Source organism: Glycine soja, chromosome 9 (genome assembly GCF_004193775.1).
Source record: "Glycine soja cultivar W05 chromosome 9, ASM419377v2, whole genome shotgun sequence".
In the NCBI taxonomy this organism is placed as follows: Eukaryota; Viridiplantae; Streptophyta; class Magnoliopsida; order Fabales; family Fabaceae; genus Glycine; species Glycine soja.
In genome coordinates this window covers 47981851-48048061 of record NC_041010.1, presented here as the reverse complement: position 1 = coordinate 48048061, position 66211 = coordinate 47981851, and the positions used below count along the sequence as shown (strand labels likewise).

Below are 66211 nucleotides of genomic sequence, written 5' to 3'. Positions count from 1 at the left end.
TTTATTCAACTACAACAACGGGGATTAAAACAGATAAAGACAATTTTTTTCTAATTTCTAATGCTTACTTTAGAAACTACAAATTATAAACCTTCAACTTAATTTAGAAAACTGAAACCACTAAATCAATACAACTATTATCAGCCTCGCAAAGTTGAACTTAAGGATGACACAAGCTTGCTAGTTGCAACTTATCAACCACTACCAGCAGCATTCACAAAGGTACTAAAATCCCAAATCTCAATAACCTCTAAAAATAGCACACAGATTTTTATTTCCTATTGTCAAAACTAGTGTTGTTTTGGATGTAAAAGCTAAATACCTTGGTCATGTAGTCAAAGTAGTTAAATAACCCCACCTTATAGTGCAGTACCTGACCCATATATGCTATAATGGTACAGCAAAGCAGCTGCTACACCAAAGCAAATAGTTTCTATATAACATGCTCAAAACTAAAGTACTCAAATCAAAACTGGAGAAACAGTGTTGGGCTTGGTTGGAAAAGGATGAAAGAGAGGCTGAGGGACAGGAAAATGCAGAGGGTACAGAGACCAACAAAGCATGAACAGGTGTTTGGCTGCTGGAAACTTGAGAGAGCAAAGTGCAGAGAGTGAGAAACAGGCATATGCGGCTTCACGATGCAAAAAACAAGGGTGAAGTAGTGGCAATATGCTGTAGCAGGGGATGGGCTATGCAATTTCCTTGTGTTTATGAGAAGAGTAGGCTTGAAATTCCTATGGCTCACAATGTGTGATGAGTTTGTGTAATAAACAACAGAGGCTGCTAATCCTAAAATGCCTCACTGCATGGATGGGTATAGGACACCAAAAATCCTCTTAACGAGTAAATAAGGTACAATCAGGGATGGGCAAAGAAGATATTTCAAATTTTTCAATATCTAGAGCATAGCAATCATTTCATCTATCCAGGATGTGATGCTGCAATTTAGATGCCAATTTAGCCAGCCACAAACTTACATGAAATACAACTAGCTTTTGAAAGCAGTTGAGACATGCTCTCAACTCCTCCATCATGATAGCACCACTATAAGCCAGTACTAATAACTATGAGAGTTATGAGTTCTTTTTTTTTTTAAGTTTTATCCTTGTGATAAAAAGTTGAACAGGTACTAATAAAAGCAAATAGATAACTACATGTATGCCCATACACATATTTAATCATTTCTATTAGCTTGACTACTTTAGAAGCAAATTTGATGAGTTTCAATGTGGTTTCAACAATCATATGTATAGAATCTATAGATATGAGAACTTGGATTTGGCACCTGATCCCTACTAAAATAATCACATTTCTCAGCATTTTAAATATATTCAAGCTGGAACCACGCATTCACATTCCTAAGCAATGAACAAATTAAGGTATGTTTAGAAGAGCTTATTTAAAGTTTACTTGGGCTTATCTTCCCTTCTGTAAGTGTTTGCAAAAACTTATGAAAATAGCTTATGATATGTCCATAAGTTGTTTTCACCTTATTTCAATAAGCATTCTAGGATAAATGATGAAAACAACTTATATCTTATGTGAAAATAGTTTAAACTGATTTCTTCAATTATAAAAATATATTATATGATATCTAAGTGCTTATACAATAATAGACAGACTCAACTTTAAAAGAGAAAGAAAAAACCAGCATGAGGAAGAAGTTTGCTAAACATGTATGGCGCATTTGGCTAAAATGTAGTGCTTAGTACAATCTCAAATACATTGTCAATTTTTAAGGTGTTCACAGTAGATGCGCCAGGGAAAATTTAATAATACAAGTGATAATGTAAAAAGTTATTCCCAAGATATATCAATTGACCCGCTTTAATTACTTGTACATATGACTTGCAAGTTTTAATTGGTGGTTTATAAAGTACAGAAACAAAATTCTTGCTGCAGGGATTACACGAAGAAAGCAAGAAACAAACAAACAAAGAAAGAAAGTTACAGAGGCATGGCATGAACCAAAATCGATAAGATAAAAAGAGAGGGAAAAAGGAAAACCTGATCTGAATTTGACAACAATGAAAGACTTCAACTACCAAAAGCCAATGCGAGTGAATGGGGAGAGAAGAGTGTATTTATGACTTGGAGATTGAAGTGCGAACAAACGATTTAAATCGACGTTAGGGTTTGTCAAGGCATAGGGTTCTTGGTACTGAGGTTTGTTTGATTGATTCTAAAACTTGGGATGCTAGCACTCGGGGTTGTAATTGGTAAACCGGGTTAGGTTGTTTGATAATTGCGTCAGCTGAGTTGGGCTGCTGTGGGATGTGGGCTGAAAATATAACCCATATGGACAGGCCCATGTCTAACATACATTTTCTTCTTCTTCTCACCCTCTACTTCGTTAGCTTTTTGTAAAATTAGTTTCCGTAAATTTCGTTGTTTAATTTTATATAATAGTTTCCGTTAAAGACATTTTTATCAAAAAAATAAAGGTGAGGGTGCCAAGATCAAACAAGTATCAATATCATGGGCCTTATGGACATAAGCTAAGGGAACTGCTCTATCAAAAAACAAATGTATATTAAGTCTTATTCGTTATCATAATTTTATAAGGACCACAATTATTAAGACTGTGATATATCATAAAAAACATAGAAGCAAGATTTTTTAATTTATTAACTAGCATGGTAGTTAATTGAGCGCAATATTGGTGCTATTGTGCCCGAGCGTCACACATGACACCCTACTTCTCCTCCAAGCATCATCATATCTCACCTGGCCGTTGTGGCTGGAACGATGCTTTTCATAGCCAAAATGATGGCCAGAGTGGGCAAATCGTGTTGTAATGCAGTTCTGCAGCTTCTATTGACTGTTTGCTCTCATGGCTGCGCTCACTGTTAGTGGATCAGAAAAGAGAGATACCAAATTCACAACTCTAACTCTAAACAACACCATCTTTGTTTTTTTGGCTATTTTCACTCTAGTGTTTTATTTCCAACACAAATTTTATTTGGACTTGGACCGTCAATTTTAAAATTACTTTTTGGACTGTCAATTTTAACTATTAGACCCTTATTCATATAACTTTCTTACCTCTTTTACTCAAAATTCAAATTTAGATGCATTATAATCAAGTTTTATTTTCTAATCAAATTTATATAGAGATATTTTCTAATTATTGTTTAGTATCAAATAAAAATTATTTAAATGATGTGATATCTTTCCTATTTTAATAAATGTTTAAATCTTTTTATCATAAAATATATCCTAAAACATTGTAAAATCTGTTAAAGTTTTCCAAATCCTAATATTTAATTAATATATAAAACTAATAGCAAATTATTTATTATAAATAACATTAAAACATGAGTCATCCCACTATAGCGTTTTTTGGGCTGGCTATTTCACAATGATACATACCGAACTAGCTCTTCTGAAGTTGAAACGGATTCCTAAACCCTAAACCCTAAACCCCAAACCTCAAACCCCAAACCCCAAATCCTAAACCCTAAATTGAGTCGGGAAATCAGGTTTCTAAATACGATTAGGCACCTAACTTACTGGTTTACAAAACATTCACTTTTACTTTAAAGCTTGAGTTTTGTTATTTTATTAGTAATTTATATTTTTTAAAATTTTAAATTTTGGAAACTTTCAATAGACCACTGAATTAAAACAAAATAAAATAATCATGTAAATTTACTTGTCAATGAGGCAATTACCAAGTTGAATAAATGTTTCCAAGTTAGTTTTATCAAAATTACATTCATTGATATATACTAAGAATATTAGTAAAGATAGGTCTTATCAAAATTATTAATTTTCAATAAATTTTAATAATTATACAGAGAATGTTAAAAAGAGTGTGTTATAGAGAATGTTAAAAAGAGTGTCTTATCAATTAAGTGTAATTAACATTTATATTATTTGAAATAGTTACCAACCATTATGAATATTTTTACAAATTTTTAGATAATTCAAAAAATAATTTTTTAAAAAATATTTTTCTTACTTTACATATTTAAAGATTTTTTATAGTCAATTATAAATATAAATATATATTAAATTCATTCAAATATTGACTTTATTCATTTTTGGTAATTTTATTTTATAAATAAAATGTTAAAATATTTTTTCATCCTTCTAAAATTACTAAAGTTTGGATTTATTTTTTATAATTTTTTTTTTGTTTTTCACTCTTATAAAATTATTATTTACTAATTTTTCATTAGAAATTATGTTTAGATTACGAACCTGTGACATTTTTTTGATTAAAATTTTAAAATGTAATTTTCAAAGGTTAAAAATCATCATATATTATAGAAAAAATATTTTAAAATGCAAGAATCAAAACAAATTAAAGCATATATCAAGCTCAACAACAACAAAATGAATCAAAGTTTTTTAAAAAAATCAATAAAGCAACCAGATTTGACATGAATTAAAAACATAATGAGATCTAAAATAAAATCCCTTAAAGAATTGAAATGGTGACACAACTGACAAAAAAGGCACAATGCTACATGGGCGAGTGAGGGAGAAACGAACAACGAGGAGAAGAGGTTGGATTTAGGCGTTTTGGGTTCAGATATGAACAAAGATGATATTTTATGGGCGAATTTGGTTCGTGATTTTTGAAGTGAATCTAGTTGGTGGTGGTGGTATTAGAGGTAGGTGAAGACAACAATGAGGGAGAGAAGGAAGAGACAAATATGGAGACAAAGTCCAAATGCTTTCGGTGCTCGTCATTTAGAATCGATGTTCTTGATCAAAATGAGGTAGTGACGACGATGATGGAGTATCCACAGAGCAAGGAAGAGTGAGAGATTCTTGATGAGGATTTGAGGTTAAGTTGGATAATGGTGGATTCTTAAGGAAATTGCATGCTAAACACATCGAGTGTGAGAGTGGTGTCGGTAGAGCGACGAAGAGGGGGATCAACGAAAAATGTAGCCCAATTCAACATGTCTGTCACTTTCGGGGGTGAGATGCATGTGAGGGAAGTGAGTATGTAAATGCAGGACATGGATGGACACAACTCAACCAAGTGGACTAAGTGTGTTTTCTCTTGAAAGAATAATAAAGAAGCTTATTTGTTTCTAGCCACAAACAAGAATAGGACATGAACTGTCAAAATAGGTGGACGACTTACTGTGCGCAAACAACATGGTTGACAAACTAAACCTGCAACAGCATACAAAGATGAGTTATGACTAACTAGCTATGTGCACAAGCTACAACAAGAGTACTTACCAAAGAACTGTAACTATATGTTCCCTCGGTGACCCTCGAAACTCAACATTTGTTCTATGTTCAAGAATCCACACCACTGCTCCAAAAAAGAGGAAAAAAAATGCAGTGACACCCCACATATGTGGAGTAAATGGTCGCAAGAAAGCCCAAGCATTTGACTTCAATTTTTTTTACTGGAGCAACCACAACTAGCCCCGACTCTATATATGGTCGAGTAAAATCCACAATCTTTGTTCGGACAGAGACAATCGCAATGTCACCTACGGCAACATCAAAAACTTGTAGATGCAAGCACAAAAAATTGATATATAAAAACAAGATATTACTACATTATGTTTGTTCTATGCAGTGAGTATTACTTACATCAGAAGTAATCATGTTGACAAGATCACAGTAGCTTGGGTTCTTGTGTCCATCTCCAAACAGAATGAACTTGTATTGAACTGCATAGGGAAGCAATTTAAAGGCAGCTAGGAATATATCTATGCAATATCCTTGAATTGCATTGGTGTCATTTATTTGGGAGATCATATCTTAATAGCTAACTCTGTTGGGAATTCCAATTCTCAGTTACCTCCCGTTATTTGGGAAAATCCATCCATGAGGCTTTTCTGTTGTATTTCCTGGCCATATGACACAGTTTAGATGTTGGCTTCAAATTGAACGATTGGCAGGCTCTGCATGAAGTTTCTCAGGGGTTATTACAGAAAGGTCAGAGTAACTAGACCAGTAGCCGATTCTCCTATAACCTGTAGCAATTACATTAAGAATGCCATATGATGGATTTAGAGGAGATCTATCTAAACCAAATTGAATAGGTCCAGTCAATCCACTCATATTAATGCACAATATGTTATCAAGTAACTGCTTCCCTCCATCAGAAACGCTAAAGGCACCGAAATCCAGAGCCTCTTCCCTCGTACAACTTAAATTTGTATTGTTAGAGAAGGACATGAATCCAAAGTCTCATAGGTGAGACAACAACAGGTGCAGTTGTAGTAGCAGCAGCAGCACTATCAAGGACATGAACCAGGTTTAGAGCTTTACTCCTCATTGCCACCTGGTAAAATGATGGGGATTCTGCCTCTATCATTGTATGCCCGGATCTAATACATTCTTTGGTTTCCATGCAAATATTTAAATTTCACTACCAAACATATGTCACAAAACCAACACCTAAAACCCCAAAATACAATGAAGAACAATTAGCAAGCAAATGGATTACTAGACCATAATTCATTTTAAAAAAAGTTTAGCTATCAGCAAAACCATCAACGACTTCAAACCTTCTACAGCACGTAACAAAAGCACAATGAAATCCCATCAGCAGAGATGCAGACTTTAGATTACAAGTTGTTTCACTTTATCAGCAGAGATCCCTAACGGAACTTAGCTATACAATGGGGGAAAAATTATAAAAGATTTCAACACTTCGGGTTAAGAGAATAGAATCATAACAACAAATGCATTTATTTTCTATCAAAGTTAAGTTTTTTAGTCTTTGCTGATAAAAAAAAAAGTTTTTGGTCTTTTTTCTCATCTCTGAAAATTGGGTACTTAGTTTCAAACACAAGAACCAAAAACTTGCCTCCTAACAAGAGATGAGACACAGAAAAATAATAAAAAAGCAAAATAAAAAGAAATTAGTAAATTAGTATAGTTTAAAAAAAATTAAAAACAATCCACACTTGGCTAAATAATTATGAAAAAAAATCGTAAAATTAAAAATCATTCATTTGCTTCAAATACTTCTTAGGTTGGAGTTCAAAATAAAGGAGAAGCCATACAAAAAAAAAACACAAACAAACAACACCCTTTAGCATAAATATGCTTCATACCCACCATTTTCCCAAACTTTAAATGACATAAAACTGAAACAAAAAGGGGAAATAATAATAAAATACCAAAAAAAAAATTGAAACAAAACTCCTTATACATTCTATTTTGGAAACCATATCAACATCAGGGGTTGGATGTTCTACAAAATGAAAAGATCATGATCTATCACTGTGATTCCACACTTGAGCAAGCTTCTTCCAAAGCTGGAAACTAGTAATCAGATTTCTTTTTCAGCTCAACAAAAAACTCTTTAACTTAATTGGACTCACCAAACAACAACAAAAAAAAGGCAAAAAAACACTATTCTGGAAAATTCGATGCAATTTTTCTTAAAACTGGCAACTAAGTCAAGACTGTTAAAAAGCTAAGAGGTTCCCAATTATTTTGGTTTAGTTTATCTAACATTGGCAACCTTCTCTGTCATGCACAGAAGCACGGAAGAGAACAGTCTACGAGGGCTAGGAACCTCCATAAGAGAGAAGGATAAGGAAGAAAAATTGTATTATTTTTCTGCTGTCCTCTATTACATACTAAGCATCCCTTATATAGAGGCACTGGCCAAGGGTGCCACTATGAAAACAGAAGGTGCTAGAATGTGAGAAGAAAATAACAGAAAAGTGGAAAATGTCGACAATGCAGTGCTGCACGATGGGAAGCAACATGCCAATAGCATATTTCCTATGAACCAGTATCCTCCTGACAGCTCAGCACCTTCTAACAGATTCTGTTAAAGGGAATCCACCAAGGGTTTGTGCCCGTAGTGGTGCTTTTGCTGGTTTGTTTTGTCCCTCCTAACATTCTCCCATCAGAATTCTAAGGGTGTAAAAAATAAAAAGTAAGCTTTATTATATAAATTAACTTCAAATTACCACTTTCCTCACATAGACCAATTTTCTTGTGTAGCTTAAGTAATAAAAACTGAAATTTATGAAGTACCCATAATACAAACAAAATGTAAATCTTTTTCCTACCCAGATTATTCAAATCCTGGAATCTATACCAACTGACTAAAATTGTAAACTACCATAATGTAAATGATACTTACCACTGTAACGACCCATACGCTTCACAATATCGATACCATTCTCAGTGCTTTCTGCTTCCACATGAGCAAAGTTTATGGAATTCTTCTTACCATTTAATTCATTGCAATCTTATTTAAATACATTTCGTGGGGTGATTCTGTGTAATAAAATTTACAAAGCATGATTGCAATAACGGGTTCCTAGCAGCTTTTCTAACAGAATTCTGAAATGGAAAAACAGTTGTAAATAACTCCCTTAATTCTTCCCCAATAATTGTTATGTGTAATTGTCCAGATACGCAGGTCGCTTGGTACTTCTCTTGGGCCTTCCATCGTGGGTCTCGGGTCTGTCTTCATCCATAGCTTGGGCCTCAGGTATGTTCTGATCTTTGTTGCTATCACTTCCACTCTATCGCCGCCATGTTGTCTTCGCCGGAAGACATGAGTTTTTGACTGAGCAGTGAATAAGTTCAAGGAAACAAGAAAGGATATGAGAGCAGAAGATGCGGAGGGGCACGGAGCTGCCAGTGAAGAAGCGGATGGAGAGCGCCCGTACGAGAAACCTATGGATGTGGAAGAGTGTGAGTGTGAGTTGAAGAAAAATGAAAGAGGACAAATTTCTTACCATGGATGTTCACGCTAACCAGTGACAGTTATCACGGGAACCCACAACGAGAGCCTCGTCTCCTGCATGTGAACCTGCAACGACAAACGCGATGGCAACCAAGGTTCGGATTCATGGATTCACGACGTGCTGAGGGGGAAAAGCGGATGGCGATGCTGCTGAGAACCACGGTTGGCACAGTGAAGGGAATGACGGGGTGTTGCGTGGTGACTGGTGAGGGAGAACGAGATTATTTTTAGATCCAGGTATATTGTACTAGGTCTTGCCGTTGGAGGGAGTGGCCAAAATGAAAGCGGGATTGTTTTCAATTTACAAATAACAGTAAAATATTTTGATAAGTTATTTTAAAAAGCTTATTGAAATAAGTTTTAAATCATTTATGAATAAATAAATTATAATAATTTTCATAAACTCTCTTAAACAGTTAAAAAAAATCTTTATGAAAATAATTTATTATTCTATTGTATATATAAATGAAGATTTCATGAATAAAAAAATATCATATAATAACTTCTTATTCATTCAATATTTATTAAATATCATTGATTTTACTTTAATTAGTTAATTAGTTTAAATTCAAAATAATAAAACAAAAAATGTTAGGATTTATTTATGATTCTGTTAAAATAAAATTTTACTAAATCAATTAATCCATTTAAATACTAAAATAAATATGTTTTCTATTCATTATATTGTACGTAATTATTTTAATTGGTGACAATTCTCTTATTCTTTATGTTACTACCTATTATTATTATTTAAAAATGTCAGATGAATTTGTCGATTATTTTTTATTATTTAAAATCTAGTATTTTTATTAAAACCATGTTATATTATTTTTTTCATACATAACTTAGTTTTTTTTCTCATTGTTTTTCCTTTGTGAAACTTCTATATTTATTAATTTAAATTTATTTTTTTATAATTTAATATTTTTTTATATTAAAAGTGTTAACATATATAAACATTTGAAAGATATACGATCGTGCATTTTTATTAGAGATTTTTATTTTTCTTATTCAATATTTCAAACCATAAGTCGAGTTATGTAATAAAAAAATATAGTTCATGTTAGATATTATCTAGCATAATCAATTATGTGATACAAAATAAACTTAAATATTCTACTAATGTGTGATAAAGAAAAAAAGCAATGCAATGAATATCATGACCAAGCCTTCAAACAAGAGTCAAATATGAATAATAAATTAAATTATTATATACATTTTTGTATTGAATACTAAATCATAAACCCTAAACCCACAAAACCCTAATCCCATAACCTAAACCCTAAACCCTATTCCTGTAATTGCTGAACTCACAGATACATGGACTAGAATTTTTGGCTTCACACATCTGGACGAATCACTCAGGCAAGAAATGAAGTCACTGAATGTGATGGTCTTCCCTAGTATGGATATGTTACAGAAGTTGTTGGTGTAACAAGAAAAACACGAAGGTAATAAAACAACAGATGTTGATAATGTGTTTGTTTATTGATATTTCAAACGTTACTTTTGCCTGTGTGTATAAGTTTAGTTTTTGTTTCTTTTTTCTGACAGGTTCTGAGAAAATGGGAAATGGAGACAATGATTTTTTTAAGACCAAAATGGAAAATAGGTCAGATATGGGTTCTTCAACTCCACAAGATCCTCATGGAAGTGATGAAGTTAGTTCAAATTCTGCTAATGAGACGAATGATGAATGCAACGATGCTTCTCAATAACTAAACAACCAATTTCTGGTTGATGGGATTCTCTGTTCCAAATCTCATTATGAGGAAATGTGTGTTGCCACAGTGAACTAGAAATGAAGAATAAAGCAGCAGCTGCTTCCCTTGTTGATAGATTAGTTTCTTTTACCGAATGTCAATCCATTTCTCCGATTGACACTTCTGTTAGTAGTCACCCATTAGATATTCTGAAAGTTCAAGCTTTGGTTCAGGAAACTACTTGTTTTGATCCATGTTCAGCAAAAGAAAACTTTGACAAGAAGTGTCACTCGTCCACTGCTATGAATTAACATTCATCAGAGCTTGACTTTAATTCACTGCCTACTAAAGAGGTTTATATTAATGATGCTCTTGAAGTTGTTCCTTCAGGGAATACATCCCAAGAGAATATTACAAAATGTTGATTTTGAGGGAAATGTTGTTTGGTTCCTTGTCATTGAAGTTGATTTTATTTTTTGTGAATGCTTTTTCCGCCAAAAAGATTCAACTGCATCTGACACTAAATCTGTTGTCGTATGATCATGTAGTCGAATGGGTAAAGTTACTGGAGGTGATATAGTCTTCAACACAAGAAAATACTTGACTTACAATTTATGATTGTGCGGTTCCTATTGTATATATCTTATATAGTGGATGTGAGTCTATGCCAAAAATTATTTTTGTATATTAATGGTATGTTTTAATGAAAAGAAAAAGCACAAATAACAATATATTAACTTTTGTTTGATTAAAATAAATAAAAAAAATAAGTTCTAAAACAAAAATTTATTTCATTTTTCTTTTCATTTAAATTTCAAAGTTTTCTCACAATATTATTACTTGGAAGTAGAGTTTGGCATGGCCAACTATAAATGAGAAGCATCCCTCTCTCTCATCCCGGCGCGCCAAGCGAAAAAATATCTAAATTCCTGGATAACAAAATAAAAGACAGAACAGAAGAGGTTCTGAAAGACTGAAACTTTCATTCAGTTCGTCTATCCAATCCAATCTGTTATAGTTCCACTTTCTCCCACACTACACATTAACCCATTGGGCTCGACTCAAATGATAAATGTTGCATTTTACAATTGCAAGAGACCCTGAGCTGAACAACACATGTCTGTCCCTGTCTCTGTTTCTGTCTCTGGTTCAGGGTTACTTAGTTTTCCTTCAATTCAGCGACCACATTCCAACCCTCCACCCAAACACGCCGTACTTCCTTCCACTTCCCGTGAACCCGACACTGATACTAAATACTTGTGTCTATTGAGCCCATTTCAAATCATAGCTAGCCAAGAGCTACCTTACCAAACTTTCCCTTTCCGAGGCTTAGGTCACCGACTCACCGGACAGCACCGCACCGTTGTCGGATGGATTGCAAGTACCTAATCTGATCGTCGCCTATTGAATTTCAATCCGAAGCAATTCATTTCAGATAATTGGTTCGTCCCCTTCGAGTTTCAGGTAATCAATATCGTTATCTATTTGAGAAAAATATTGTCTGTAAAGTATTTGATGAAATGCCTAATAAGGATTTGAATCCCTCTACATGGTTTAAAGGGGCTTTTGTGATTGAGAAAACAGTGTAAGAAATGGATTCAGACCTCTTGAGAGTCTAAATATCTGAAATCTATTGCTTCCTAGGGGCCTCTCCTTGGGGAGCATGTTTCTGCTCGAGAAGCTTTTGTTAGGCAATCTCACTTATCAGGTCTTCTAAAGCCTTTTTTCGCACATACAAATCTTACATTAATCATGCACTTATCAACAAAACTTTTATTTGCAAATAATTGTCGAACATCAAAATCGATCTGTCCAACGTAGGTTGTCCAAAATCTTTCGGCTTCTTCTACTATATTGAACTCCATACTGATTTGGGCGTCTTTTCTATCACAATAGACCTACACAAAATAAATAAATAAACATATTGGAAAACTAGTAACGATTTATTGGCAAAACATACTAAGTAAATTAGTTTTGAAGAGATGAAGAATTCATAAGCCAATCTTGTGGGTAGTATACGATCACTTCACAAACTCCAATTATTTGGAAAGCAAATACGACAAAGGTCTCTTTAATGTACTTGGAATGAGAAGGCAAAAAAATTAGACAACAAAATTGAAATCCGCAACAAAATTAATAATCAAATTAAACAATGGATAAATAAAAATCTGAATTTGATTGATTTTTTTTTCTTCTAAGCATTGAAATAAGGAGGCACAGAAGTTAACCTATGATTCAATTTCTTATTGTTCCAATTTGAATGAATGTAGAAGAATTGCTTGTGACTAAGAACAAAAAATTCAATTTCTTACTTTTCTAAGAACAAAAACAGAGCTGCAGAGGGAAACATTAGTGACCTTCTGTGGTAGAGAATCCAAGATTTGTTTCTTCAAGAACAAAAGCATAGATGCAAGGAAGCGTTTGTGAACGTCGATATAAATGTGTGCAAGTTTCTTGTTTTTAATTTTAATTTAGTGTTTTTTTTTTTGCAAAATATCTACTTGAAAATTTTAATAACATAAAATGATCTAAAAGTTAATAAAATAAAGGACTGAAATCTCTGCACTTTACCCTCTTAAGTACAACTTACACTAGGTCTTACAATACTAAGATATTTGAAAAACGTCTTAAATTACTCCTTTTAATAAAGTAAAGGACTGAAATCTCCGCACTTTACCCTCTGAAGTACAACTTACACTAGGTCCTACAATACTAAGATATTTGAAAAACGTCTTAAATTACTCCTTTCATTTCATATGCATGTTTAAATAATTTATTTGATTTCTATATAAAATGTAAGAATTAATGTGTTATGTGCATATGATTTTAGAAACTAATAAATAAATATGAATTAAATTATGATTGAGTTAAATTAGAGTAATTTTTAGAGATAACTACTATAAAGGGATTAATACTCATTTACTGTAAAGAGTCTTCTTCATGCTAAAAAAAAATTGTTCTCTTTAAAAGAAAAATTAAGATGCACCGGAGACTCAATAAAAATCTTACTATGAATAATGATATATTTTATTCTCAAATAACTATGTGTTAGAAACTAATAAATAAATAATAATTAAATTATGATTGAGTTAATCTAATGTAACTTTTATAAATAAGTATTATTTGATGGAAATAGTATCTATAAAGGAATTAACTAATATCATCCACAGACAAAGATCTTCTCCCTACTAAAAAAACTATTCTCTCAAAGAGATCGAAATATACCGGAAACTTAATAAAAATGTTATTGTGAACTAACAATTGTGTGAAAATTATAAATTTAAAAATCCTATTGATTTATAATTGCTAATTTCAATCACCCTTACTATTTGTAGATTTGGATTAAGGGCGGCCACACAGGATGGATAGGGATGTTGGTTTCCATGACTGAGGTGGGAGAGAAGCAAATATTGATTGATTGATTCCTTAGTGGTGCAAAGCAAACTTTAAAGAGATCGTGGGAAATGGTGAGCTTAAGCCTGTGTCTTCCGTCGTCAATTTATCTTCAGGCTAAGGATTTGAAGTTTGAGAGTCTCCGCAAAGCCATCTCCAGGCTTGACCTAACAACGACATCTCCGCTCATAAAGTCTTCCCTTCTCCTCAAAGCCTGCATCAGGTCTGGTAACTTGGAGCTGGGCAAACTCCTTCACCACAAGTTGATTGACTCCGGACTCCCCCTCGACTCCGTTCTTCTCAACTCCCTCATTACCCTCTACTCCAAATGCGGGGATTGGGAGAACGCACTTTCAATATTCCGCAACATGGGCCATCATAAGAGAGACTTGGTCTCCTGGTCTGCTATCATCTCCTGTTTCGCCAATAATTCCATGGAGTCCCGAGCCCTTCTCACCTTTCTCCACATGCTCCAATGCTCAAGGAATATCATTTATCCCAATGAATATTGCTTTACGGCCTTACTTCGATCTTGTTCTAATCCTCTATTCTTTACTACTGGCCTTGCAATCTTTGCCTTTCTCTTAAAGACCGGATACTTTGATTCTCATGTCTGTGTTGGCTGTGCATTAATCGATATGTTTACCAAGGGCGGCCTAGATATCCAATCAGCACGCATGGTGTTTGATAAAATGCAGCACAAAAATCTTGTTACTTGGACTTTGATGATTACCAGATATTCGCAATTGGGCCTGCTGGATGATGCTGTTGATTTATTCTGCCGTATGTTAGTAAGTGAGTATACACCTGATAAGTTTACTCTGACAAGTCTCTTATCGGCTTGCGTTGAGTTGGAATTCTTCTCACTTGGGAAGCAATTACATTCTTGGGTTATCAGGTCTGGATTGGCTTCAGATGTGTTTGTCGGTTGTACTCTGGTGGACATGTATGCAAAATCTGCAGCAGTAGAAAACTCTAGGAAAATATTTAATACCATGCTGCATCATAATGTTATGTCTTGGACTGCTCTCATCTCTGGATATGTGCAAAGCAGACAAGAACAGGAAGCCATCAAATTGTTTTGTAACATGCTTCATGGTCATGTTACACCAAATTGCTTCACATTCTCCAGCGTCCTCAAGGCTTGTGCAAGTCTTCCTGATTTTGGCATCGGCAAACAACTTCATGGCCAGACAATTAAGCTAGGACTTTCCACTATTAATTGTGTGGGGAATTCTCTTATTAACATGTATGCAAGGTCTGGAACTATGGAATGTGCTCGAAAAGCTTTCAACATCTTATTTGAGAAGAATTTGATTTCGTACAATACAGCAGCTGATGCAAATGCGAAAGCCTTGGATTCTGATGAATCCTTTAACCATGAAGTTGAGCACACTGGTGTTGGAGCTAGTCCTTTTACATATGCATGCCTCTTAAGTGGCGCTGCTTGTATAGGCACAATTGTTAAGGGTGAGCAAATCCATGCCCTCATTGTGAAGTCGGGGTTTGGAACCAATCTATGCATTAATAATGCTTTAATCTCTATGTATTCCAAGTGTGGAAACAAAGAAGCTGCTTTGCAGGTCTTTAATGACATGGGGTATCGCAATGTCATAACTTGGACATCTATTATAAGTGGTTTTGCAAAACATGGATTTGCTACAAAAGCCTTAGAATTGTTCTATGAAATGCTTGAAATAGGTGTAAAGCCTAATGAGGTCACTTATATTGCCGTTTTATCAGCCTGCAGTCACGTTGGTTTGATTGATGAGGCATGGAAACACTTCAATTCCATGCATTATAACCATAGTATCAGTCCAAGGATGGAACATTATGCATGTATGGTTGATTTGCTTGGTCGATCTGGATTGCTTTTAGAAGCCATTGAATTTATTAACTCGATGCCTTTTGATGCTGATGCATTGGTGTGGCGTACCTTTCTTGGTTCTTGTCGGGTTCATCGTAACACCAAGCTTGGGGAGCATGCTGCAAAAAAGATTCTTGAGAGGGAACCTCATGATCCAGCTACCTATATATTATTGTCAAACTTGTATGCGTCAGAAGGGAGGTGGGATGATGTGGCAGCCTTAAGAAAAAGCATGAAACAGAAAAAATTAATAAAAGAAACAGGTTATAGCTGGATTGAAGTTGACAATCAGGTGCACAAATTCCATGTAGGGGATACTTCACACCCCCAGGCTCGAAAGATATATGATGAACTTGATGAATTGGCTTTAAAAATAAAGAACTTGGGTTATATCCCAAATACAGATTTTGTTCTTCATGATGTGGAGGATGAACAGAAGGAACAGTATCTGTTCCAACACAGTGAAAAAATTGCAGTGGCATATGCTCTTATTAGTACCCCGAAACCAAAACCTATTAGAGTATTTAAGAATCTTCGGGTTTGTGGGGACTGCCATACGGCAATAAAGTATATATCAATAGTCACTGGAAGAGAGATTGTGGTGAGAGATGCAAACCGATTTCATCATATCAAGGATGGGAAATGCTCTTGCAATGATTATTGGTAAATGATAATCCATATCCATCCAATTGAGTTTAGACATCTTCGCCTCATGTACTGTAAATTTTGAAGGGTTATTTAAATTCCTTGTGCAAGAGTTATGCACTTTTTGGCTGCTCACACTATGCAGAGATTATGAACACGGAAACTCTTCGAACCACTAGCTAATTGCTAATGGTTGACAAGCATTTGTATATCCATCTGTCTTTTGAATGATGGGGCTCGATGTTACCGTATACTGTACACCATTTTCTTGTTTACCGTGGAGGTTATTCCACATATTGTGCTAAAGTAGCAATGTCAAGCCTTGAGAGATGACAACAGACAAGGCGGGTCCAACCAACGGTTTTTTTACAGGTTGGGTTACATGTAGTAACCCATCAAATTAACCCACCTAAATTTGCTCTGCATGTGATGAGTTGACACATTGGGTTAATTCCCTTTATGTTCTCTAAAATTCTTAATATTCATTATGTTCAATTTCTACTTCTGTTTATACCCCCACATCCCATTCTATAAACTTTTTTCTTTAGTTTTTTACAATAATGTATATATATTTTTTCTTAATTATTTGAGTTGCTTGACCCGTCAACTCACTATAAAATGACATGGGTTGATTTTTCCAACCGACTTATGAAAATGAGTCAACCTGCCATGCTTACTGTTGGAAAGATTGATGCCAAAGTATGGCATGTGAGGTTAGAGTGAGCCAACTCCTTTTGCCACCTCTATTGAAAACAATTTGATATAGGAAATATTTTATTCTCAACTAAATTACTTTTCTTGGGAAATTTTATAAAACAGATTTGGTTATTACTTAATTTTCCTAAGAATAAAATACTAGGGAAAGTTTAGTGAATATTATCACGGGAAAATACTGATAACAAATTATCGGGAAAATCAATTTATCCATGAATTCAAATCTTATTTTTGCATTTAGTATTTTTTTTTATAGTTCCTAATTATGTTTGGAATGACAGGTTCTTGAGGAGAAAGGAGGGTGCCCTATTTACAAATCATTTTTTCTTCTCACACCAGCTCTGCATTTTTGTTTTTTTTTTTTTACAAAAACATTCTTCCTAGAAACCAACTTCCGGAACTTTGTTTTGAAAAGTGTCGGATTTTTATTTTTGGAATGTATTTTTTTTCGTGAGAATATTGGAATGCATTAAATACATCCCAGAAATTATATTTTGAAAGAGTGAACAATTTAATACTTTTAGAAATAAACTTTTTTAAAATGTTAAAAAAAATATCACTTCCCGGAAAATAAGATTTAGAAGGCAATAATTTGGGGCAACAACTTTCCTCATCTCCATTCCAAAAAAAAAAAAATCTTTATCACATCTTACTTTTCTCTATTTTGTTTTGGTTGTTTGGATGAGAGTTAATAAAATTGATTTTAAATGAAAATTAATTTTGGTTACAATTAATTTTAAAATAATGTGATTTATATTTAAATATTTTTATTATAAAAATAATTTAGTAGTAAAACTTTAATGTTTATTTTTCAGTTTATCCAAAAGTTATCTAAATTGCTTCACCTCAAAATTTTTTGTGGACCTAGAATCAATCCCAGAACGTAAAATCAAACATCTAAAAATTTACTTGTACCAAGTTATTTGATGTTTCCAAATAATTTTGAAATTTAATTTCTAAATGATAAAATCAAACACATGTACGGAGTGAAGAGAAAAAAATGGGATGGAAGAGAGAGTGAAACAGAGGTTAACAATCTCTGAGCAAACAATTCAATTATAGTAGATTTTTCACTAAAAAAATAAAAATAAAATAAAATCACATCCGTAGAGGAGGTAAGGAATTTCTATAATCGGGAGATAAATTAGAACAATCTATATAGGCCAAGATGATTAGTATATGTAAAGCTCACGTAAGTTAGCTAATAAAGCATGAACAGAAAAATAGTGATGATCCATAAGAGCAATCAATATAGGTCAAGATTATCAATTTATGTAAGTTTGCTAAGTTAGGGAACAAGAATAGTAAGCGAGTTTTCTGCATTTATGGAAAATTAGAGATTTTAAAATGGCAAGTAAAAGATACTCCATCCAGTTCTTTTTATAAAATTAAATTAACTAATTCATCACGATTTGAAAAAATTAGTTATATTATGAAGATCACATCGAGTTTTCCTATTTACCCCGAGTTCAAAGTAACCACCCTAAAGAGTATCAAACTTAAGAAGATAAAATCAGCATCAGCACTCAACCTGAAATTAGAGTAACAACCATACTTAAGTAATTGGATACCCAAACGCACATGGCCAGAGACCTTACACGTGAAATCTTACGGACTCTAGTTTTTCCCGGTCAAATAAAACTATAAATATGAGAGTTCCTATCATGTATGGATAACATCACTCATTCATTATTCTTTCTTACACATTTTGACTTGATCATTGTACATTGTTCATGGTTATACCTTGATCTGATTATGCAAACTATATTCTAAATAATGATGGTTTTACTCTTGCATTTCTCACCACTAATCAAATTTCATGATCTTCCCCGCCTAATCATATAAAAAGACAAAACATTAATTATTTGTGGAAGATGATAGTGTAAAATGAGAGAAACTAGGGGATATTTGGACTGAAAATCGAGTATTAGAGTACACAGCGGATGCATGATTATATAGGATAATTACATTAATTATACATAAATAGAGGATATTTTATTTTCTCTAAATCAAAGATAATATCCCTATAAACAGTAAATAATACTAGAATCAGAATATTAATTCTGATTTTCAACACTCTCCATCAAGCTAAAGCTTACTAAGCAATAAGCTTGTTACAAGAAAATTTATTCACACTAACAAAAAAAACATAATAGAAATGGAGTTTCACCAAAAAAACGTTTGAAGGACAACTCAAGAATGTTGGCAAAGTCAGAAAATATTGCTAGAAAGAGAGAGTTGGAATATCCATCAACCTAAGAAAAGCAAGTTTTGACTTTTTTTAAAACTATCATTTGAAAACTTCAAATCAATATTTTGAAGACAACTCCGGGATCTTGGTTAAATCAAGGAATATCGCTAGGAAGAGAGAGCTGGAATACCCATCAGCTTAAGTAAATCAAAAGCTAGTTTCAATCTTCTTAAAACCAAGATTTGGAAGCTTCAAACATAACATGGAGACCCAAAATTATTCAAACTGAAGAGACAAAATCATCAAAAAGTGATAGCAAAACGAGAGAAGTCACTAAGAAACACGTCGAAAAAGGACAACGACAAAATAGGCAACCAGAAAGTTCTTTGCCAGAAAATAAGCGACAAGCTGAATGCGGTGACCGGAAACCCGCTGAAATAGATGGCGATAGAATAGGCGACTGAAATTCTTCGCTGGAAAATGAACGACAAGTTGAAGGCAGTGGAAAACCACGGGCTAAAAGCCTCACAAAAACTAGTAGAATCCATGATGAGTGAAAAAGCACAAAACAAAACCAAACGGTGCAAAATAGGGGTTTTCTCCCAAAATAAGTTTGATGGAGTTGAAACTCGAGGCACAAAGATGCATAAGGTAGACGATGCAGTCACTAGAAATCATGACCAGAAAAAGTGTCAGATGTGCCGCCAAGCATTGTCAAGAGAAGTTATTTGGCAGCAGAATTGGCACACGTGAGGGTGCGTGAAACGCCGAATTGGGAAGTGGTTGCCAAAAAGGACTGCTGGAATGGTGGGGTCAATGGATGAAAGGTTGCCAAAGTTGTGGCGGTGGTCGAAAAAGTGACGATGGTCGATAGTGGCTCGAAAAGTCGCTTGAGAAAGAGAAAGAGCCATTGAAAAGCGAAAATAGGTCGTAAGAATAAGTGAGACAATCAGAAAGGCTCACCCAGGGACAGTGTCGCCAAAAAAGTGATGGTGGTCAGCAATGGCTGAAAAAGGAGAAAGGTTCGTCGAAAAGCGGAAGCAGGTCACTGAGATAAGTGCAATGACTAGAAAGGCCCCTCGAGGACAGTAGGTCCCCGGTGAGGGACGGTTTTCATTATTTCCTCAACCTGGTTCTAGATATCATGTCAAATGAGAGATAAACTATTTAAGTGAGGAGCAATCATCACCTTACAAGCCATTTTTGTAAGGTTGAGTTAGGTACATAACTCACATTCTGATTTGATTGATGAATTATTAGTCTAACTCAACCTTACAAAACCGGTTTGTAAGGTGAGGATTATTCCCCACTTATATAGTCAATCTTGATATTATCTTTAGTCAATGTGGGACTTCAACATATTTTCCTTATGCCCACAACTATCCGTTATGTGAGACTTTCAATATACCCCTTTATCTAGGGATGACCACAATTTAGGTGGTTTTTCCAACTCAAAACACAAGAGACCCATCAATGGGTCTAAGATAGGCTCTGATACCACATAAAATGAGAGAAATTGAGGGATATTTGGACTGAAAACCTTGTATAAATGGCAGATGCATGGTTATATAGGATAATTACAATAAGTATACATAAATAGAGGATATTTTGTTTCCTCTAAATCAAAGATAATATCCCAATAAACTGTAATTAATACTAGAATCAGAATATTAATTCTGATTTCCAAGAATAGTAGAAGGATCCAAGGGTATCCTATCCTATTTATAACAAAAGGGTGATACCACTGCAACATAATGATAAAAGTTATATTTAATAGCTCTCGGATAAATTTCAGATAAGAGAAGACACTAAATTGTAAAAGAACAAATAGGAACAATAGGTAATTACTGAATGTGATAAGGAAATGTGTCCCAGGAAATGTTTATCTTCTCCCAAGGAATAATTCTTCTCATAAACTCTTTTTAAACTTATCGCTTCTTGTTATAAATGCAGATGATACAGCCAGCCAGAAAGGAATGAAAAGAAAAATATTCAGAGTAGAAAAGAAAAATATTCAAAGGAGTAGCATAATAAAATTATTTGATTCAGGGTTCCACACTACATGCTCCAAGGAGGACAACTTCATCAACTAAGTGGGGAAAATAAGATGGCTAGCATGAGGCCAAAATGACAGGAAAAGAAAGGGGCATATTTAAAAGACTAGAAATTCATGACTAAACTATAATCATCAACAAAAGGGATAAGTGGATTTTGAATTATTGACAATAAAAATAAGACAAGGTGTATACCCCAAGGTAAAAGGACCGAAAAAACATTTCTGCTCAGCCCTAATGGTTGGTTTGTTGAGATAAGGATTGATTTAATATTATTAAAATATCATCACATAATAATAACATAAATAGAAACAAAAATAAAATAAAGAACTCTACAAAAATCACCTATCATCCAGTAGCATCACCACACATTGCCAGAGCACTATTGACTGAGTGCAGAGCTGCATGGCTGCACCAAACAGTTGAGGCAGGTTTATAACTGTAGGATGATATCCTATAACAGTGAACATATGGCATTCAATGGATAGAGAAAAAGCAAGTGTAGCCGTTTGGCAAAGATAATTTCATGTTGTATTATTACTTGTCTTTCTGCTGTCTTACAGCTCTTTAGATATCACATAGGTAATGAGTAGTGCTCCATGCCTACCCAATCATTCATCTACTGCTGCCCTATAACACAAATACTGAGTACAGAAGCCAAAAGAAATAATTTACCAAGTTTATCCCAAGTTGGATTAAAAATCAGTTCTAAAGTGAATAAGTTTATCACAAGTGGGATTAAAAGTTCTAAAGTGAATAATTAAAAACAGACTGCACAATTGATTCAGAGAGACCAAGTGTCACAGCTTAACAACATAACCGATAAATATTCGAATGTAAATGAAGACTTTTTAGCAGACTATCAGAGATTTTTGGGACAGAATGGATTGAAACAATAGCAACAAATTGATCAGTGTCCATTTAAGCCATGATAATTGAAAAAATTAATTTGTATTTAAGCTAAGATCAATCAATTGGAAAAGGGCTCAAAAGCCTTGTCTTTAAACAGTAATCTAGAGCAACAGCAGCAGAAACAAAAATCAAAAGATTCTCAGACAAATAAATTGTCCCTTCCTGGGCATGTGACAAGAAGCTTTCAATGTTTGGTTCAGGAAGTGGTCCACCACCTAAGGTTGCGAGACCTGCATCACAAGTTTGTTTCAGTATTACCATTAAATTTTTTTAGATTGCACTGTTTCAAGAAAGCATTCAACTCAAGACCACAAAAGACAACATACTATTTTATCTAAAATCTAAATCGATGCAGACAAAATTTCAACATATTTAACATGTAAGCATGGTAATATGGTTACCTTTAACAACACCAAAAGCTGCTGCTACCCCTGTCTTAAGTTGAACATCATCCAAATTTCTCCTTATAGTGTACCGAAAAGTCACTCCAAACAATGCACAGCAAATGAAGTTGATTGCTAAAGGGAGAAGCAGCTGAGTTGTGTTGGTGACCTGAGTGAAGCATATGGGGAGCCCTGAAAAAGTACCAACAAGGGCAGAAATTGATGCTGCTTTTACTGACTCCCATCTCTCTTCATCTCTATCGATGTCTTCACTTTTCATCCCCATGGATGTACTGCCATTTTCAGGACCTCCCACATTTACCAACAGAGAGCGTTCTGCTTCCTCCACCAAGGCTTTTGCCTCTGATATGTCTCTTTGACATTCTCCAATCTTAGACTCACTCAATTTTTGTTAGTACTGACTCGAGTATAAATCAAACAATCATAAGAAATCAAGTCAACAACACATGGTAAACTACACAATACTTTTTAGTCACAAGGTAAATACTCCCTCCTGTTCTCATTGCAGAGAGCCACTTTAAGGATGTGTCAACGTATCACCTAGAATCTAATAGACAAAAGAAGTGTTGAATTGAACATTGGAGACATATTGGTGCTGTTTCACTTCAGAACAGCCAAAGCTGAGGAGTTCCTTCATTGGGCACATATTGGTATAATACTAACTATCATGGGGCAACAGGATGTATGCCATTCAAGGGGTTTTATGGAAGACCTCCACCTTCCTTGTCTAAATTCATACCTAGGGAGGTTTTGGTGGAGACAGTTGCACAAGACTTGAGATGAACTGCTGCAACAACTTAAACATCATTTGGCAAGGCACAAGATCATATGAAGCACTATGAAGACCAGCTAACATCTAAGAAAGTGATTGTGTAGACTAGAAAATTAGACCACACAGGCAGGGGTCGATACAAGGGCAGATGCACTCCAAGTTGGAAGCAAAATATAATGGGCCTTATCAAGTAATCAAGGAGATAGGTTCTATTGCTTTCAAACTACAATAAGATAGCTTCAGCCATTCACTAAAGTTTCAAAATAAAGTGCTAATTGAATCAAGGTTGAAATGCAGCAGAAACAGAGAGAACTCTAGTTCTATTTTTTGTTAAATAATTTACTGCTTTTTTTTTATGTTCTTAAAGCTCTAGTTCAGTTTTTGTTAAATAGTTTACTGTGTACTTGATAAAGATGGACCATTGGAAGGAACAATTTGAGTACTATTATTTTCAGAAATGGTTTCCAAACAACCTTCTCCTGGCCCACCAGATAACAACTTAACCTGCTTAACTTTTTTTCAAAAGGGCTCAGATTCTGCACAACTCGGAAAGTTGGCACTTGGCAACAATGATTTCACATTTGTTGTGTTCATTTATGCTAAAAAGCACGGCCATCATACTCTTATATATAGTCTGTTGAAGTGTTGAACTGTTGAAGTATCATGTTCTTTTTGTTCAAAGATTTCTTCAAATGGGAGGTCACTGATTTAAGTTGCACTATGATCAAATGTGCATTTAGTTCATTAAAACAAGATTATATATTTTAGAAATATTCTTCTTTTATAATTTTTTTGTTTCATATAGATGGTTGTTATCATTGTTACAGAGCACCAGTTAATGTTGACTTGGTACATTTTCGCTTGATGTTTTATAAATAGTTGAAGCTATCTCATTTTTCATATTGTTTTTTTATGTGAGCTCATTTTTCATTTTTATGTATAGGACAGCACTTGGATAATAGAGTGCTATAACTTTTAGCAATGGCAAACAAGATTTCAAGGGGTAATTGGCTGCCTTTTTCATCATTTCATGTATCTGTCTATGTTTCTGTTAAGTCTGTTTCTAGGCTGAAAGGCATTTCCCAACAAGATTGTTTATTCTTGATTTATGAGGAAATTGCCGAGATCATTGGTGCAATTGGAGAAGATTCACTAGCAATAGTATGGCTTCAGTAGGTCCCATGAAACTACAGAGATCTACATAAATGCAGTACTTATTCCAGCCACAAGAGTTAGGGCATTTTTTACCACATGGCCTTCAAAGATTGGTAAAGTGCAGTGATTAATCTCAATTTTTTATCCTAAGAGTTTGATACCTAATGAAGAGAAAAACAAGCATTACCTCGAAAACTTTGCTTTCAAGCTGGTTGACGTAATCCTTCAACTGCTTGACAGCAAATTCTTGTTTTCGGATCAGAGCAAGTTCTCTCTTAGCCATCTCAACCCTCTGCGACGCCTTCTCTAAGCCATCCAGCAAAACCTTGTTCTCTTTTCTACTCAAGAACTCTTCAACTTGCTCGTCCACCACCCCAGATAATGTGTCCTTCACATCTTCACTTCCCTTCTCATCTGAGCTCTTGCTGCAGCATTTGAACGATGGAAATGTTTTAAAGGACTTTATCAACAAAGGAGAAGGAACTGGCATGGAATTCATAATAATAGTGCAAGTATTCATAACGTTCGCCAGTGAAATCCAATTCCTCTTTATCTATGCATATCTAGATACCGGGCAATTCTGTGGTGCTAAAATGGAACGAAGAATAATGTGTCTATCATGGGAAAGTGAAGTAAGTTTCCCACAGTGGGAAACAAAATATACACCGTTAGATATATTGCTTTTTTAATCAAATGCTAAAATTATTTCTTCTTTTTTTCATTTTTTCACCCTTTCCCAATTTGTCCCTAATTCCCCTTTTCTTCCAACCCGAAACCCCGCTTGCTCTTTTCCGGCAATCCTCGTTTCCGAGCTTCTTCCTGAATGCAGCTTTGTTCGCGAAGAAAAGAGACATCGACGTCGGCGAGGCGTGTTCGCAAAGGAGGCAGCCAAGTCCTGTGCGTGTAAGAAAAGCAATGGACACGAAGAGGCAAAGAGACGAAGGTAATGGGTAGAAAGTAGGAGATAGAAGAGAAACACCAAAAAAACGAAGGGATAAATTCGGAAAAGAGAGAAAGAAAAGAGAAATTAAATATATAAAAAAGATTAAAAAAATCATCACCGTCTATTTACTTACAGAAACAAAAAATCTGGTTTTAATTTTACCCGCTCTACCTTTTAAATGTTAACCTTCCCAATTTCTCTAATACTTGGTAAGAAAAAACAAAGGGGACAATTGTAAAAAATTAGGTATTTTGATTGTTTGTCATGAACTTTTTATATTTTTTTAAAGTTAATAATATTTTTCATAAGTAAAGTTATTATAGATTATTTGTTTTGCCTCCAATAAAGAAAATTTATGGATCTGGCACTTGTGGTAATGACCAAAAGAATAAAAAAAATTATTTAATTATCAATTTGATCTTTAAATTTTTAAAAGTTTATTTTGATCTTTAAGTTTTTAAAAATGAATTAATTTAATCCACATAAATATTAAAATTTTCACAATTAATTCTTGTAGAATTTTCAGTATGTTTTTTGTCCTCACAAAATTAAAATTTAATGTTTTTTGTCTGGACGTAGGTTTGGTAAATCTGAACTTACGATGATAATTTTTTATATTGATTATGCATACAACATAGGTTGTGCGCATTGTCACATTGAATCTGAAGTCTAAAGACTATGAGTTGAATAAGAACTTATCACAACAAATACATCTTGCCACAATGAGAATGGGTCAAAAGCATCAAGAATATTCAAGTGAAATATTTATTGTAATCAATGAAGTTTCGTTGAAGTGAGAATTGTCCTTGCTACAACGAAAGTCTGCCATGACTAAAAATTATATAATTTCAACTTTCTTTAAAAGAATTTGAAAAATCTTTTATAGATCTTTTGTTTATTTTTAGATCTCAGAAATTAGATTTATGAAATTCTCTTTCGTTTCTCTTTTATCTTCATTTGTATTCAACATTTTAAATTTCTTTTTGGATCTATCATGATCCAAATGAGCTAACTTTGCAACTTGCTGATTAAATGATGTAAAATTCAGGTATGTAATTCTTTATATTTGATCAATTTTCTTAGTAATGTGATCCTATTCAAATTCTTTGTTTAGATGTATTCTTAGACTTGATCAACCTAGCTTTTAGGGATTGAATTGTGTGGAAACAATGCAAGTTTATATCCTAGATCTGGATTAGAATTGTGTAAGAACTTGACTTTAGGAATGAAATTACATTGACTTTGAATGAAATTACGTTTTTGCCTTGTATTGATTCATTATTCATATTCTGAGTTTTATTGTTAAATTACCTATGGAATTAGGAGTTTGACTTAGGAGTCAAGGATTAAACACTTAGAGTGTGTTTGGATGGAGGAATTTAAAATTTTGAGAAATTTTAAATTCTAAGAATTTCAAATACTTCAATTGAAATTATTTTATTTTCAAAATTGTGTTTGGATAAAAAAGTTAAAATTATGAGGGTGAAAAAAAATGAATGAAAAAAAGAAAAGATATGATTGGTGTACTAGTTATACGCGTTCCTTTACGTTCTCAGGCCCGAACGATATTCCACAATCTCAGACGGTGTTTCTTGAAGAAGACGGTAAGAAGAGAATTTCAATTTCTCACATTTTAGAAGAAAATTGAAATTCCAGATTTTTAGTTGTTTAAAATTCTGTTTTAAAATTCTAAAATTTTAAATTCTTCACAAAAAAACATCCAAACAATGAATTCTAGATTACAGAAATTTAAATTATCTGATAAATTACTTTCCTCAGTTAAAATTATCTATCCAAACATACTCCTAAGGAATTAGGATTAATCAATTAAGTTGAATCATGATTGCAATGAAAAAATGATTAGGATTTGAGTTACATATGTAAATACTATGAATTTGATGTTAACAACGTTCTGTATCTTTGTTTTTTTTTTTCTCCAAAAATTCTTTCAAAAACCAAAAATAGATCTTTTCTCACTATAGCGAACTTATGTGCTTCAGGTTTTGGTGGTATTTTTTGGTATATGATTGTGGTCAGTGGTTATTTGGTTTCTGGGGTAGTTGTGGTTTTGCCACTAATCTTTTTGCGGAGCTCTTCATTCGCTATTCAGAAAGGGCTCTCCATAGCCAAGAGCAAAGGTTATCTGGATATCATATGTGAATTGGACTCTAAATCTGCTATTAATCTTGTAAAGGATGGTGTTCCTGAGTCTCATCCTTATGCGACTTTGGTCGAGGATATCTGATCGTTAGTCAACTCCACATAGAATCTGAACTTTGTTCATTCTTTGCGAGAAGAAAATAAGAGTGTTAATTGGCTGCTAAGTTTGGTGCGAACTCCATGGAGCTTAAAGACTTGGCCTTCATGTCCTGCGGCACTTGTGCAGATTATGTTAACTGATGCTATGGGAATTTCTTTCGCGAGGAGGGATTGAGTTTGCGTTATGTTGTTTTGGTTTGTTTTTGTATCTTTACCATTCATAAAAAAAATTATTTATTACAAATTTTAATTATAGTATAATTCATATGATTAAAGGTATTTATTTGTATATTTATTTCTACAAAATTTACGTATATAAAATAAACAAGTATCATGTGAATTGCTTACTAGAAAGACAAATTATAAAATTATTAAGGAAATACTAAATTAATTTGAGTATAATTTAAAATTATAAAAGTCAAAAGATCAAGTTCAATAAAAAATATAATATGTTTTACATTGATCAAATAAAGATATTAACATTTTAAAATATATAATTAAAAATATACAAGTCAGTCGTCATTGGTCCACTTTTCAGATAAAGCATCTTCGATCAGTTGCCCATTTATGCTTTGTAGGACGTCCAGAAAGCAGATGTTTAATTTGTCTCCGGCAATGAATTCATATACTCTATTGTTCAGCTCAACACAACTGACACCTGGAACCTTTTCCGCACACGTATCCCGCATAACCTTCCTTACCATAGCAGCTTCCTTCCACCAACCAAGCGCAGCATACGTATTGGATAAGAGCGAATAATTCCCACAATTGTGGGGCTCCAACACACTTAGATGACGCAAAGCTTCCGCTGCTAGCGCAGCATCACCATATCTATTTGAAGCAGAAAGAAGCGATCCCCATACAGCTGCATTTGCTTCGGATGGCATCACCCTAACTAGTTCCATTGCTTCTTGAAGATATCCAGCACGTCCAAGCAAATCAATCATGCAGCCGTAATGCTCAATCTTGGGTTCAATTCCATATTTGGATCTCATAGACGTGAAAATATTGCGGCCCAGTTCAACCAATCCAACATGGCTACATGCGGAAAGGACGGCGATTAAGGTCACTTCATTTGGCTTGACTCGAGCCTTCTCCATGCAAGAAAATACATCAAGGGCCTCCTTTCCAAAACCATGTAAAGCAAGTCCGGAAATCACGGTTGTCCAGGTTATAATCGTTTTATGCTTCATATTCTGAAACAGTTGGCGTGCCTTACTTATGTCGCCTGATTTGGCATACATATCTATGAGAGAGTTGCAAAGAGGGACAGTCTTACGCAATTTATTATTATGCTTTTCAATGTAGTTGTGAATCCACTCCCCCAACTGAAGAGCACCCAAATCAGCACAGGCAGACAGCACAGCCAAAATTGCAATCTCATCTGGCTGCACATTCTGGAGCAGCATAATGCGGAAGAGCGTGATAGCCTCATTGGGACTATGAGTCTGCGTGTATCCTGAAATAAGTGTAGTCCAAGAAACAACATCCCTATCCTTTTCAGGCATACATTCAAACAAGTTGCGGGCATTAGACATATTACCCACCTTAGCATAACCTGCGAGCATAGCATTCCAGAGGGGAGCGTGTTTGAAAGTGGCTCCATCAAATAGCTTCCGGGCAGAAGAAAGGTGAGCGCAAGAAGAATACATCTGAACGAGGGATGTGACCACACTGGGATGGGAGTCCAACCCAGAAACAATAGCTTGGCAATGAATCTGCTTGCCAACATGGACGGCGGATAAACAAACAACGGCCTTCAGAACAAAGGGGAAAGAGTAAGAGTCGGGTGGCATCCCAAGCAGGCGAATGGCGTTGAACAGAGAAATGGCACGCGTGGGATTGGATGAAGATAGAGCCCAAATGACGTTGTTGTAGAAAAAGATGCTGGGTCGGTGGTTACTGATGAAAACAGAATAGGCATAGGAGGATAAGCCCAGAGAAGCGGAGGTGTATATAAATCGGGCGAGTAGGATGTCATCTTGGTCGAGACCTCTGGTAAGCATGAAACCTTGTGTCTGCTGAAGATGGCTCAGATTGGTGCAATGACAAAGCAGCTGCTCTGCATGTTGTGATCGTGGAAGCGTGGAGAAGCAGGACCCATTCCATGTCCGTTGCCACTGCCTTACATCGCGCAGCTTTCGATTCAATGCCAAATTCATTGATGACCACAAAATTAAATTACATTTGCTTACAATAGTCAAATACATGCAGGCGTGCTTGCTTGTGCTTGGAACACCTGACTGAATCAACATTACTACTTACACTTGTAGTTATTTCTACCAAAGCTAAAAATGACAACAAAAGCTACTCAACCAAAGACTGGTGATCTAATTTTTAATTTTTCCAAAAAATATAAAAAATAAACATTTTTATTTATTTTAATTATTAAGAATACAATTTTTATACTGTATAGTTAAGATCATTATACACCTACAGGTGTGCTTGCTTGAAACATGTGATTGATCATTATTAATAGTTAGTATACAAATGGATATGTGTATTTTAGGGTAAGTTGTGTTGAATGAAATGAAACAGAAGAGATTTGAGAAAAAAATATTTAAATTAAAATAGTGTAGTAAAGGTGTGGGACTCAAATAAAATTTTGAAAATTTTATCTCATTGTTCAACCAAATCAAGGCTTAGTATGGGGACAATTGTGCCTACGTCCCTTCCCTCTCTCCCCTATCCAAATTTCCATGGTCCTCCCACATGAACTATAGCATTTTCATGTCCAACAATGAGGTAGCCAAATGACAGCCCAACCACACCATTTGAAGCGGAAATCCAGACACGAAAGTGGCTCCTTGTGTGTCAAAGTGTGAACCCAAATGAACATATATGATTCTTTATCTATATCCAAACGTATCACTATCAATTTCTCCAGTTTAAACATCAATGCCGTTATGCCGCTAAGACTGACTTATAAGACCGTAATAACAAAAATATCAAGCAAATATCATGGATCTCGAAAGTATGTAAGAAGTTACACTGTAAATTGTACGTAAAGTAAAAGTACTGAATCACTGCCTTCCTCTAAAATTTTCTCTTCCGGATGGGAGCCGATGATGGTGTTGTACAGTTAATTTGCAGCATCAATTTATTCTTTGACCTTTTCAAATGATAAACACTGAAATATGATTTGCATTAAGAGGCCTCGAATGAATCCTCGCTAGCATCCTCTGAATCTGAACTATCAACCATCTTCTCAAGTGCATCTAGGCTGCCAGCTTCAGAGATTGTGTGGATTCTGAGTTTGTCAGCATCTTCACTGAGAAAGAAAACAAAAAAAAAATAAAATTCTTAGCTTGTACAATGGTGTTTTTAATCCTTTTTTTTTATTCTGACAACGAAGACAGTTTGTTCATAAAAAAGAATGCTGATATACATTTGTAGCCATCTTGACATCTCTAATGCAAGCTATATTTACATAATAAGAATGCTGATAGAGATATCAAGTTTGACAAGAAAGCAAGCATATAGAACATACTCTGTAACACCGAAGATTTCCTTGACAACTAAGGAGCTATCTCTTGAACAAAACTCTGGCAGCTGGAAACATAGTAGGAGGAAAATTTAATCAAGTCATACATTAAACACATAACAGACACAATTACAAGTATGGTCATTAAATGCCTTTTAAATTAAAGGTGACCCTATGCTCAAGGCTATCCACCTAGTGGGGTTAGGGAAGGATAGACACAGCCTGCCTAACTTCTACATGTGGAGAGGCTGTTTCCAAGACTTGAACCTGTGACTTCAAAGTCGCAAGGCAACAATTTACCATTGTGCCGAGACTCACTCTAATGATCCTTTTAACATTAAAAAAATTGAAAGAAAAAAATGTATTCAAAGACACGAGACAACAATATTACCATTGTGTTAAGACTCACTCTCTCATGAACCTTTTCACATTAAGAAATTAAAAAAAAAAAGTATCAGAATATTTTAGAGCAGTAACAAATTACATACTCCAATGTTAATATATACCAAAGAATTAAATACCAGATTTCTTCCTGAAACCATAAATAAAACCCATAATTAAACTAGGTACAACCTTTTGAGTATTTCCCTAATACGCATTTTATTAGGAGATAAAAAAAGACACAAAATTTCTTCTGTAATAATGCAACACTTAATTTCAGTATTATGGGTCCCTAAGATTTGTTTATGAAATCCTAGAATCAAAATAAAGGCACTACCATATCCAATGCCAAAGACAGTTAAAAGAGCTTATTTTATTTACATACAGAGACAGATATAGGCGAACAGAATTTGTATCAAAATTGACTGTTTGAGGTTACTTACCTCGGACAGATAGAAGACCTTTCCAAAAAGGGCCTGAACAGCTATTTTTCTCTTAAAACCCTTTTCGGTATAACCTGATTTATCCATCACAATAGGGCCTAAAAATCATTTAAATGTAATCAGAGTCAGAGAATAGAAATAAAAAGGTCCTGACTTAAAATGGGTTCATTTAATTAAATTTGTAAAAAAAAAAATCAGAGTGAAAAAATATTAAAGGGGGAGATCAGTTCTCTTCTCTCTCATTATCAATACCCATTCTTTCTGACTCTCATGTTGCTATTATTAAAAGCATGTAGCTTGAGAAAGCTTTAATATTCAGAAGAAAACAACGGTCATATAACACTCAATAAAGTGTTGCAACTTCACACTAACAGCTATTTCAAGTTTGAAGTTTGGTTCATGCTTACAGAACCAGACAGTAAATATATATGAAAAGATCATGTAAAACACAATGCTAAAGCAACTAAAACAAATCACCACAAATATAGGCACATTAAAGTAAGCTGTAGGGTACTGGTACAGCTAGGTAGGGATAAAGAAAGAAAAAGAATACACAAAAGTCTGTATTATTGCTATGAGACTCTCTTGGAAGGATTTCCCCTATAGGGAAGAATGAGACTCAAGGAAATTCAAGAGCCTTTTCTCTGTTGAATATACCCTCCAACTGTCAAAATTGATGCCCTTTTGACATGGTTCCTCTCAATTTATTCTCTCCTTTATTGTAACTACCCCCTTTTTCCATATTCCTTATTCAGCTAATCACAACAGAGTTGGGCCTCTCTAAGTTGGCCCCATAGAGCTTCTACTATAGACTATATTGATAGGGGGCATAACAATACTCCCCTCCAAAAGATTCACCTTGTCCTCAATGCAAAATTCTGGGAATTGCTGATGTATGATACTGAACAATTTCAAACAATCCTCACAAGTAGGCATTTGTACTTTTCCTGAAGCATTATTATTGGCGACTAGGTCAGATTCAGGGGTGACTTGCAATTCCATGTTGTCTATCAATGAAGGAAGAGGTTGAACCACTGAGGAAGGGGCAACAGCTCTCTAAAACAATGATACATAAAACTGGGTTAATAGAGCACACTGTTGGCAGCTATAATTTATAAGTTAATGCACCCTTTTTTTTTTAATTTGATAAGGGCCATAGTACCGTGTACCCAACTTCTCAAACCTTTTTCTTGCCAAGGTTTACATCCAGTAAGGTTGCAACTTGAGGAACACTCAATATCCTTCCTCAAACTGTACTTCGACACTTCTCTTCTCCTTTTGTTAGGCTGGACCTTCATATGATCTTGGACTGTTAATAAATTAGCCCTCAACTCTTCTATGATTGATGCTAGCTGCATCACCCTAAAGACAAGGGTCCCTTTCTATTTATTGCACAATGTACATTTTCTTACTCCATAACCTTATTTCCTATTAAAAGCTATTTCACTTACACAATATATGAATCTCTTTAATGACAAATTGATAGTTAGATTCATTGCCAAATAAGCCAAAGAAAAGTTCAAATAACATCAAATAAATTTTCCTCAGCTATTTTACGGCCAAGTCACCTATATATTAGACTGCTTTCGAGTAACATCAATTATAGCAGGAAGACTAGAAGGAAATTAAGACATTTAAGAATAGTCATTGTTTTACAATTCTCGCATTTAAAAACCATTTGAACTAAGCCACTGTGCTTGGGTTAGTGGTGAGTGGTTTGGTTAGTTTCTGGGGGCAGGAGGTCACAGGTTCAAACTAACATGCCACCACTCTATATATATTTGAAAAAAAAAATATTTGAATTTGACATCATGGACCCAAATACTAAACCCTTGGGAATATACAGAACAAGCCAGAGAAAAATATTTGTTTCACAGTTCATCAGAATTTGGATTACTTTTCCTAGACCTTGGCTATAAGATACAACCATGCACTAGGAGCGATCAACTAAGCATCTAGTCCAACATTCAAAATACACTACCTTTGTCTCGCACAATTCGTCGTGAAATTTCATTCAGAATCTCAGCAACTTGTGAATCATTTAACATAGAAGCTTTCCTTAGCTGGATTAAATCAGCTACCATGTCAGGATTGAATGGTTTCTCATTCAGAGCATACCTGATATACTTGCGCAATATTTCTTCCAAATCAAAACCTGTCTGAATATGAATATACAGTTGGTAAGATCATATGACACAAATGCACAAGCACACAAAAGTATCAAAGCCAGCAAACTGAAACTGTTTTCTCCATGAGATTTTCCTCAGCAAGCAAATGGAAGGCCAAGAAATATTTCCTGACTAAGACAGATGGTAAGATCCTTTACATAGAAAAACTCCAAACCTAACTGTTTGTTTATCTGCTCAATTGCACAAAAGAAACAGTTTCACCTTGAAATTTATCATGCTTAGGAAGTGAAACATCAAGGCATCGACAATTCATTTTTTTTAAGGTCATACAAGCAACAAATGCAACTCATTAGTCTATGAAGTATAACGAATATTACCAGGATAAATTATCAGTTGTCATTTTTTTACATTACAAGAACAGCAATTACAGTCAACCAGATGGATCATTGTTGAAATTAATTTTGTAAACTAAAATAAAATAGCAACTGTAATGAAGCATGGATTCAGGGATTATAAGGTTGACTTGGTTGTGAAGGGAGAAGGGAGGGGGGCAGTGGTCGTGGGTTTGAATCCCCCTACTAACAAATAAAATATAATAGCAACTGTAATGAAGCATGGATTCAGGGATCATAAGATTGACTTGGTTGTGAAGGGAGAAGGGAGGGGGAGAGAGGTCGTGGGTTTGAATCCCCCCACTAACAAATAAAATATAATAGCACCTGTAATGAAGCATGGATTCAGGGATCATAAGATTGACTTGGTTGTGAAGGGAGAAGGAAGGGGGGGAGAGGCCGTGGGTTTGAATCCCCCCACTAACAATTAACAACTAACATTGGCTGATAAAAAAGAAGCATGAATTCTAGGCAGATGATAAGGCATGGCACTGGCATAGAAACAAACCAAAATCTTGAACAAATAGGAGTGAAAACAGTCATTACAGAGATATCTCAACCATACACATTTAATATGTGAGAGAAAACACAATATTTCAATTGTAATTTGTAAGCAACAGTGATGTCAAGTTAACAACATATGATCAACACGTGCAAACAACAAAGCAAATAGAAGGATAAAGTTTGATTATTTAAAAATTCAAACAAGCCAACCTTAATAAATAATGATTCTCAGTAGTTATTGTTCTCATTTTGAAATTATGAAATTCAAGAACTAATAGTGACCATAAAACATAGTAAGGTGTGCAGGATTAGGATGATGCACCTCACCTTATTCTCAATTTGCTTGAGAGCATCAAGCTTAACTTCATCTCTTCCTTTTTGAAATAAATCATCCAGCGACTTGCATAGCGTCGCATTTTTACTGACCTGGAAATTCAGAGAAAGTCAACAAAGTTTTGATAACATAAATTGTTGGAATAATGAATGAGGGACAGACCTGTCTGCGGCGTTTTGCTTTGGGAGAAGAGAATTTCCTGACGGTCTTGACAAAGGCAATGACGAAAGTAAGGCCAGCATATGTGAGAGGAATAGCGAGAATCCAAGGCAAGGAGGTGGGACCCACTCTGGGCCCGGGAATGGCTTGGGTAACGGAGCCCGTGAACTCGACCAGGTCCAAAGCCTTTTCCTGAATCCACGGCAGCTCCTCCTCCACTTCCACTTCCACTTCTACTTTCTTCTCTTTCGACGAAGCTGAAGCTGAAGCTGAAGCAGGGTTGTTGTTATTGGAATTCGAAGTGCTGTTTGAGTTTGACGCCGCCGCTGCTGCTAAGCAAGTTGAGGTTGAAGAAAACAACAGTGGTTGTTGTCTTGGAGTCGGAACAGCGGGGAATGACAAATTTGTGCAGTTCGTTGAGTGAAAAGGGATTGCAGAATGATATATGGGAGGGAGAAACTGAGAAGCAAGAGAACATGAAGAAGTAAAAGCCATAGTCTCTGGCTCAAAGCTCAATCCTCTTTCTGGCTTCGGTTACTAGGTTGCTTCCCCTGTTTAGTCCAGTTAGGCAGCTCAATTTTTTTCTTTTTATTTTTCAAAATCCACAATTTTCATCTCTTATTTTAAAACATCTAATTTTTTTAATTTTCAACCTCAAACTGAAAGTGTTAATGATAAAATATTAATGTTAATTATGTCATAATTAAATAAATGAAATAATTTCATGTCACGTCATATTAAATTAATTTTTTTTATCATTCAATTTTTTTTTTGAATTTGATAGAAAAATTAAAATGATAGATTTTTACAAAATTAAATAACTAAATGTGTTTATTTTAAAACAGAATTATAGATTTTGAAAAAAAATATAAAGATTAAATATCTCCATTTTAAAATAACATGACTAAAATTACAAATTTTAAAAAATCGGAAAATCAAAATTACGTTTAAACCTTTTAATTAATTATATTTTTTTGGAGATTTTTTTAGGTTAAATATCACCTTTATCTATTATATTTTAATATTTTTTTACTTTGATACTTTAAATTTAAAAAGTTTCATTTTAATTGGAAAGTGACATTTAACCATTTTATTATGTTAATTGTATTGCTCTATTCAGAATTTTATACTTTTAAATTATAATTTTAATCATTCTATTTTTTAAAATATTTGATCATCGACTGTATCAATATTATAAATGTATTAATATAATTTTTTTTTTAAGTAAACAAAAAAGCTGTTGTTAAGTAAACAAACATCATGTTATAACACTACATTCATTTAATTTTTGAAATTTAACTGGATTTTTTTATTTGATTTTTAATTCATAAAATGTATAGTTAAAGTAATTAGTTATTATAAGTATATATTTTGATATAAATAAATTAAGGTAATTACAGTGAGTATATATAAATATGTTTTAATTAATTAAAGCAATTACAATAAGGAAAATATATAACATACAAAAAATTATTCACATAGACTAAAACCTAGAGTTTCAGGATTATAGTTTTCTCCTTTTGAAGGATCTCAATCTCATAGCTTGCTCACTTAGTTTAGTGTAGCGGGGTTGTATTTCCCCTCCATAGCATAAAAGAAGTGTGGACAATTATAAAGATTAAATGATCAATTAAATCATTACTATATATAAATTTAATTAACAAAAGACTTAGTATATAAATAAATAATATTTTAACTTAATTCGCATCAAACTAAATTAAAATGATTCATATATGTATAAAAAAATCACAATTATGTAAGTTTGATGATTGACTGAAGTAGAGACTCAGAGGATCTCCAACCTTAGTTGAAAGAGTTTTAGACTTTTAGTACTGGAGAGAAAATAAACTCCCTTAATGACTCCTAAATAATATTTTCTAACTCGCGATAGGGCATAACAATAGCCTCCAATGGAGTGAGAGAATTAGAGTGCATAACCCCAAACTCTTAAACTAATGTTTCTTTAAATAATCACAACTGTTTTCCTTCTTGAAATATTCAGATTCCATTTATAGAGTTTCGAGTAGATGAATCAAGATCCTTAAATACCAACTATTCTATGTCATCCAAATCTGCTACAACAATAAACCTTCACCCTGCCCTTCCCAAAGAAGAAGATGAAATAGTCGGGTCTCGACAGAAAACTATGGTTAGATTAGATAGAAAATATAGAATAAAATCACATCCTCATCATACATTTGCAATATATATATATATATATCAATGAAGTTCATTTACAATATATCTCCTTTTTTTTTACTAATATATATCAACACAAAAAAATCATCAATTCCAATGGCGTTTTTTACAAAACATTTGCAGGAAACATATCAAAGTTTGTGAAGTAGAAGCATGATTTTGACGGACGTTGAAAATGAGTTTAACAAATTTAATTGAGTAAAGGATCCTTGAAAAACAATTCAAATTTTTATTTACAAATATCTAAGATATAGTTTAGATTTATATGATATTTTAGAATACTGTTTAGAATGATATTATCTGCATTTTAAGAATTTATTTCCTCATGTAAGATAAAGATAGAATGATAGGTGAATAGATGCTCTGAAGATGAAAATAATCACTCCATCTAACCACTCTAGATGACAGAAGAGTCACGTGAAGAGAAAGTTTTCAAGTTGAAAACTTATAATGATCATGAATACAATATCAATAAAGCTCCTTTACAATATATCTCTTTAAAAGAAATTCATCAGGAAGTAGTGAGATACTAGCTATGAAGCATGGGCACCCCAGTCTTTTGCCGTGTCCGGTGTCCGACACGACACCGACACGACACCGAGGCCCGTGTCCGGATTGAATTTGATGTGTTTGAGAGGTGTTCACGTGTTCATATCCATGTCATGTCCGGTGTCTGTATCAGTGTCGGTGCTTCATAGGATACTAGTATATTTGACAGCTTGGAGCCGAAACCAAATTTGGCAACTCCTTAATTAAACGTTCAATACAATGTTGTCAAGTATATTCCTGACGACCCAGAAGACTACATAAAAGTGCAGAATTGTAGCAATGGCTCACTCCTGAATCCTAGGTTGATCGTTTACTGGGAACTTAATCTATAAAACTTGATCGTTTTACTTCCGGTGCTCACTCCTGAATCCTTATTGTAAGACCATCATTGCTTGGGAAAGCTTAAAATAAAACCTACCCTCCACCACACGCAAAATAAAACCTCACCATCAAACTGGGAAAACTTCTGCTCTAATCCCTCGTTGACAAACTTCCCATTAATAATCATTTTATTATCATGTACTCTCCAATCTAGAAATTGGATTACCAAGATTTTCTATGACTGGGACTACTTGCACTAGTACGTTTAACAAGAGTTTCCTTATTCTTTTTTATCTTGTGTCCAACAGAATATAATAAGAATGCCATTCAATATATTATAACTGGAAATCGAATGAAAATTTAATTAATGAAGACAAAGGAAGCAACACAATTTTTATTTTCTCACTGAAATTGAAATGAAATGCAAAGTAGAGCTCAAGTGCTTTAAAATTTAAAACACAAATATAACAAGAATTTTTTGAATGCTTCATAGCTACTTCAAGAGTCCACAAGACGATCCATTACCAATTTCATAACTCTAGGAGCATCAACTGTCACAGCTACCTTTACGGTTGGCTTATTGGACCATTCATTGATTTCAGCAAACCTGGTTTATTAGAAACAGAGATAAGGTAAACACGTGAGGAGCCATAAAACGAATGGACGACAAAAGTTTTTTTTTTTTTTTTATCAGCAAAGATAATAATATATATATTAATGAGAAAGAAGTACCAGAGGTACTATGTACATAGGTAGGTTACCATACACATGGTTCCATAGAGAAACTAATGTAGTTTGTTTAGGAACCATATTATGGCTACATAAGTAATACAGCTGCTAGAAATGCAAGCGAAACTACCCACTACTGATACAAAAAACCTTGCCGGATTTGACTCGACCATTGATAAAAATGAATATTAAAATCTTTCTCCAAGTTTCTTAGCCACGACCAGATTAAGAACATAGCATCCTCTAACAGTTTGTTGACATTGAAGGATGCATTGGAGAATATAATACTACAAAAGTTGACAATGAGTTTGTAATACAAGCTGAAGACAATAAATTATCACAAAAGAGGTTTGTGAGTAACTCCATTTCATAAATCTTCATAAATCATCCATTACATTGGCCTTTTCATTGTTGAAAGTCATTAATAAAAAAGACCCTTTACATGGTCCTCCAAAGATTACCATGCCACCACATTATTTCTTTAAAAAAATTGTCACTAAACTATTCCCTAAAAAATCTAAAACACCACAAAGTTCATCCTTATGAAGACTAAATTGGTGACACAGAGTAATAATTTGGTATATTATGTATCTTAGAAGGGTTGATTTGGTGACAAAAAAGTCTTTGGATGACTAATATGGTGACAGCTTAATCTTTGGAGGATCAAGTAAAGGGTCCACTAGAAAAATTGGCAGAGTGAAAAGGGAATGGTAGGGAAGACATGTGTATTAATAACAATGTTCTACACCTTATGTTTTACACCTTTTTTTGGGCAAAAAGGAAGAGAGAAGATAAAAGGTGAATTTCTTTCTTCCCTTTTACTAAAAAAGAGATGTGTAGACAAGAAGTGTAGGAAATGAGGTGTTAGAATAAGATGGCTGTATATATTAATCAAAACGTGAATTTATAGTACAAGTGATGCATTATTAGTATAAACATTAACACTTGCTCATGCATCTTGATATGACAAGTTTAAGGGTCACTACAAACAGGGAAGGATGCATGTTACTAACTATGGGGGCAGTAGCCCCCACTAAGTAAATTATTTTACTTAAATATTTAAATAATTATTGTTTTTGCCCACATAAAAAGTTAGGTATTGTCCCCATAAGATAATTTTGTTAGATTAAAGAATGTAAATAAAAAAGAGAAAATAAATTGGTACTAATTTTACCCACTTTATCCTTTTGATTTTTTATCATGAGATTGTGTATTTTGTAAAAGCTTGTAATATTTTTTTACAGTAAAAATATTATGGACAATTTCTTTGCCCCCACTAAAGAATTTTTTTGGATCTGTCACTAACTACAAATAACTACTTAATCTTATAAAATTTTTAATAAATAAAAAATTCCAGCAATCCTCAACAAAGTCCATGTTCTACATGAAAGAAATCAAAGGCAAATTAGATTATATGGGAAAAAGAAATCTTGATTGATGATACTTTGGGCCAGATTTTCACCATTTGGGACCAAAAAACTGTAGTGGTCTCTAGTCTTAGACACTCACATGCCCCAAGTTCTGTTGACCTTAGTTCATTGAAGCAGCTTAAAATTTTTGGACATCAAAATCATAATATTAAGTGCATAATGTAACGAAGTAGAAACAAGAATGGAAATGCTAATACTGTAAGGTCCAAAACCCTTGTGCATAATATTATTTTGCTGTCACACAGAATGTTTTGACTTGGTCTTGTGAGTTTATGTTAAGCTCTGAAGTGCAGATCCTTGGATTGAAATGACAAGGATCAAGAGTAAACTGATAAGTACCAGATAAGAAGTATTAGAACAAAGGCTTACAACATGAGAAGACTTCTACTGAAAACTAAGAATAGAAGCTCAAAAGGTAATGCTAAAAGCTCAACAGAATCCTGGTGATAGATAAGAAGAGAACACGGATGGAGTAGAAGTGCAAGGCTTCCACATAATAGAGAAATTCATTTCGGCACGATTTTGTTGTTTTTGAGAAAAAATTCAGGAGAAAATGCAATCTAATACTATCTTAACACACTATTTTGAATGATTTTAAAAGCATTAGAACTATCAACAAAGTCAGCATTAGCAAGCAGACAAATACTGAACTTAAATTAGACTTAATTCTCTAGGGACTCACTCCATTTGCTAGGGGTTTCTACCTTTTTTGTTTGTTGTAGAGTATTGTGATTCCCCTTGTAATGCCACTCGTTTGGACTCTGACAATACCCTCTATGCAAGTTACAAGTGAAGGATCAACAGCTGCAAGAACCACAGTTGGGTCATGAAGGTAAACCCCTGTATAAAAAGTAAATATAATTAGTAAAGTAGATTATTAGGTCTCTACCAATTCTTAAATGCACTATGAACACAAACCTTTGACATTGTATGCCTCCCGATGGTAAGAGAAATATACATCCAAGATTTTGTTCAAGTATTGCACAAATTTTCCATTTGAGCTTGCCAATTTTTCTCGATCAGATTCTAGTCATTTTGTATTAGATGAGTAAACCAGAACAGTGGTGAGTCTGGTGCCAGAGAAAGTTCAATGACATACACCATAATTAAAATAGAATCATGCTCATGCTGTTTAACTGATGATAACTTCTCATCAACACTAGAGTGTACATATGAGACACAACAGCAAATTTCAGAGTGGGTTTCAGAAAACCATGGTTTCCAAATATTATGGATGGATATCATTCAAGAACCCTTCATCAAACAGTTTAAACTTTGGGATGGTTGGTCATTGATGATTATCAGGGGGAAAAAAAAGAGATTATTGAAGTTAGTCTCAGTTTTTGAACTGTCTTTCTGAATCCAAAATACAGAGCTATTTCTCTGCCTTTGGCATGTGTCTGCATTAAAAAAAAGCATCATCCAAGAGTTCCTATTGTGTATAACATGAAAAAAGAATGGATGGTGCCTAACCTCTATAAATAAGTATAAAATCAAGAGTCCTATAAAATGTGTAAATTAATTGATTATTACACCTTAAAAAAGAAACTTGTTAATAGATAGATTCAGGATAATCACATGTTTCTATAGAAAAAATTCTCATCTTCACTCTGCCATTTTGTTTTACAAAAAATTTTGGGATGTGGTAGACAGGAAATGAACTATTTAGCAATCTATTGCACTATTTATCCAGACATTTTTATGGGTTTGGTTGAGCTGAAAACTTTATGTTAGAAATTTATTAAATAAAAAACTAGAAACATACCCATAAAATGTTGCTAAACTAACATGCATAAATTCTGAAATAAGAATAAAACAAAATTACTATAACCGTTGAAGAAATAGTAAACCATACAAGATTTATCAAAGGACAGTTACCCATTTAAGTAAGACAAAATGACTCAAGTATAGCAAAGGAGCACAAAGGAATTTGTCAAAGGGGGTACCAGTCAGTACAACTTGGTGGGTAACATTTATCCCCACTGCAAGTACATCTGCCCCACTTGTAAATACAACATCTGCAGCCTCTGGATCACCAAATATCTGGAACAAATCCAACCAAAGAGTTAGACAGATTGAGTTGTGAATGATATAATATTTATATTGAAGATTAAGAATTTGATGCAGAATGGAAATACTCACATTGGCTTCAGCAGCTGGATTCACATTGCCATTTACTGCAAAAGCACCACCAAGAATCAGAATCTGCCCAATGTTCTTAGCAAATTCCGGATCCAGCTGTATAGCCTGCAAACATATATTATCGTCATCATGAAAAACAGTATGAAGAGTAACATGAAAATGCCATATTGCAGAATTGTACATATATCATACCAAGGCAATATTTGTAAGCGGGCCCAATGCGACCACAGTGACTTTGCCAGGGTTAACTTTTGCTTGATGAACCAAAAAAGAAGCAGCTGATTCTTCAATGGGCTTCCCCTTTGGTGGAGGAAAATTCTGGTTGCCAAGTCCATCTACACCATGGACAAAATCTGCAACACGGAGTTTTGTTCCATTCTGCATAAAGAAACAAGTGTTACAATAATTAATGGATTCAAGTGCGACAAAATACTTCAGAAGCAGAACTTTTAACTTCATACTGCAAATACTGTGCAACTTTTTCAGTGAGTTGATCAACTACAATGCACCCGAAAGAAATAAACAGATTTCAACTGACAACAAAAATAGATTAATTATCTCGATTAAATATAAAAGTGATAAAACTTTGTGGTATTCAGGTTGAAATGAGAAAAATAATAGCATGGTGACTGTAAAAAATTATTACGCATTTGTGCCTCACTGAAAAATTCAAGTGAGCTGACAATGTAATACAAATAGTGTAAAGTATCCAGACTATATGATTATTGTATAGGCATTCAATTAAAGATTAAGTATACTAGTAATTAGTTCTAAATGCTCATATAACATTCATAGCAATTTCCAAAACAAAATAAAGAAAAAATAAAGGGAACAAAGGAAGGTACGACAGACTTACAGTTGAAGTTACATGAGATCCTTCTGCCACCGGTATATCCGTTCTCCCAGCAACCTCCAACTGCATATGCATGCAAGTAAAGTAGGAGGCTTTTATCATTAATAAGTCAATAAATCCTTTTGGGAGATAGTCTCGATATTTATACCAAATGCAAGGCATTTCTGGTTGCCAGAGTGGTGTACACATTTCCAAAGATGGTTGTGAGTCCAATAACTTCAACCTCGGGTGATTGTAGAGCAAGGAATATTGCCATAGCATCATCTACAGAAACCACTTGCAATTCTCAGTGAAACAAGGAATTGATAGATCAAGCAGTCAAAGTAAAAGTTAATTTTGTGAGAAAAAGCAAAGAAACAGAAACTTATGACTTCTGACTGATTTGGATTACCACAAGAAAAACAAACAAAAATTGAGAGCCAGATAGATATGTATCTAACCGATGCCAGGGTCGGTATCAATTATGATCTTCTTTGGTTCCGTTTCGGCTGCCATGTTTACAAGAGAGGAGAGATGACTTATGACTTCACTTCTTTCCGAACCAAATCAGAATTGGAATTGATGTTGCTATTGGAGTGGAGAATACGAACACATCTAAATTGGCCTTTTTTTTCTTTCCATTTGTCTATTGATTCTAATTCATTCATTAATTATTTAAAACGCACCCCACTTGCGGTGAATAAGCATCATGTTCATGTTTTTGTCTGTTCTTATAGTTTATTATATAATAATATTAATATCTTATACTGCAATGAGCAATCAGCACGATATTTAAAATCAAGGCGAAGTAACCTTTGGTAGTATGTTAGGGGTTTGTAAGTAAAACTCGGGAAGGAATAGGGCTGACATTTTGCCCTTTATACTTTTCAAAATGCAAAGTGATCTGGCCATTCACCAAACTTTTATCTCACCTATCCAAGGAAAAAGAATCTTCATTTATCCGACAAATAAACAAAAGAATTATTTAATTTAAATAAATTATTAATATAAGAAAGGATAATGTTGCGCTTGGTTTACTTAGAGAGAAATAAAATAAATAAAAATACAAGACAGATAATTTTAAAAAGAGAAATTCAATGGAAATGAAGTGATATGTAGAGAAAGATGTCAGGCCCGACGTTGGATTGTAGCGGCTCGTGCTTACCTCCTCCACCTGGTGGGTTGCACTCTTTTTACTAATAAGAGTTCAACCTATGTTCATGTGGTGCATCTGGAGGGTTTTCGAGACCCAGGTCAGTCTAGGGGCTATGCCTGGGGAGTTTTTGCGCTGGTTCACATGTATGACCAGCTAAATGAAGCTTTCCAGACCCCCACACGATAGATGGGTGGGTACTTGACGCTATTGCAGTTAAATTTTAAAGTTCGTAAAAAGGTCTAAGTTGGAAAATGAATTTTAAAGGTTTTTTATGTTATGTTCACTTTATTTGTGTAGTGTTCGATATATGAGCACTTTCTCAGTGTTCATCAGTCTGTCACTGATGATGCGTACACTGAGACTACCCCACGTGCATTGAGGTGGCTTACGACGAAGGCGCACATGAAGGGGATCAAGAGAGCGTCGTACAGGGCACGTTTAGATGCTCTGACGATCACGGACGTTTCCTGGTTGCCCTATAGTGAGCATCGGGTAGTTAGGAGCTTTGAGCTTATTTCATGCTACCAGGGGCAGCTCAGATGGGGTCATGTTGTGGTCTACATTCGACCAGAGCGGGTGGTACAACAGTTCGGGTACATTCAGACCATCCCTCCACCACCGGTTACTGCTTCGTTGTCGTGTGACGAGATAGACGAGAGGTGGATGCTTTTCGGGGACCATTTAGCACCCGCGGGTGAGATTTGTGTTGTCCTCGGGCAGGTAACAGTGGACTACATGGAGTGGTTTTTGTAGATATCTCACTCGTTCATCACGCTGACCCAGGAAGGCGATGAGCCCAAACAGCCAGCTGCCCCAGATGTGGATGCATACGTCGAGCCATATGTCCTTGAGGTTCTAGTCGGAGCTTATCTCCCCAGACATTCAGTGGTATTTTAATTTGGTTTAGTGTTTTGTAATTTGTTTTTTATTTAATATTTTGTAATAACTGTGTTTTTTTTTACTGTCACAAGTTGCTTGTGAAGATTGTGAAGCGATCGCAGAAAGGTTGGAGCGTGTGCTTAACCTTAGGATAGTGACTGCAGGAACAGAGTTACATGACATCATGGAAGATTGCCTGCGGATCGCTAAGGGTGAGGCCTCTGATCGAAGTCTTAGGGCGCAATGTAGACAACGCATATATTAGTTTTTGATATGATGTGTATTAATTTTGTATTTGATAACATTATTGTAATTGTTACATTATTTTGGTAATACAATTTTTGTAAATTATTTGTTTCATTATTTAGTTTTCCGTTATGACTGACATCATCAATTGCTGAAAATAAAATCTAATTATGCCTAGAACTTAAAAGCACAAAAAATAAAGAAATAAAAAAAGGATTTGGACCGTTAAAAGTATGGCTAAGTATCCGTGTTCGGATGCTATTTGTATTGTTTGCACGTCAAAGAACTCAAAAAAAATAATAGCGTGAACCGGTTCCATCGAATCGGACCTAAAAAAAAGTACAAAAAATTAAAAAAAAATGAATTTTTACCCTTCAAATATGTCTAAGTAGCCCTTTTTGGCGTTTTTTTAAAATTATGTGCGAGTCGCCTAAGACATTTGAGGGACGCTATTTCTCATGTCTAGACGTCAAAGAACTCAAAAAAAAATAATAGCGTGAACCGATTCCATCGAATCGGACGTATAAAAAAGCACAAAAAATAAAAAAAAAATTGGATTTTGACCCTTCAGATATGTCTAAGTACCCCTTTTCGGTGTTCCTTAAAATTATGTGTGAATCGCCTAAGACATTCGAGGGGCACTCTTTCTCATGTCTGGACGTCAAAGAACTCAAAAAAAATAATAGCGTGAACCGTTTCCATCGAATCAGACCTAATAAAATGCACAAAAAATAAAAAAATAAAAAATTGGGTTTTGACCCTTCAGATATGTCCAAGTACCCATTTTTGGCGTTTTTTTAAAATTATGTGCGAGTCGTCTAAGACATTTGAAAGGTGCTATTTATCATGCCTGGACGTCAAAGAACTCAAAATAAATAATAGCGTGAATCGGTTCCATCGAATCGAACCTAACAAAAGCACAAAAAATATAAAAAAAAATTGATTTTGACCCTTTAGATATGTCTAAGTACCCCTTTTTGGCGCTTTTTTAAAATTATGTGCGAGTCGCCTAAGACATTTGAAAGACGTTATTTCTCATGTCTGGACATCAAAGAAATCAAAAACAATAATAGCGTAAACCGGTTCCATCAAATCGGACCTAACAAAAAGCACAAAAAATAAAAAAATAAAAAAATTGGATTTTGACCCTTCAGATATGTCTAAGTACCCCTTTTCGGCATTTTTTTAAAATTATGTGCGAGCCGCTTAAGACATTCAAGGGGTGCTCTTTCTCATGTCTTGACGTCAAATAACTCAAAAAAAAAATAATAGCGTGAACAGGTTCCATCGAATCGGACCTAAAAAAAAGCACAAAAATAAAAAAAAAAAGGATTTTGACCCTTCAGATATGTTTAAGTACCCTTTTCGGCGTTTTTTTTAAAATTATGTGCGAGTCACCTAAGACATTCGAGGAGCGCTATTTCTCATGTCTGGACATCAAAGAACTAAAAAAAAAAATAATAGCGTGAATTGTTTCCATCGAATCGGACCTAAAAAAAGCACCAAAAAAAATTGGATTTTGACCCTTCATATATGTCTAAGTATCCCTTTTTGGTGTTTTTTTAAAATTATGTGCGAGTCGCCTAAGACATTCGAGGGGCGCTATTTCTCATGTCTGGACGTCAAAGAGCTCAAAAAGAAATAATAGCATGAACCGGTTCCATCGAATCGGACCTAAAAAAACACAAAAAAAAATTGGATTTTGACCCTTCAGATATGTCTAAGTATCCCTTTTCGGTGCTTTTAAAATTATGTGCAAGTTGCCTAAAACATTTGAGGGGTACTATTTCTCATGTCTAAACGTCAAAGAACTCAAAAAAAATAATAGTGTGAACCGGTTCCATCGCATAGGCCCTCAAAAAACAACCACAAAATAAAATAAAAATTAGATTTTGAACATTCAAAGTATGCCTAAGGTCTGCACGTCAAAGAATTAAAAAAAAAAATACATGATCAGACATATGGACACCAACGTTTTGTTTCAAAATAATGGAAAATGAAACTTGCATTCAATCAGATAAAAGTTACATGAAAAACAAAAAAATAAACCTTGCATTGAGTTGTTTAACGACGTGGCAGCCATGTCGTCTTCCATTTCCATAACATGTTTAGTAAAAACAGCTAAAATTTCTATTGGTTCATATTTTTTCCAGTAGTTAGACTGTACTAACACATTATACACTTCATCATTAGTTTTCAGCTCAATAATTTCATATTTTGTAACTTTATCTGAATACTCAAAACGACCTCGTTGCCGAAAAAACAATTGCCTTAGCGTTTGTGATTCGTGAATTTCATGAGGGGGAATCCCTTTAAGTGCAACTTGCTTTATCAAATCCTTCAGTTCATCGATGGTACATCCTGAAAGAATTTCAAATTTCTTTGGATTTTTTCCTATGAACGCGCAACCTATAAAGTTGTTCTGGTGTGGCATGTTTCACCTCTCATTGTAATACAGGAGCGCATCATGAGTAGGGGTCTTCATTCACGCCACATTGCTGTTCATCATCAAAATCCATATCAAATTCTTCGTACATCAAACTATCATACGTCCATTGATCTTCATCCATCTTAACGAAAACTCAAAAAAAAAATGTGCATCATCCAAAACTTCATTCAAACTATAACTATCAACTCATTCAACATTTTAACAATCCACTAATTAAACATTTTATGACCTAATTTTTATCAATTAATTCAACATTTTACTACCAAATTTGAACATCATAACTACCTACCTAAATAAATTGTCAAATAAATGCATCATACAAAAAAATATCAACTAATTAAACATTTTGTTACCTATTTTCATAATTATTACTACACAAATAAACTCACAAAAAATACTTCTAACAATATCTATCAACTAATTCATTTTGCTACCTAATTTTATCAACTAATTCAACTACCTAATTTGAACATCATAACTACCTAAATAAAAATAAATTGTCAAATTAATACATGATACAAAAACTACCAACTAATTTAATCTTCTACATACTTTATAAATCTATCCTAATTCACCAACTATCCACAAATTGATGAAATATGACATAAAAAATTTAAAAATGTTACCAAATTTAAAATATTAACATTTAATCTTTAAAAAAAGAAAAACAAAAAAATACTTTCATACGGAAGAAGTTCTTCTGTATGAAGTAATTTTTAAAACTATGGAAGAAATTATTCCGTAATGAAAAAAATATACATACAGAAGAAGTTATTCCGTATGTATACATTTTGCATTATGGAAGAAGTTCTTCCATATGAATCTTACAGAAGAACTTCTTCCGTATGTTCAAATTTCTCAGGAAAACCTTTTTCCATAAAAAGCTAAACGAAGAACACTTCATCGGCGACAAAAAAAAAATACGAAAGACCCATACCTCGGTCAAGTCAAAATGAAAACAACACGTTCCAACTACACAACAACACTGACCCTCTTACAGCTTCAAAAAACCACACTTTAACATAGCAACGGGACCACACCAAAAAAATGACACTTAAAAGGTAAGCTAGTGGTGAGCACAGCAAAAAAAACGCGATAAAACAGTTGAAACCGTAAGCGAGAAGGGACCACAACCTTCCTTTTAAAGAAAACAATCAGAGAGGCAAAATGGGGATTTTTTAATATTGCTGGGTGCACCTAGCAACACCCTATGTTGTGGCCTGGGGCCCATTGATATGTATCTTGTTTGTGAGAGCATAACTCCAATTTGACGAAGGCTACCCACTCTACTTACCTTAAGAATTCAGATCATATATGGTGATAAATATAATGGTATTCCCAATGCTACATACGGCACACAAATAAGATTGTGAAATCTTATGCCAAAATTAAGATCCACATCCATCTATAGAAAAGCTATGCATTTGAATCTCCACGATACAAGACTATCAACGTCCAATCATAATAGTAAGCCATTTACTATATAATTTTACAATAAATTCAAGAAAAACATCAATTTATAAGAAATATGGGACGCCTGTCCTGGGGCCTCTCATCTGGTTGTTCTCCTCTGTTTCAGTGAAAAATTTAACTTCTCTTTCCTGTTAGAAGAAAAGATGTAAGAATCTATACACAAAATGATGTTAACTTGTAAGCATGAACACAACCAAGAAAATCCAAGCATCATAACAGATGTTGCCACATTCAAATATTAAGGCACACTACAAGATGGTAATTTTCAATTTTGCATTATGCCTGACAGGCGGGAGTTCTGTATAATTACAACCTTAATGGCAAATAAATAGTTGGGATGCAGGATGTGATGTTGATTCTATTATCCTAGACTAATCGAGCATCATTATCACCCTAATGGCAAGTAACAGCAGTGGGCCCCAACTACCACAAACACCAAAACACAAATAACAATGAGTTCAAAACTACATCTTTTTGTTATTTAGGACTCTATTTTGCCACCCCGTAGTATTTTACACAAATAACAATAGTATATTTTGCCACCCCGTAGTATTTTACATAGTGGCTTTATTTATTTATAAGCTGAACTGCTTGACCCAAAACGTGATAGATACCCCTCGGGACGGGTTTATATCCCAAAAAACAAGAACAGGAGATCATGCATAAATTGAAAAACAATTTAAACATCATGTAAAATGTTTTTGTCTACCATAGTAACTAAAATAGTAGAAAGAATACATATGCAGGGGAAATTAATGTTTACCTCTTGATGAAGCAAAACATATGATACAAAGGGACTGACTGGATCCTCTTACGTTAAATTTTCTCATAACCTTGTCATGTGAAAATTGTCTCTCTCTTCGTGGGCCTTAAATAGGTGGGGCCATATCAATATTTGTCAATATTTATGGACAGATAGGCACAAAGTTATCACATGACAAGGTCATGTGAAAAATTAACATGAGAGGATCTATTCTCATTATATAAATCTTTATTCGTTTATATGCAAAAACAAAGGCACCACATATATACATCACGAGACAGATGCAGTAACCAAGATAATCCTGAAAACATATTTAAAAGTAAAATAAGCTTCGGGTGGCTCACCATATTTTCATTGAAACTAAGAATAGAAGCTACATTTCCACAACGGTAACAGTAATTAGGTGCGGACCATACCTGTAAAATTCAAAAAGAATTACTCTATTGACCTCATAATCTCAAGTCAGACAAGTTTATTTTTTTCCGAAAGCTAGATATAACAGCAAATAAACTTTATCCCACAAGGAGCAGTTGCCTCAATGCATTTATCCTATTAGAAACTCAAGAATTCAGGAGAACTATTTAGAGTAAAGTCTTCAATAGTTTCTAGCTGCTATTTTCTTAGGTCTTCCACTATCCCTATTTTTTTCATCTAAGTTTCCCATATCATTCAATGTGAGACAAATCCCTGCTCAAAGTACTGACACTGCCCTTCCCAATGTGTCCTACTCTGTTGTAGAGATCCCTCAAACGCCAATCTCAAGCTTGCTTACCACTTGTACCACCTCTTGTGGGTTTCCTCTGCCCCTGTTAATAGGACCATTTCTCACTAAAGCCACTATTGATCTTCTCACTTGATTAAACTACCTCAAGAAAATAGTTAATTAAAAGAATGAAACAACATCAAAATCTTAAATTTTCAAAAGAAATAGATACTTACAGTTACAAGGCCTTTATCCTGGAACATATACTTAAGACCTTCTTGAACGAGTTGGTGTGCCCGACAAACCAGATCAAGATTGTTTATGTTATTGAACTGCATGAAAACAAGGCATTTGTAAAATTCACACATAATGTTCAATACTCAATTCAATAAGCAATTCACAATTGGATTGCATTACCTCAGAAGTGACCCGGGATCCAAAAAGCCAACCAGCTCCACGAGGACTGACTGCCCATGTTTCGATATCTTCAGGATCACTCCACATCAGATCACAAAATGGTCCCTCATGAGGAATTTCACAGTTCCTCTCAATGACCCTTATCTGTCATAAAATGGATATTAATTAATATATTCAAACAAATATATGAATATTCACCTTTAAAAAGCAATATAAATAATATTTATGTTAAACAAATAAGCATGGCTGTCAAACTCACTAGTCAACTCAGACTGGGACAATAAAGTTTCTAACCAAGGAAAACAAAGTTGAATTGTATGATAGAAAATGTGGTGAGTAGAATCAGATGGAATTGGGCAGAGCCACGTAAACTCGCAAATCCATGGGCCCTTGCTTGCATGTCCTTCATAGTTTGGTTACCTGGGTGGTACTGTACTCTATGTTGATTGGTTAATTATGAGATATTGTTTTCTTAATGAATGGTTGGTTGGTTGTGTGGTACTGAGGTTGATTTACTGATTGCTAATGTGAATATTTATTATGTACATGGCATTAAAATCTGTTTGGATATTACAATAGGTTATAAGCATTTTAAATATTATTTTTATATAAAGCAACAATAGTTTACTAGTCTACAAAGGCTCCACAAATTTGCATACACCCATGAGTTTGACAAGCTTGCAAATAATAGTAAATGAACCCAACAACCTATCAAGTGCTTGTTTATTGTAGTGCTGAAAAGGTAACTTCAAGAATTTAGACAATTATTCATCAAGACTTGCATTTCAGTACTGTTAAAAATCAAATCCAAGAAATACATCAAAATGAAATATGAATCACCAAAGGATTTCTAAAGTCAATAAGAAACAGATCACATTATTAATTTACTAGTAAAAAGTAGGGAAAATGGAATATAAATGTATCCAACTCCACATAATTACTAATTTGTTCAAATAGTGTTATTTTATTCTCTCAATAGGCTAATTTAAATAAACACTTCCAATTATGCAACAAACAAAGTCAAGAAGTAACAAAAATACAAGAACATCATAATATACACATCAGCGCTGCATATATGATGTATCCAAAAACAGAAAGGGTGGGGATGGGCATACTCGCCTAAATGTTAATGTGGAAATTTTCAAAATCTTCATTTGAAATTGAAAATGTACGACACATCAAGCCAAAATACATTTGCAAGTTGACATAGCACATGTTTGTTTTGCTTATTTGTAAATAAAATCAAATTTTCAAACAAAATTTCCTGTCTTTTTTACTGCGGCGAATTTAAATGGACAGTCTGAAACTTGGACAATATTGAGCTTGACCAGCAACTGAGAAGGAAGCTAGAGAGAGAACCTGATCTATTGATCGAATGTCTGGAGAAAGGCCACCATGAACACAAAGCACCTAAGTGAACCAGAGCAAATAAAAGACTTAGTTATTTTCAAACAGAATTCAAAATAAAATAAAAAAACCTTGACCACTGCCTACATGCACATAAGAAAAATAGGAGGAGGACTGATGGAGAGAGTAAAAAGAGATTTACAGTTCCATCTATAATTGCAGAAAGAGTAAGATAGTCAAAAACATCTGTACAATATCGCCAAGCATTAGCATTCCCATACTTCCTCTGGCATTCATCATAAAATCCATAGACCTAGAAAAACATATATTACAATATTAACATAAAGTGGCATACTAGAATTCAACATTTATAATTTCCAATCTTAGGCACTTTCACAATTAATACCTTATCTATATGATTTATTAATTGAAATTCATAAATTTTGACATTTCTTACTACAACATAAGACATTTAAAAGCAAAACAATGACAGAAGTGCATAAGTCTCTACAACACTTAATCAATTATATACTCAATGGATCCCTAATCTTTTTAACAGAACAGAATATCCTAATTTTATCATAGTTACCTATCATGTCCAACTATGGAACCTAATTACAGAAGGTGGACATATTACAAAGGGTGAACCAATGCACTAGGCTCCCAACTAGTGGGGTCAGAGGAGGGTAGATGTATGCAAGCTTTCCAAGATCTGAACCTGTGATGATCACAAGGCACAACTTTAACGTTGTGCTAACTGCCAAGGTTCGCCCTCATAAGTTAGAAGGCAGTTAAATGTCAAAATATATTAAATAAACAAAGCATCATTAGGCATAAGGGGTTGTTTGCTTTTAGAAAATGTTTTCTATTGTTATTTTCTATTTTCATTTTTTTTTTAAAATTCATTTTCATATTCTCAAGATTTAGAAAATATTTGTTTTGATGTTCTATTTTTTGTTTTCTGAAAATGAAAATATTGAAAATGTCAACAAACCCATTTTCAATAAATTAAAAAGTTTAAAAGCAATTTTGTGTGAAGAGAATATAGCATATTTTTGTTAATAAACAATTGTAATTAGAAAACTTGTATTATTTATACATGTATATTTATAACATTATATTCAAAGAGGTAAAGATTCGTCTATTTGGTATACTAAATATAAACGAAATCCATTTAAAATGTGATACTTGAACTACATTATTCTAACAACAATAACCGAAACATACATGTTGCTATTCAAAATCCAAGAACATACATGTTACCCTGCAATAAAAAAGGCAACTTTTCACAAGTCTAAAAGGGTCAAGTTACCAGTAGTAATGCACTATCAAGAGCCAATCAGGTAACCAATGAAAAAAATCCCTCCAAGGGTAACTAGCATGGTTCAGACCTTGCATTGCAGCAACCAGATTTCCACTTCACTTACTCAATCCCAAACCTCAATCAAGGGAAAATTAGATTCGGTTTGCATCCTGAACTATTTTTGTTCTCAAGGCCATTTTCAAACCTAAACAAGCATCTGTTAACCTTCATTGCAATTTCAGAAAAATCCTAGCTGGTAGACTATTCTAGATTACCTATTTCTTGTTAAGAAATTTCAAAAGAACCAAATTTAAAATTTCTAAAGGTGACATGCAGTCAAGTCATGCATACAATCACATCACAAATGCTATCAAGTTTAGAATTGGCATATGCTAAAATGACATGGAGAAGAAACCTTCAAGAGTCCTCCTATTTTGTACACTGTTTACTAAAAATAAGATCCAACAAGTCTAGAGTTATTTATGTCATTGTTCTGGTAAAATCAATGAAGTAATCAAACAATCACATAAAAAATGAATTTTAAGAATCAAATTAGCATGTTAGAATGAGATGGAGTAAAAACCTTCAATAAAATCTCCTCTTTGGCATAAGCTGTTTTATACTAGCCTAGAATAATTCATGTCAGGTACAATAGACAAGTTTGTGATATAATATAAACATACCTGCGTTAGTTGTCTACTTTCATGGTTTCCACGTAGAAGGGTGATATTAGCTGGGTATCTATGAAGTTAAACAAAAATAAATAGAAGCATAAGTAAAAAGAAAAGTATTTATAAAATCAAAATGATTCTAATTCCAATTTCTAACATTGGAGAACCAAACATGATCACTAAATTACTTACAACCACGAGGAAGCAAAATAAACCTTCTTAAACGTCAAGATATAATTGTGAAGGGACCATAGTATAACTCAAAGTCACGTGAACAAGTTAAGGCAGATGATGCAAGCATACATGGAAACAACATACCTAGCTTTTAGAAGTAAAAGGATGGTGAATACTTCAAGACTATTGTAACCCCGATCAACAAAGTCTCCCTGCCACAAATTCAGGAAGATATAGAAGTCAAGAAAGGAGATGTTGTAAAAATGCATATCGACATCGTTCAGTTCCAAAAGAGAAGTAGATACCATAAAAATGTAATTTGTCTCCGGCACATGACCCCCAGTCTGGAAAAGTTTCATTAGATCATGAAACTGACCATGAATATCACCACAAACCGTCACTGGACTGTTGACAGGCTGCACATTTGACTCCTCAATAAGGATCTCTTTAACCTGAAATGTTTAATTGTCTCTGGTCAGTACCATGTAAAACGAAAATCTGCAACACGGCACAACACAAGTTAATTTGAGGAGAACAAATAGTAGACCTAGCACAAAAGTTAAACAAAGAATAACAACAGTACTGCAGATATAACACAAGAGTAACAGAAAAATGCACACAGCACAAGGTAGAGATCCAGAGAGGTCTCTTCCGATTTGAAAATTGGGTAATTAATTAATGAAAACAAGCAGAAGATTGATGTGGTTCGTTTGAACATTTGACAGACTTAGAGAAGAGAAAAGGGAAGCGCGGGCAGTAACTGAAACCCTAAAAGGAAAAGGAGAAAATATGCATATGCAAAAATACATATTCGCAAAGAAGTTGAAGCTCCTCTTCGAGAAGGTGCTGGCCATCCTTCACCTTGGAGATCCACTGGTCCAAATCCATCTCTTACTCCCTAGCTTGCCCCTCCGCGCTGCCAAACACAACTTAAACACTGCTCCCACCAATAAACAAATTTTTAGGATCTTATTATTTTCTTCCTATTTCCAAAACCAAATGAAAAATCTCTGACTTATTATATTTAAATAAATCTTTGTTATATATAAAAATAAGATAATGTTGGAATAGAAATATAAAATTCCATGTCTTTCTGTTTATTACAGGAGAAAAGTCCAGCGAAAAAATTCTGTAATCTAAAATTAATTGGTGGGATGTTTTTACATGAAAAAATTAAATTTTTAAAATTTTAAATAATTAAAAATGTGAAATTTCAATTTCCTTTTAAAATATGAGAAATTAAAATTCATTCTCTTAAGAATCTTTCAAAACGTTAGCATATTTCCTTTACCACCTTCTTCATTCATTCTCACCTCAAAGTTTTTGAAATCTCATTCTCGAATTTGCGAATTTTTTTCACGTCGATGATCATCTTTTTCAAAAAATACCGTCTGAGCTTGCGAAGCATCGATCGAGTGTGGACGGAGGGCCTGAGTCATGCCGTTAACTGAATGTTGTGATTAGATATGATGGTGTACGTCGTGTCTCGATTCCGTTATGACTTTTCATGCCGTATCAATATTTGAAAACAAATTAGTCATATCTTCTCTTTGCATTCATAACATAAGACAATGATGCTCTTGTTAACTTGTGGGTTGGCTTATCTCCTTACAAAACTCACCAATCTGCATATCCATATTATGACTCAAATTGCATGAAATCACGGCAACAATTGTTTTGCTATCGGACTCCACCACTATGTTTTGATAGCCTAGTGGTTGGGTCCAAATTGCATCAAGCCCCAAGCCTCGGCTACTTTGGGGTCACAAATTCCTTGCCACCATTATGATACAAAGCAATTGTGGTTGTTAAAAATTGTTGTTTCATTGTTCAGTTTTAATGCACCTGCATGAGGAGGAATCAAAGTGTCTTTTCCTTGATTTTGAGGTTCAATAGCTGCCTGGAAATCTTTCCGCAACATATGGAAAAGCCAACGTGAGACATGTAGTTGGCGGAAGTTCAATAGTTCTTTTAGATAATATGTTATGATAAATTAATATTTTGACACTTATTTATTGTAGGTTTTAGAAATCTCTTTAAACACAATAGTAGTTGTGTTTAAGGGTTTGTTTTCTTTATCATGTATCAAGATATTCAACCCTTGCGTGCTATGAACTCTCGAAAATGTCACATATAAGTAACCATGATTAATTACCTATTTTATTTTCTTCCTATTTCCAAAATCATATGGAAAAAATAAGATAATGCTGGAATAAAATTATAAAATTCCACGTATTTCTTTTTACTACAGGGCAACAGGCTAGATAAAAAATTCCACGAGTAAACTCTATTTTAAGGAAATTTACTTTTGCATTTACATGAGTTAAAAATATGAAAGAAATGACCTTGTGTGTTGCAGAGTACTGTACTCAAATTAAAATATAACTTTTTTTCACAAAAGAAGCAATAGTCTAAGTCATTTTGAAAGATATATATATATATAATATATATATATATATATATATATATATATATATATATATATATATATATATGAGCTTCTGATCTAATTAAGAGACATGCAGTTAGATGAAGGTTTTTTTCATATAAAAAATCAAGACAAAAATATAGAAGAAAATTATTAATTGAGTAAACGATAGTGATAAAGATATTGAATTAAAGAATTAAGAATACTGAACTGTAAAATAGTTCTCTTTTAGATAATATATTATGATAAATTAATATTTTGACGCTTATATAATTATCATAGGTTTTAGAAATCTCTTTAAACACAACATTGGCAGTTGTGTTTAACGGTTTTCCTTCTTCATCATGTATCCAGATGTTCAACCCATCTTACTTTGAACTCTTAAAAATGCCACACATAACTAATCATGATTAAATACGTATTTTATTCTCTTCCTATTTCAAAAACCAAATGAGAAATATCTGACCTATTTTATTTAAATAAATCTTATTTTTTTTATGGTAAGAATAAGATAATGTTGAAATAAAATTATAAAATTCCACGTCTTTCTTTTTATTAAAGGGCAAAAGCCCAGATAAAAAATTCCATGAGCAAATTCAATTTTAAGGAAATTTGCTTTTGCATTTACATGAGTTAAAACTCCGAAAGAAAGAACCATGTGTGTTGCACGAGTACTGCACTAAAATTAAAATATAACTTTTTTTCACACAAAAAAATAATCTTGAGTCATATATATAGAGAGAGAGCTTCTAATCTAATTAAGAGAGAGTTAGGAGAAGGGGCTTTTTTCATATAAAAAATCAAGACAAGAATGTAGAAGAAAAATTCAAATTATTAACTTAATCGTGAACCCAAGGCATTTAATTACACTTATTAAGTAAACAATAGTGATATATTGAATTAAAGAAGAAAGAAATAATTATTAACTCTAATCCTTCTAATTAACGTTATTAAATTCGAGAGTCTATAGAGACTCATGGAAGCTCCATAAACTCAACTTGTGGACTTCATTCGCAAACTCGTAAAAGTTTATTTCATGTTAAAATAATAACAAAATATTTATAAATAATATATCAATCAAACATTTTAACAATATAATAAAATAAAATAATAAACCATAAATTTCACAATATTTAAATAACCAAGTCTAATAATGCATCATTATTAGATAATAACTTACCGAGATTACATTAGTAGTGGAACATTCTCATTGAGGATTTGATGTTGTTAAAGAACAAAGATTTGATGTTGTTAGAGGTGAGGGTTCTTCAATTTAAGAATAATGCGTCAAATGGAGGTATATTGAACCGTAAATGTACAAAAAATAACCCAAAACGACCAGTGTTTTGGTCCTATTTTTTTAATTTGCTAACTCACTAGTTCAGTGGTAAACTTGAGAATCTATCGAGTTTGTATAAAATTTATTAAAAAGAGAGTTTGCACACGAGTTAACTGACAAAGGTAGGTGGACTTGTAAACTCGTAAGAGTTAGTAAGTTAATTCAAGAGTTTGATAACTATATTTTTAATATTATTACTCAAAAGTCACATATGAACACTAATTTATTTGTCTTATGTCTAAAAGACTAAAGTTGTATGAGCAAAGCGTGTGTTATGTCATGTAAGGGAATAGTTTTACTTGTATCAAGGAAATCACACAAGCTACAATTATAAGTTATTTATGTCCAAAGTTAAGGTTACTTTGGTAACTTAAGATTATATTGCATTGGATTTCGTTATACATCCAAACTTTCACTAAAAACTACAATAAATAATGATCATAAATGATTTCGTAAGTGTATAATACACATGTTAACTCTTATTATTGTTTTAAACTAAGGCACACCTTATGATGAATATTTGTGTTCATATTCAAGGTTGTCAAGTCTATCATAAATAATAGTTAACATGTTATCATCTATGGTTAACTCAAAAGTCACATGTGAACACTACTTTATTTGTCTTATACTTGAAAGAATAAACTTATATGAGCAAAGTGCATGTTATGTCATTGTTTACACTGGAATTTGGTAAACAACCGCTAGTCTAAATTAATTGCTTGCGAGATCAACTAGTGAATCTCAGGAGCATGTCATTTGTGTGTATTTGCATAAAATGTCAAGTTTTTGATGTTCATCGTTGCAACGAACACTTGATGGTTTTGAGGTTTGCAGAAAGTAAAATTGTTTAACAGAAATCGAAATGCTGGAAGTAACTTGGCAAGAGAAGATAAATTGCAAAATGTAAAGGAGCAGTGAGTTCATTCGATCGAATGAACCATTTAAAAGGCAGAAATTATAAAGTGAAACGTAAATTGCATTCGAAATGTAAAGTTTACAGGAACTTAAAATGGTTCACAAACAAACATACATTCTCCTTGTGTACTCGTTTCTCTCTGCGCTGGGTACTTTGAGTGTATAAGGATTTGTATAAATGATTTGCCACACCAAATCTGACTAAAAAACTGCTATATATAGATATTCGAAAATAAACTGCCCTAACGGTCGAACACTATCCTAATGCCAAGTGTCCTGCCACGTACACCTTGCATGCACATAACTGCTCCTTAGAACGGTTATCCACATTGCTCGAAGTCGAACTGATTTTGTGAAGTTTTGTCAGAAATTGCGCTAAGTCCAGAAATCTGGCTGCCTCGACTTCGACTCGAGTATACACCAGTTCGAATCGCCCAATGATTCGAAGCCCTCTTTCTTGTCCTAGCCTTGTACTTCGCAAATACTTCCTTGAACCTGGGAATCCCTTTCAAACGACTCTTCTCTCTTTTCGATTCGAACAGGTTCTGACCAAACTCGAACTTAGAGCATATTTTTAGCTCATCAAAAATATGGGCTAACAAATTGCCCCCAAAAAATGTCTGCTTCGATTCGAGATCGAAGGAAGATGAGAAGTTGACATTTTTTCCTTCTTCTAACAGTTTCCCTGGAATGGCAACACGATGGCACGTTTTAATGGTAACCGTCGCCTCGATCTCCCACTACCCATCATTGATTCCACCTTTCTAGGCAGAGTGGGACACGTGTCACGCTGGGGAGTTAAAAGGGAAATCTGATGTGATTGATTTCTGACCCTTGATTCTTATTATATTGTTTTTTCCCTTTTTAAAAGCGTAACTCCATAAATAGCGCCAAAAAACTCAGAGAAACCCCTTCAGCTTCTTTGCTTTCCGAAACCCCGAAACCTTTCTTCTTCCTTACCTCTGAAACCCTTCTTCTTCTTTGCTTCGTATCCATTATCTCCGGCGAAGCTTCCTTACTTTCAGATAACAACTTGCTACTCCTTTCATCATCAAACTTCACCAAATCTCTGAGCTTTGCCATTGTTCTCCGTGAGTCCAAGCTTTTACTCACTGATTCCATCAGTTATCAAACCTTTCATGAGAAAATCGCCCCTTTCCAGATTTCTTACAATGTCGCAAGAATCAGTTCCGTTTGCTGGGAAATGGCACCGTTTTACAGTCAGGCCTGATGGAGAAAAAGTGGTCCCAGAACCACATGGTGACGCCGAACAAACAGAGACCTGGGAATCAGAGGTGATGATCCCTTTTGCAGTGGAAAGGACAGTTTACGCTTTCGGTGGACCTCTGCCAGACCAGGAGTCACTCTCGAGTTCAATGAACAAGGTATTTCCCTGCTACCCAACTTGCGAACCTAGGATTTTTGATAGTGAGCCTTACAACTTCAATTGTTTAAGCAAACCCCACAAACTCTTTCGATCCGCCCCGTCAATAGCCCATAGGGATTACATACCTTGGCTTGATCGAGTCGAACAAGCGTATGAGGATTTCTGGAAGACATATGGCATATTTGACTTGATACAATTCTCTCGATTTGGTCCTGAATACCGACCAGAAATGCTGATAGCAGCTATGCACTTTTTTGAGTCTTCTACCAACACCTTTCAATTTAAATGTGGTATGATGACCCCCACTCTCTTAGACGTAGCCGCCCTCACAGGCCTTAGGCCTAGCGGAGAAACTTATGATCCCACTAAATCTAGTGATAATATCAAGCTAGTATATAAGGAGAACACCTTTTCCAAATATATAGCTGAACACAAAGGATCGGTCGAAGAGGAAGTTTCTGATGAAGAGCACGTAGCCTTCTTAACCCTGTGGCTATCTCACTATGTCTTTTGCACGAAATCCTTGCAAGTAGCCAAAAGATTTATTCCAATGGCATTACAAATTCATGAAGGTCAGAACTTTGGATTTGGACGCCTCTTGCTAGCAGTACTGTACGAATCGCTTGGTGAGGCATGCGATGACCTGAAGAAATCGAAGGATGGGTCTTCCTTCTTAGTATCTGGGCCTATGTGGCTTCTCCAGTTGTGGCTTAATGCCACTTTCGAACAAGAAATGGGATTAATAATCCCACAAGATTATGCTGAAGAAGTTGCAAATCGCTCGATCGAAGGCCAGAGAGCACTTCGATTAACACCCAAGACCTTCGATCAAAACCCCCAAAAGCTGTTCCTAAAGTACATGAGGATTTTTCTGAGCTTTGACAAGTTTCTTCCCCAACATGCTCCATTCATTAGTCGAGAGGTCGGCCCGGCCTGGTTCACTGACTATTTTCCTGCTGTCGATCCGGACAATGAAGAAGAAGTGAACGAAATATGGTCATTTTACTTGAATCCACAGATCCTGTCTTGTCGTACAGGTGTTCAATCGAACTATCTAGGCTTGGTTGGATACCAGCCTAATTTGGTTTCAAGACAATTTGGCCTCTCGCAAATCCGTCCTAAAAGCTTGTTCGAAGATCCTCGAGATGTTATAAGAGGAGCCAATCTTTCAGAAAAAACTTTCAAGAAGTTTTTGAAGATTTCTCTAGATGAAAACTATAACCTGCATCCTTTTGAGTTCAACCATTCCCACTTCTGCACCATAGGGTTTGTTACCTGGTGGGAGAAATATTATTCGGGCCGTTCAGTTGGAGACACTACTATCATGATCTCCAGACTTGAGAGTGGTTTTACACAACCAACGGTCGAGAATATCCGCTCAAACCTTCAAGCTCGAGGTACTAACTTTTGATTTTTCTAAATTGATATGTATTTTTGCCTTTTCTAATATTCTTACTTTCAGGCAAAACAATCATGACAAAGAAAATTGCTGAAACGTCTCGAGCTGATGTGAGACCCAAGAAACCCACTGGGGTGAAGATCCAAGAATGGAAACAAGAAGAGAAGGTAACTCTTCTGAACCTATCTTTTACTCTTAACGTCTTTGCCTCATATTTCTTTATTTTTCAGAGTCAAAAGAAAGATGATAGCACTGAGACTACCACGACCTCAAAACGCTCGAAGCGTATGGTCATCGAATTAGACGAAGAGAAAGATGCAAGTTTTATTTCTAATGTCAATATTATAACTCTCTTTCAAGTCTATATTCTGACATTTCTTTACCATCATAACACAGGAAGAAGAGGAAAGACCTCTCATAAGAAAAAGAAAATCACCTGCGACTTCGACCAAATCTGCTGACCAAACAGAGGCAGGCAATTCCCAGGCTCAAATGCCTAAGAAGAAAAAGAAAGTGAAGCAGGTCGAGCCTAAACCTTCTGTGACTGTCGAGGGTGGCGAGCCAGGCAGGAAGAAAAAGAAAAAGACCAAGTCTTCAAAAGAACAAGGTGAGAATCAACCTGTTGACGTCCAACCACCTTCGACTGATGTTGACGGCACTGAAGCAGAAAATACTCCCTCTATTGCTGAGATGGGCAACCCTGTCGAGCAACCGGACTTACCACAAGAACAACCTACCGTCGAGGTATCATTCTTAATGTAATTTTAATCATAGCTTATACGAAACTATTTGTTAACCTTTTCCATGACAATTCGAATCAGGTACAACAAAATGTTTCTGTAGAAGAAATACCCTCATGTGCTCGAACCTCTCCTGCTCCTGAGACGGATGCAGTGAATGTTGAGGAACAGGGTGAAGGTCAAGGTATTCGATCCAGCAGTCCTCATGGATCGAGTCAGAAAAGTTCATCTGAAGAAAACTTCTCCGATGAAGAGGCCATACAAGAGGCTGAAGCTGGAGGTTCGGACATTTACCCGGCGTCTTCAACCTCTAAGCTTTCCGCCAGCGTAGGGATCGCAGAAGAAACGTTCATTAAAATGCAAGACGAAGACCCAGCTGCAGCCCTTCGACTCCTGCTGAACACCAGTCAAGCCAACACCTCAAGTGAAAAGATTCCTGGTGCTTCGTCCTCCTCTGATGCTGACATAACCTCTTCAGTACGCCAAGATTGCCTGCTCTTGAAGTTATCAATGGAATACGCACGGGAAGACGTACTTAAATCCATTGAAGAGAACCCCTCTGCCGCTTTTGGACACCTGAATTTTTTGAAGAAATTGCATAACCCCCTTACCTCTGATGAGATTCTAGGCAAAGTTATCCAAATCGAGGCCATCATCGACCAGTTTGCAAGTACCGTGCAGAAAAAACGCGAAAATAGCGCCAGACTGGATGCCCAGAAACAGGCACATATCCTTCTGCTCGAGAAAGCCCAAGCTGCTCAACGTGAAGTCGAACGCCTTACCAAAGAGGCGAAAGAAGGATCTTCTGAGGTTAAAGCCTGTGATGATAACATCTCCTCCTGGGAAGCAACTATTACGAACTTGCTGTCTCAGGTCGATGATCTAAGGCAGAAAATTATAACAGAGCAAGCCAAACGCAAAGAACTCCAGGAGCAGGCCGCTAACTCGATTCAGAAACTCGTTGCTGAAAAAGGGAGGGAAGGCCTGAAGGCCTTTAGTGCATCTCAAGCGGTAGCAGATGAGGCGAGAGCTATGGAGAGTGCTGACCAGGTCTTGAGCAAAGAGATGGCCACCCTGAAGAAACTATATGAGGACTTAGTCATGCATTAGTAGAACTTATAATTTCTCTATTTCGAATTCTGTATTTCGATTCTACTCTTGATGTAATATTGACACATGCCCTTTCGTGGCAATTTTACTGTTATCGCCATTTTTATGTTTCCATTATTTCTGTCTATTCTATGCTTATTTTAACTTCGAGCAATGTTGGTTTATATTTTTTCAAATATTTACCATTTATACTCAAAGTACGTTTCTGAGGGGTTAATTCCTCTAATTCATAAGCATCATTCGAATAGATCTGATTTATTTTAAACGGTCCTTCCCAATTTGGGGACCATTTGCCCAAGGCTCGATCCTTACTATCTATGGGCAGAATAACCTTCCAAACTAAATCTCCAACATTAAAAGTTTTTGACTTCACTTTCTTATTATAAGCTTTAGCAACTCTTTCTTTTTGTTTAGTCAAAACCTCTAATGCTCTTAATCTCTCCTCATCTAAATCAACCAACTCATCTAACATCATTTTCCAATAATGGTCGATTGGAATGTCCATTTGTTTTTGTACCCTGGCTGATTGCAAATGTATTTCGACCGGAAGTACAGCATCATGCCCATAAGTCAGTCGAAATGGGGTAGTATTAGTTGATTCCTTAGGAGAATTTCTACATGCCCATAGAACTTGATCTAACGTTTTATTCCAATTTCTAGGCTTTTGGGCAATGTGTTTTTTAATCAAGTTAATTACAATCTTATTGGCTGCTTCGACCTGACCATTTGCTTGCGCGTAATATGGTGTTGAGGTTAATAATCGAAAGCCAATTTTTTGGGCAAATTCTTTCATTTTTCGTCCAGTAAAAACTGAACCTTGATCAGTAGTAATTGTTTCGGGAATACCAAACCTATAAATAATATAATTTTGAATGAAACTAATTACTGCTTCCTGATCAACATTTGGCAAAGGGACTGCTTCGATCCATTTTGTAAAGTAATCGATACCAACTATAATATAACGCTGGTTCTTAGAAGAAGCAGGCTTGATTTCACCAATTAAATCCAAAGCCCATCCTCTGAAAGGCCAAGGTTTGATTATGGAGTGTAACTCACTAGCAGGTACATGCTGTATCCCTGCATGCTTTTGGCATTCCTGACAGCCTTTAGCGAATTCTATGCAGTCTTTTAACATCGAAGGCCAATACAAACCTTGTCGAAATAAAAGCCATTTCATTTTATGGCCTGCTTGATGTGATCCACAAGCCCCACTGTGAACATGGGAAACTGCTAAGTATGCTTCTGATTCACTTAGACATTTTAACAACACTCCTTCTGCAGTCTTTTTAAACAAATCATTTCCCATAATCACGTAATTTAAAGCCCTATATTTGATCTTTCGAGCCACATTACCTATTGGATTTTCCAAATATTCAACAATGGACTTTCTCCAATCATTATCCAACATATTGTCAATGGCCAAAATTTGAATTTTTCCCTGGAGATCATCCATGCTTTCATCTCCATTATTTTGTGGTGTACTTGCCCCCACAAGTTTTGGCATTGGCAATTTAGTGCTTAATGGCTCTGGTAACACCAGTTTATCTTTTATTTCGATCAACTGAGTTAAC

At 34.5% G+C, this 66211-nt stretch overlaps 7 protein-coding genes, 1 long non-coding RNA gene and 1 pseudogene across 8 annotated transcripts; 2 read left to right on the top strand and 7 right to left on the bottom strand.

The window, feature by feature from the left end:
* Positions 1–2394, bottom strand: part of LOC114368576 — a 3378-nt pseudogene extending 984 nt beyond the window's left edge.
* Positions 2395–5558: 3164 nt separating this feature from the next.
* On the bottom strand, positions 5559–8974 carry LOC114367464. The gene is made up of 3 exons (XR_003657211.1): positions 8694–8974; positions 8090–8631; positions 5559–6265 (listed from the first exon to the last, which is right to left on the bottom strand). It is a non-coding gene; the product is annotated as an uncharacterized LOC114367464 (long non-coding RNA).
* Positions 8975–11294: 2320 nt separating this feature from the next.
* LOC114425405 (pentatricopeptide repeat-containing protein At3g49170, chloroplastic-like) lies at positions 11295–16820 on the top strand. Its single transcript, XM_028392324.1, has 2 exons — positions 11295–11868; positions 13740–16820. The coding sequence occupies exon 2, from the start codon at positions 13869–13871 to the stop codon at positions 16329–16331; it is 2463 nt and encodes an 820-aa protein (XP_028248125.1). The 5' UTR covers positions 11295–11868; positions 13740–13868; the 3' UTR covers positions 16332–16820.
* Positions 16821–22084: 5264 nt separating this feature from the next.
* Positions 22085–25139, bottom strand: LOC114425404. Its single transcript, XM_028392323.1, has 3 exons — positions 24699–25139; positions 22582–22954; positions 22085–22410 (listed from the first exon to the last, which is right to left on the bottom strand). Exons 1-3 carry the CDS (start codon positions 25029–25031, stop codon positions 22235–22237), a joined length of 882 nt encoding a protein of 293 aa, XP_028248124.1. The 5' UTR covers positions 25032–25139; the 3' UTR covers positions 22085–22234.
* A 2973-nt stretch (positions 25140–28112) lies between these two features.
* LOC114425402 (pentatricopeptide repeat-containing protein At5g56310) lies at positions 28113–30063 on the bottom strand. The gene has a single exon (XM_028392321.1). The coding sequence runs from the start codon at positions 29966–29968 to the stop codon at positions 28226–28228; it is 1743 nt and encodes a 580-aa protein (XP_028248122.1). The 5' UTR covers positions 29969–30063; the 3' UTR covers positions 28113–28225.
* Positions 30064–30527: 464 nt separating this feature from the next.
* LOC114425403 lies at positions 30528–36110 on the bottom strand. The gene is made up of 6 exons (XM_028392322.1): positions 35543–36110; positions 35374–35472; positions 34003–34180; positions 32022–32119; positions 31204–31265; positions 30528–30984 (listed from the first exon to the last, which is right to left on the bottom strand). Exons 1-6 carry the CDS (start codon positions 36032–36034, stop codon positions 30861–30863), a joined length of 1053 nt encoding a protein of 350 aa, XP_028248123.1. The 5' UTR covers positions 36035–36110; the 3' UTR covers positions 30528–30860.
* Positions 36111–38976: 2866 nt separating this feature from the next.
* On the bottom strand, positions 38977–44449 carry LOC114425400 (probable uridine nucleosidase 2). Its single transcript, XM_028392319.1, has 9 exons — positions 44203–44449; positions 43911–44026; positions 43766–43825; positions 43102–43287; positions 42910–43014; positions 42714–42810; positions 41686–41793; positions 41472–41607; positions 38977–39215 (listed from the first exon to the last, which is right to left on the bottom strand). Exons 1-9 carry the CDS (start codon positions 44255–44257, stop codon positions 39107–39109), a joined length of 972 nt encoding a protein of 323 aa, XP_028248120.1. The 5' UTR covers positions 44258–44449; the 3' UTR covers positions 38977–39106.
* Positions 44450–44796: 347 nt separating this feature from the next.
* On the top strand, positions 44797–46029 carry LOC114425401. The gene is made up of 3 exons (XM_028392320.1): positions 44797–45087; positions 45195–45785; positions 45869–46029. The coding sequence occupies exons 1-2, from the start codon at positions 45055–45057 to the stop codon at positions 45648–45650; spliced, it is 489 nt and encodes a 162-aa protein (XP_028248121.1). The 5' UTR covers positions 44797–45054; the 3' UTR covers positions 45651–45785; positions 45869–46029.
* Positions 46030–49761: 3732 nt separating this feature from the next.
* Positions 49762–56314, bottom strand: LOC114425399 (phytochrome-associated serine/threonine-protein phosphatase-like). The gene is made up of 10 exons (XM_028392317.1): positions 56130–56314; positions 55628–55774; positions 55467–55534; positions 55161–55218; positions 53377–53487; positions 53187–53237; positions 51828–51971; positions 51647–51742; positions 51052–51123; positions 49762–50072 (listed from the first exon to the last, which is right to left on the bottom strand). Exons 1-10 carry the CDS (start codon positions 56208–56210, stop codon positions 49989–49991), a joined length of 912 nt encoding a protein of 303 aa, XP_028248118.1. The 5' UTR covers positions 56211–56314; the 3' UTR covers positions 49762–49988.
* Positions 56315–66211: the final 9897 nt, after the last annotated feature.

What these genes read in the sequence shown, in the direction of transcription:
- LOC114425405 (XM_028392324.1), top strand. Translation starts at nt 13,869, where the DNA reads ATGGTGAGCTTAAGCCTGTGTCTTCCGTCGTCAATTTATCTTCAGGCT.
- LOC114425404 (XM_028392323.1), bottom strand. Translation starts at nt 25,031, where the DNA reads ATGAATACTTGCACTATTATTATGAATTCCATGCCAGTTCCTTCTCCT. An exon ending in TTGAAAGCAAAGTTTTCGAG is followed by an intron (nt 22,955 to 24,698) that starts GTAATGCTTGTT and finishes AGTGAGTCTAAG; the next exon opens with ATTGGAGAATGTCAAAGAGA. An exon ending in AGCTTTTGGTGTTGTTAAAG is followed by an intron (nt 22,411 to 22,581) that starts GTAACCATATTA and finishes CTTGTGATGCAG; the next exon opens with GTCTCGCAACCTTAGGTGGT.
- LOC114425402 (XM_028392321.1), bottom strand. Translation starts at nt 29,968, where the DNA reads ATGTTGATTCAGTCAGGTGTTCCAAGCACAAGCAAGCACGCCTGCATG.
- LOC114425403 (XM_028392322.1), bottom strand. Translation starts at nt 36,034, where the DNA reads ATGGCTTTTACTTCTTCATGTTCTCTTGCTTCTCAGTTTCTCCCTCCC. An exon ending in ACGAATTGTGCGAGACAAAG is followed by an intron (nt 32,120 to 34,002) that starts GTAGTGTATTTT and finishes AATGATTTTTAG; the next exon opens with GCCCTATTGTGATGGATAAA. An exon ending in AGGTCTTCTATCTGTCCGAG is followed by an intron (nt 31,266 to 32,021) that starts GTAAGTAACCTC and finishes CTATGTTTCCAG; the next exon opens with CTGCCAGAGTTTTGTTCAAG.
- LOC114425400 (XM_028392319.1), bottom strand. Translation starts at nt 44,257, where the DNA reads ATGGCAGCCGAAACGGAACCAAAGAAGATCATAATTGATACCGACCCT. An exon ending in CCAGAAATGCCTTGCATTTG is followed by an intron (nt 43,826 to 43,910) that starts GTATAAATATCG and finishes ATGCATATGCAG; the next exon opens with TTGGAGGTTGCTGGGAGAAC. An exon ending in GATCTCATGTAACTTCAACT is followed by an intron (nt 43,288 to 43,765) that starts GTAAGTCTGTCG and finishes TTCTTTATGCAG; the next exon opens with AATGGAACAAAACTCCGTGT.
- LOC114425401 (XM_028392320.1), top strand. Translation starts at nt 45,055, where the DNA reads ATGAAGCTTTCCAGACCCCCACACGATAGATGG. An exon ending in GACCCCCACACGATAGATGG is followed by an intron (nt 45,088 to 45,194) that starts GTGGGTACTTGA and finishes TTATTTGTGTAG; the next exon opens with TGTTCGATATATGAGCACTT.
- LOC114425399 (XM_028392317.1), bottom strand. Translation starts at nt 56,210, where the DNA reads ATGGATTTGGACCAGTGGATCTCCAAGGTGAAGGATGGCCAGCACCTT. An exon ending in AAAGTAGACAACTAACGCAG is followed by an intron (nt 53,488 to 55,160) that starts GTATGTTTATAT and finishes ATGTTTTTCTAG; the next exon opens with GTCTATGGATTTTATGATGA. An exon ending in GATCCCGGGTCACTTCTGAG is followed by an intron (nt 51,743 to 51,827) that starts GTAATGCAATCC and finishes GTTTTCATGCAG; the next exon opens with TTCAATAACATAAACAATCT.